We start from the raw sequence: 69,955 nt of genomic DNA, 5'->3' as shown, positions 1-69,955 counted from the left end.
AGTCTCAGAAGAGCCTTTGGGCTTTAAGACTCTGGAGGACTATTGGAACTTTTCAGTTGGACCAAATACATTTTGCAGTATGATGTGGCTACAGATCTACATGGGCCAGGGAGTGGAATGTGGTGGTATTGGTATGAATTAGAATGGCCCCCATAGGTTCATACATTTGAATATTTAGTTCCCAGTTGGGTGGAACTGGATCAGGAGGCATGGTCTCACTGGGGAAAGTGTGTAACTGGGAGCAGGCTTTGAGGTTTCAAGATTCCCATCAGTGTAAATTTGTGCAACCACCATGGATATCAATATGGTAGCTCCTCCGAACATTGGGAATTGATCTACCTCAAGATCCAGATATACCACTTTTGGGTCTATACCCAAAGGATGCTTCAAGGACACTTGCTCAATCATGTTCATTACTCCTCTACTCATAATGGCCAGAAACTGGAAACCTAGACATCCCTCAACGGAAGACTGGATAAACAAAATGTGATGCATTGATACAATGGAGTATTACTCAGCATTTTTATTTATGTTTCATTTGTTTTTAAATAGACATTATGGAATTCTCAGGTAAATGGATGGAACTAGAAAAAAATCATCCTGAGTGGGGTATCCCAGGCCTAGAAAGACAAATACTCTATGTATTCACTTATATGTGGATTTTAGCTGTGAAATCAATGATAAGAACCACAGAGGTTAGGTGTAGAGGGAGCGATTAGGTAGGGGACACATAGATCTCCCTGAGAGGGGGAATAGAATATATTTTACAGGTGGACTGGGGACAGGAGGGGACGGGAACAGGAGGATCAGGTGGGGATAGGGAGAGGAGATAGGGTTGAGGGAGGGAATTTGAAGAGATACAGTTGGAATTGAGGGACATTTAAGGGATGGTATGGAAACCTAGTGCAGTCAAAACCTCCTAAAATATATGAAGATGATCCTAAAGAAATTGAATTGGTGCCTACACGGAGCCATCACCCCAACACTCTAGTGTCTTTGGTGCAGGAAGGTACTCTGCAGGCTACCAAAAGAGAAATGTTAACATCAACTTAGGAACAAAACCTTTAACCTACAATCTGTCCTACCTATAAGATAATAGGGCAATGGTGGCACAGAACTTGTGGGAGTGGCCAGCCGATGTCTGATTTGACTCAGGGACCACTCCACAAAATGGAACTCATACCCAACGCTGCTTGGGTAACCAAGAATCAGAGACTAGGTAGCCCAGAAACCTAGGGAAAAGCCAAATACTACTGTTTTTTTTAAAAGTATCAATAAAATGACTCCTAATGATATTCTGCTATACTCATAGATCAGCGGCTCCAGGCATCATCAGAGAGAATTCCTCCTGCAGCAGATGGGAACAGATGCAGGGACCCACAGTAAGAGAAAGGCCTTGGAGCACACAGCCCTAAATGGGATGTTGTCATCAAATCCTCTCTCTCAAACCTCAGGGAACCCTGAGGAAGAGGAAGCAGAAATTTTGTTAAAAGCCAGAGGGGATAGAGGACACCAGAAGAGCAAGGCCCTCTGAATTAACTAAGCAAGGCTCATATGAACCTATGATGACTGCACCAGGTCCTCTGCATAATATTAGAGCTTTTAGCTTAGTATTTTACGGTCCCGAGTGTGTGAATGAGTGGGTCTCTGGTTCTTGTGCCTGTTCTTGGGCTCTTTTCCTTTTCTTGGGTTGCACTGTCCAGCCGCCATGGGATGGTTTTCTTTTTTCAACTTATTATATTTTGTTATTTTATCATGTTTGGTTGCTACCGTTGTGTGGACCGAGCAAAGGGAAAGGCTCAAAGATAGGAGACTCGCAAATGTGAGGGGAGGAATAGGTTAGAATGGAAAGTTTATGCAAAGGACGTGGGCAGGCAGTCTGAATGGGGCTTTGTGATGAAGGGTGCATAGTGTGGAATCAGAGGTTAATAATTCAGGAAACAAGCTAGGGAATTGTAGGAGGCTGTTCGTTCATTTCTCAGCCATTCAGACCCATATAATCACATAGAAATTATATTAATTACAACACTGTTTGACCAATGACTCTAGTGTATTCCTAGCTAGCTCTTACATTTTAAATTAACCCATTTCTATCAATCTGTGTATCACTACAAGGCTGTAGCCTACCAGTAAGGTTCCTAAGGATCTGGCATTTCCTTCTTCGGCAGCTACATGGTGTCTCTTTGATTCTGCCTACTTTCTCTCTATATCTCTGTTTGGATTTCCTGCCTAGCTTTATTCTGCCCTGCCATATGCCCAAAGCAGCTTCTTTATTAACCAATGGTAATAAAACATATTCACAGCATACAGAGGGGAATCTCACATCAGGGAATAGTAGCACATGCCTTTAATCCCAGCACTTGGGAGGTTAAGGCAGGTGGATCAAGGTGAGTTTGAGGCTAAACTGGTCTACACAGTGAGTTCTGGGACAGCCAAGATCTACACAGTAAGGTCCTGTCTTGAAGGAAAAAAAAAAAAACAAGGGGTGGGGCAGGGAGAATCAGAAAACATTTAAATTAAGTAGAAGTCTTTTAGAGTGATACGTCAAACAGGCATGATAAACAACAACATGTTCATGATTTACTCTTTATTTGCATTTGACTCCTGTCTGATTTAGTACTAACATACATCACCCAATTTGATCTCAGTAGATAACCCTATGATTAGTTACTGTGAGATGCTGCCAAGGAGTCTTCGCTTCAGAGAACTTATGAAATGTCCCCAGCATGATCCCTTTGACTTGTCTGTGACCTATTTGATTTCAACATTCACTATGTTCTGAAGTATTTGTCAGACTACCGCTAAAAATTAAAGTGGACTCTGAGAATATTGCAAAAAATATAATAAAATAAAAATAAAAGACCCTTACCATCTCCCAGTTACTTCTCTTTGCCTTATGCTTTGGATCAATTTGTGAGCTCTCAACTACTGCTCCAGTTAAAAACAAAAAGCGAAAACCCTGCTTATATAAGTTGCTTGGTCATGGTGTTTTATCACAGCGATAGAAAAGTAACTAAACATGCAGTCACTTGAATTTAGAATATATTTAGGCTGCAATTTAGGTTACTGGCTCAAAGCTATGTCTTCCTCTCTGAGACACGTGGACCCCATTGGGAAAGGCTCTATGGTTAGATATGAAGACACCAGGTCCAGCACCTCACATCTGTCCACATTGTCCGAATGCCCATGTACCTTCTACCTCCTTTTGGTGTTGGATCCCTGCCCTAAAAAGGGTGGGATCTGCTTCCTGGAGGGCATCAGGAAGGAAATCAAGTCCACCGGAGGAAACAAGAACAAACTCCCATACTACCGTCACGACACAGATCTTTGGGAGGGCAACCTACCATAACAACAGTGATGTGGGCCTCCCCTCTGTATGCTGAGAATACCATTTGTTAATAAAGAAACTGTCTTGTGCCTGCTCAGGGAATAGAGGTAGGCAGGGAAAACTAAACTGAATGCTGCGAGAAAGGAAGGCAGAGTGAGAGAGAGAGCTTCATGTAGCCCGGCCGGAGACAGATGCCGGAACTTTAGCTGGTAAACCACAGCCACGTAGCCATACACAGATAAATAGAAATTGGTTAAATTAATATGTAAGAGTTAGCCAGTAAGAAGCTAGAGCTAATGAGCCAAGCATTGATTTAATTAACATAATTTTTGTGTGCTTATTTAGGGGCTAAGCAGCCGGGAACCAACAGGTGGCTCTCTCTTCCTACACAACAGGCCAGTCCCTCTTGTCACGTGGATCCATGAGAGGAGAGGCTATGGTGCCCATGTTCATTGAGCTGAAGGAAGCAGGCTTAGTCCAGAATGGTTTGAAAGTCCGTGCTTAGGGCTGGGTCAGCTGCAGCCTTGAGGGTGGCCATTGTGGCCCCAGGGAGCTTCCAGCACAGCTGCTTCTGAGCTGCAACAGAGGATGTGTTCGGATCTCAAACCAAAGAGGTGAGGCGGTCCCTTAGCCGACCTGGGCCAGGTCCTGGCCACGTGTGTCCCACCCAGGAGCACATCACCGCCACTACACTGGGCACACAAGGACAGATGCACCACAGAAACCTCAGCATCCCCCGCCCGAATAGAGAAAGTAGCAGAGCAGAGGGGTGGGTGAAGGGACCAGGTAGGGAACAGAAGGTTCCTGAAAGTGAAACATGTCATCCCACTGGCCTCTACGGGGGTAAGAGGCAGAGTCAGAACAGAGGAAGCAGGCAGGCAGAAGTAGGAAGGTGTGGTGTAGAAGCCCAGCTTCACCGCCCCCTCCAGGGCTGCCTGAGCAGGCTCCTCCCCAGGCAAATGGAGACGGGCTTGGCACCTACGGTCTGCCTTTGGATTCAACTAGGCACTCGGCGTTCAAGGGTAGATTTAGGGGTCATTTGGAGGAGCTCACGTACCAGCCCTGAGAGGTCCCAGGAGACACTTGTAGACAGCAGAGTGACCGTCCAGCTTGATCAGGAAGGCTTGGTAGCACAGCCAACGTGCAGCTTCAAGAGGAAATAAGCCAAGGGCTCCCTTGGCCCCTAGTGTCATTCCTGGAGGAGCAGACGGAGGCTGAAGAACCTCGAGCCACAGACCCTCATGCCCTCCGACAGGTTCTCCACACCCTTCTGACCTGCTAGACCCAGGAACAACGGCCAGCAGCACTAGCTCCTGAGTGAGGGCAGGATATCCAGCCCCTGCACAAGAACGCTGGCCCTGGTCCATCCACGCACCTGCGTTCTTGACCTTCAGGACAGAGTAGCAGCAGGATGCTGTATTGGCGATGATGTCCAGAAAGAATGCGGGGTTCTTCCTAACATGCTGGTCAAAGGGAAGCTGAAGCACGCACGCATGGAACCTGGGTAGGAGCCACAGTGGCAGGGAAGGGCCCTTGGTAAGTATGTACATGCGTGTACACATGAACAAGCTCTTATCTGTGCATATATGTGAACTACACACACACATTTATGTGCACCACATGCACAGAATCATGTACAAATGAACTACATGTGAACACTCAGCATGTGTGTGTGCACATGTCCTCATATATGTATACTGTCATATAACCAGTCTCTTCCCACGTGCCTCATGCACTGTCACCTCACATCACAGCAAGGGTAACTGAAATCATGCTCAGTTTTCCACAACACAAGCTTTTCCCTACACTCAGCTCCAGTGACCAGGGAGGTTACTTAGGAGGAGGCCAGACCCACAGTGGCATAAATCTGGCCTGTGGTTGGTGTGACCCTCTGCCAACTCCAGGCAGAACTCTGGCTTCTGCTACAACTCCGTGGAGCAGCCCTCCTTTCACAGGAAGCCAGTCCCACCCCTACAGGAGACGTCAGAAGAACGTTAGATCAGGTAGAGGATACCATGCGGTCTGGCCTAACTACTTGAAACCTGGGAATGGATCCCACTGATCTGCCACCAGTCAGGTCTCAGGACCAACCAAGGACAAGACTATTCCAGAAGAACAAACCATGATGGCCAGGCTGCTTGAGGCTGTGTCCTTGTTATGCCTTCTGGATGCAAGGCTAGGGACACTCGGCAATAGATCTAATTCTCTGGTTTCTGGAGCTCTGGGTGTCCCTGCTTCTCTTTCCCATCCTATGCTTTTTGGGGTGCTTTCTTGGGGGGGGGGTTCTTTACCCAGCTTCCCCTCCTATTTCAGCCACAGGCTCTGATCAGCACATAAGGTCACATATGCTTCCGGTACAGACAGACCAGAAGAGGTTCTCATCTGACAGATACAGAGCTGTGTAAAGACTCAGCTGATTCTGCTTTTTCCTGACCCCACGTTTGTATGACACCCAATCAGGGGAGCAACTAGCCAGCTCTCTCTTAAGCTTGAAAGCCCCAGCAGACAGCATGGCTGGCATTTCTGGTCTGTGGCTCCCTCTAGTGGTGGCATAGAGCCATGACTCACCTGTAGGCCTGAAGCAGGAAGATCTTGTAAACATTGATGCAGACGGTCTGCAGGCTGTTCACCTGGAGTCCCAACAGAAAGAGAAGCATCAGCAATGTCCCTCAGATCACAAATGAACACTTCCTGTGTGAAGAACCCAGGAAATCCAGCCAGGGGAGGAAGCAGGAGGGAACAGGGGCCAGAGCCTACCACAGGGGCCCCTCCCAAACAGAGAACTCAGCAGCAATGACCTGAGAGGTCAAGGCCAAGGCTAGGATCCAAAAATTCTCTCTCTGTGTACTGATGATAGTATTGTGAAGTGATGGAGATGAGCAGGGTGGATGCTCAGGGATCATACAGATGTATACACATGCACGCACGCATGCACACACACACGCACACACACACATACACACACACACACACACACGCATGCACGCACATGCATGCACGGCTGCCCTCGACACACACACAACTCTCCCTGCATATGCCCCCACACAAAGAACAGGACCTACACAAGGGTTCCCTAGATGACGTGACTGCCCATCTGCTTACCTGCAAGTCTAGAAACAGACTGTGACACTTCAGCCGCAAAGCAGCTAAGAGCTTGTCCCGCATGTTCCTCCCGGCCTTGAAGACGCGCTGGAAGGTGAGGCTGGCCTTAACTGAGGTCTGGGCGTAACTGCAGCACAAAGATATCCTGCCTGTGTGATTCCCACATCAACCCCTCTTCTGAGAGACCAGCACCGATGCCCTTCCACCCCCGTCCCTCTCTGCTGCACACTGAGGGCTTAGATAGGGATGGACCTTCACACAGGGAACACATTCCAGCTCTTGGTACATGCTCACAGCACCACACAAAGCCCTGGACAACCAATCCCAGCCAGATACAGTGAGCAACATCCATTGTATCCAAGCCTAGCATCACCAGACATCTTTGCTCATCAGTGGCAAATAAGAGCCGTCAACATTCACAGTTTAGAAGGAAACATAAATCACAAAGCCCTGTGCTTCTTTCAGTCTGACAGAGCACCTTCCTAGTATGGGGCTGTGAAGGAAGCAGAAAACTGCCTTCAGCCAGACCTCGGCGGCAGCAAACAGTAAGGAGATGCCTACGATGGTGCCAGACCACTTGCAGACTGCAGGATGCTTCTTGGCCACCTTTGAAAATAAAATTACAAGATGGTGCACATAGGACAGAAGGTAAGGGGTGGTTCCTTCTTGCCATCCAAAGACCTTGCGTCATTCTCAAAGATGTATACTGGTAACAGGCACAGTTACCTGTTAAGTTTCTTTAAAAGATTTTTGTTTTTATGTATTATGAGTGTATGCTTGAACATGCAGATGGAGGCCAGAAGAAGGGGTGTTCTGCCCATTCTAACTCCACATTATTCCCTTGAAACAAGATCTCTCACTGAATATGGAGGTATCCTGGCAACCAGCAAGCCACTGTGATCAGCTTTTCCCATCTGCACGTACAGTGCTGGGAATACAGGTGCCTGTAATCACCATGGCTTTTTATGTGCGTTTCGGGGTTTTGAGATCAGATCCTCATTCTTACACAGTGGGTACCCTTAACCCAAGTTACCTCCCCAGTCCTAGTCATACCTTCTATGTGTAGTACAATTAATGAAGAACCCAGAGACAGAAATCGGGGTTCAACCTGCAGGTCAGGAAAGCAAAGCAGCCAGCCACTTGCTCTTACCTCTACCTCAGTCTGAAATGGTGATCCTGCCTCCAGGAATCTCAGAACGAGACTGTGTCTGAGAGCTGTCCCCTCCCATCTTATATTCCTTTCTAGTGCTGAAATTAAAGGTGTGCACCACTATCGCTTGGCTTCTATGGCAAACTGGTGTAGCTACTGGGGTTAAAGGTGTGTGTCTGAGGCTGGTCAGTGTGGCTGTTTTACTCTCTGAACTTCAGGCAAGTTTTATTTATTAAAATACAAATGAAATATCACTACATCGATACAAACTTTTGAAGATTTTGATGTTGAAATGGGGCTTCTATCATTAAATACTGTTCGAAAATGTATCTACAGCAGAAGGCTGCTGCTTGTATTCTGAAGCATCTTCTGTCCACTGCTTAGATCAAGGGGCAAGACAAACCAGCCTTGCCAAAGTAAAGGTTCAAGTAAAATTTTTGGTAGTCTCTGATTTTTTTTTTCAGGATAGACATGAAGATGTGGAATTACTAGGGAGAATGAATGCATGTTCTAAAGACCACAGTACCATCGAGTACCACTTCCTGGAGATGCTGCCTTGGCCTGACTGAATCAAAGCGCGTGTGAATACGTGTAGAGTCTGAGCTCACGTTAAATCACGTTATGAGGGCTTACGCAGCATAGACTACTATCCACGGGGGTCTTGCACCAATCCCCCCACAGATCCTGAAGATCCACTGTACAATTCTGGGGGACACAGCCAGATTGCTGTGTTCTCCGTTGCAGTGTTCTGTCGACCATCTTCACGCTTCGCATGTGAGCTGTGGTTTGGGGAGAAGAAATTCCTACCAGTACGTTTTCCCTTAGGATGTTGCTAGTCACTCTGGCTGACCTCTGGACACATTGTCCCTGGCTCAGATGGAAGGATCCTCAGCTCAGCTGAGCACACCCAAACTGCAGCCTCATTGGTGAGCTCACAGCTGCTCTGAACATTGACTCTGGAAGCAGGACCCTTCTGGTCTACGTGTCAGAGTCGTCTCTGATTCCCCTGTCCAAGGTCAGGCTGGCTTCCTGTAAGGGTGTGCTGTTCTCTGCTTTTAGCAGTATGTTCAGAAGGGAAATATTTTTTTGATTGCTTTACCCATTACTCATGACATTGAGGCATTTCAGGGGATGGAGTCAGGGACTTTACCCTCAAAAAGGCCAGGTCCTCATGGGGAATGGAACAAGCAAGTTGACAGTTTAGGAGCAAATAGGTGTGCTCAGCACTGAGGAGGGGGCTGGGGTGGCTTAAGTGGGTCTAGGAGGCAGAGGGTGAAGCCAAAACATTTGAGTTAAGTCTCAGGGATTGGCCCAACTCACATACAAAGACAGGGAGGCTGTAGAGCCCAGGCCTGTGCTGACAGAAATGGCAGTAGGTGTGGGCACCTGCACAGATAGCTTATCTGCACCCAACTCTCCCCTTACGGTGTGAGCTTCCAAAGAGCACTGTGCAGACAGGAGAGTTTGGATCCGAGCTCAGAACAGACAGCTGTCAACACGACGGCAGGCTTGTCCGTCTCCTGCCACAATCCTCATACTTTCACTCATAAAAGAAGAGGCCTGGATAATTTCACCCATTTCCATCTCCAATCTGTCGTGTCTACACTAAAGCTGGGTTGTGAGCTCCCGGTAGGTGGAGACCAACTTCCCTCTTCCCGCAAGCACCTTATACCTCATACAGAGAAGGGCCCTGGCTCCATGGTCTCTAGGAGACTTGAGACAAGGCTGAAGATGTTCTCACACTGCCCACATGTCTATCTCCAGGCAGAAAGGGAATACCTTATGGCCTCTATCATTTCAGGCCTCACGGTTACTTGTGTCTAGAAGCAGGAAACAGTGTGGAGCACCCATAGCATCCTCTGTCCCTGTGAGCTCATGGCTCCTCAACAGGAGACAGAATGGAGCACCCACAGCATCCTCTGCCCATATGAGCTCATGGTTCCTCATCAGGAGACAGAATGGAGTGCTCACCACATCCCCTGCCCCTATGAGATCATGGCTCCTCATCAGGAGACAGAATGGAGCACTCAAAGTATCCTCTGCCTCCAGGAGTTCATGGCTCCTCAACGTGACCAGGTGTGCTTACCTGGTGTAGTCACAGAACACCTCCAGAGTCTGAGTGTCCAGCAGTAGGCCACACCAGGGAAACAGGCAGCGAGCCGGCAGCTGGTGTGGAGCTGCACCATCCAGGGCACCAGTCTCCACGGGGAAGTTCACCATTGTCTTCTCTAAGTTTATTGTGCAGCCATACTCAGGAATGCCGTGGACCAGGGCCCTGTGTGAAAGAGGGAACATTGGTTATGGGACCCTGGAAAATACCCAGAGGTGTTCTGGGACCAGAGAGAGTGGGTCCTTGAGGGTACCCTAATGGAACATCAGGCACAGTCTTGCTCTGGACTGTAACCTAGCTCCTGCCTTCTGTGTAAGTGATAGAATAGGGCCAGCTCAGAACAAACAGGCGGGCATCAGACAAGTAGGAAGAGTCACATGACTCTCTGATGGTCGTATCTTAGCATCCACGTAGCAAGACATCTTCTCCCTATGACTCCAAAAGCCTGCTTTCTTGTTGTTACTTTGAGGTGTCTGCAGGCTCCAAAGCTACAGAGAAACCCTGTCTTGAAAAAACCAAAACAAACAAAACAAAAGAAAAAGTTGTCAGGAATGGCTGCTGTGGTGGTTTGAATAGGTATGGCCCTCGTGTGTTTGGATGCTTGGCCCATAGGGAGTGGCACTCTTAGGAGGTGCGGCCTTGCTGGAGTAAGTGCGGCCTTGTTGGAGGAAGCTGTCACCGGAGCCAGGCTTTGAGGTCTCCTACTCTCAAGCTGTGCCTACTGTGGTGCAGTTTACTTCCTGTTGCCTGCAGATCCAGATGCAGAACTCTCAGTGACCTCTCCAGCACCACGTCTGCCTGCACGCTGCCACGTTTTCACTATGATGATAATGGACTAAACCTCTGAACCTGTAAGCTGGCCTCATAAGACTTGCTGCTGTGAGTCCAGGAGCCTATACGGGTCTGACCTAGGCCCTCTGCATGTGTGTGACAACCGTGTAGCTTGGTCTTTTAGTAAGCCTTCTAACAGTGAGAGCAGGACCTCTCCCTGGCACTTAGCTGGTTTTTGCTAACTTGTTCCCCATGCTGGATTACCTGGCGCTGCCTCCACTTGATGTGCCAGGCTTTGTGCAAGACCATGGGAGGCCTGGTCCTTTCCAAATGGAGATGGAGGAGTGGATGGGGAGGAGGGGAGATGGGAAAGAGGACCGGAGGAAAATGGGGGGGGGGTGTCTGGTATGTAAAATAAATAAAAAAAATTAAATTAATAAAAAAGAGTTGCTGTGGTCATGGTGTCTCTTCACAGCAACAGAAGGCCTAACCAAGACAGCTGTGGTCACATCTCCCAGAAGGGCTTAGAGCCTCAGGCCTCTGCAGACAGTTCTTCTGTGGGCTCAGCTGGGAGGCATGGGAGTTACTGTCTGTTGTCTCATCTGAAGACTTTCCAAATCCTGGCACTGGCCTTATCCCTCACTATGCTGTGTCCTCGGTGAGACCAAGCTGGGCCAGCCATGGGTGCCATACTGTCTTCCTTGATCTTGGTGACAACATGAGCTCCAGACAAATGAAATTACAAACCAATTAAATGTGCTGCCTCAGCCATACATTCACCGTGATCATAACAGCAGAAACCTGGGCATGACGGTTCTTACCTGAGGAAGGCTTTTGCCTGGACCAGGTGAGGTGTCACCAACAGAAAGTCATCAACAAAACGTAAAAGCAGCCTAAAATGAGACACATTGACAGGCTTCACATAGAATCCACCTGTAAGGGATCCAACCTAAAACATTTTAAATATGGGAACGCACAAAGACAAAACAAAGATATAAAACAGCTTCACTGTCTTCGTAACAGAAATAGCACTGGGGCACGCCACAGCTTTTCACGAAGTGAAGGCAATGGCCCTTGCATCTTGGACATGAAGCAACTGTAGCACCCAGCCAGTGAGCTAGGGACATGAAGTGCGAAGCTATGTCAACTCCTGACCCGGACCCTTGGAGCAGTAAAAGGAAGCATTTACCCATCCTGCTGCACCTCTGTAAGAAGCTTGTTCTCCATGTCTCCGAAACACAGGCTGAAGAGCAGGGTAGACAGGCTGGAGCCCTGGGGGATGCCCTGGCGCTGGACATAGCACCTGGGAGGAGGGTGGTTAAGGTCAGAAGCAGCAGCCATGTGGGCTTACACTCACATTTGACAAACTGCCGTGTATAAATATGTACGCAGACAGACATGAATATACACAGACGCCATTCTGTAGACATGCTCAAAGGCTACATACAAATAGTATTATCTGCTACTGTCAGTTGTCAAGACCTAAAAAGACACCAAATTAAGTACTGCCCTTTCTCTCTCATTCCCCACTCTTATCTTACCTGGGGTGGTAGGGACTACATCCCCATTCACTGACTCTAGGCTTTTTTTAGATTTTAAATTTTAAACAAGAAAGAATCAGGCTCTTGAACCCAATTTTTATTTGAGACAATTAGTAACAGATTGTTAGTGAAGGAACATTCCAGGTGTAGCCATGTGAAAACATCAATGCTTTCTTCACAGAGAACACAATGGCACCCTTCAAACATACATGTGGGTGCTGGCAGGGGTGGGTGGCTTCAGATGATCAGGACAAGAAACTCACTGAGGGAACCCATATGTGGGAAAGAGTAGGTGTGAGCTGACCTTTAACCCCTTGAACTGGCTCAGTACCCTCTGCTGGAGCAACTGTTAGGAAGCTCTCCAGTACAGTGCATACAGATCTGACTTTTCAGTGTATTGGGCTGACCCACATGAGGACTAAGTTACCTACAACATGGTCGGTCTCACAAATCTGTGCTCAGTACTATCAGGACTCAGGAGAACCCTTTGCTGTGTTTGTGAAAACACACCCAGTTGCACACTTGCAGCTTGTGGTCTCCTACTAAGAACATTTAACATTCCAATCATATCCTAATACATATTGTGACTTTTGATAATCAGACATTTCTTCTCCTACCTGACCTCATCTCTAATAGATCGGGGTGTGAGCCTGGAATCCCATTCTGACCGGCACTCATTGTGGGCCCCTCTTAGTCCAGCAAAAAGGAACCAAGTGCATAAGCAGCACTTGGGGTGGGGGTGGGGGAACTTTGGGTGCAGAAGGTCCAAGCAAATGCTCAAACACTCAACCTCACATCTGATCCAGACACACAAGACATGTCTTTGAGGGATGATGGGTTGTTAGGCAGCTCCAGCACAGAGTCAATCTGGGCTGGTCTGGCTTGTAACTCATGGGAGTCTCAGGGGGACCCAGCCCCCGGCACCGCATTCTCTTTGTTAATGCTACATGTGTCCTGCTCCGTGCTGCACAGGTGAGATACCCTGCCACTTTGTCAAAATGACAACAGGAGCTCCAAGTATCCAAAATTATTAACTTCAATGGGGCCGTGCTGAGCCGGGAGCTCCCAAGACCTTATGGGTAGATAGCCCTGTGGCCCAGCCAGCAGAGGGCAAGACAATTTTACAAAGGGAAGTGGAGAGGAAGGAATGAGGTGGAGACAGCTGGTCAGATAAATTGTAGCCGATTAGCGGGCACCCTGCTCAGCAGTCAGGATGGCCTGTACCTACCTGTACCAGCCCAGCCTCTGCCCACTTGCCCCATGCCTGTGCTCACCTGCCGCCAATCTTCATGATGTTATTACGCACAAAGTGCTGAAAGAAGTCAAACAGGCTGCGGCCGGCCTCATTCATAGAGAAGGTCTAGAAAACCAGACACAGGTAGATGGACAGGTGTGAGCATGCAGAATATTGCAGCAGGTTGCTATCAGATGCCCTTTTAAGACCGAGCATTCAGGATAGAGTAGGAGTGGGGGCAGGGCCAAGTGTTCCTGTATGATTAGGCTAAATTTGACTCAAGGTGACCGGGGTACATAACTTACAGAGCAGTGAAGTAACCTCAGATGTCCCCTACAGCACTAGGTCTGGAAACTTGCAGCTCACACAGTACCCCGAGGATCCAAAAGAAAACCATCTGAAGGCCTTGGTGAGCATGGCTGCTCCAAAGGTAGAACATGTACAAAGAAAGTTCTTTATCACCACCAGCTTGTGGGAAGAGATCTCCTGAGTGGTGTAGGGAAACACTGCTTCTGACATAACAGACCAAGATGAGGACCACAGAACAAGGTCAACTAGTCCACTAAAAGCAGGTGAACTGTCTTATGGTCTCAAGGTCAAAACTGAGGGAGGAGATATTTTTACCAGCTCACTAATGGGTCGGCTGGACTGTGGGGGACAGAACAGTACAAAGGGCACTTCAAAGTAAGAGTCTTAGCATGCCCACCTTAGTAGCTATTGGGGGCCTTGGACATGTCATGGGGACGGCCACCAGCAAGAGTGGCCTTGGTCATGGGAACTCTCCACCAAGGAGCATGTTGGTCACATTCCTGCCCTGAAACAAACAGCAAAGTAGAGGAGCAGGGCCCCACCAGGTGTGGCCCGTGAATGGGAAGCCTGAGGACCTGCTCAATGACAACGGAGTTCCTCAGTGTGCTGTCACCGGAGCCCTGCAGATGTGCCACGAACTGGTCCATGTACGGCTGGAAGTCAGACGTGGTAGAGACCTGCAGCGAAGAAGTTAGTACTTGAGGGGAACCAGAGGGGCACATGGTTCTCTGGCCAGGACAGGCACAGTACAGTTGAACAATGCAACAATGTATGTAGGGCCACTCCATCATAGAGTCTTGTAAGGAAAAGAGAGAGTCTAGCATCCCAGCAGGAAGAGTCACAGAGACAGCAGGTTTGACCACCGTCAGCTATCCACAGGTCAGATACCCCCACAATGCTGGGGTTACTGACTATCACAACACAAGCAGCACCCACACTTCTCCACAGAGGCAGTGTGCAGACAGGAAGAGCCGTCAGGAATAGGGAGGAGATGACATTTCCTACAGCAGACTCTCTAGGATGCCTGCTTTTTATCCAGTGGTCACCAAGACCCATGTCTCCAGGCAGGATGTCACTGGCAGGAATACAACACCATATATGGACAGCACGGGGACAATTCCAAGCCTGCCAGGGGTGAAGCATCCGGAGACAGGAACACTGGAGTCTCTAAGTAACCTTGGCTGTCCTCAAACTTGTCATACTTCTGTTCCATACTCTCATATGTTGAGACTGCACATTGGCGTTGAATCTTAAAACTTCCCATGTTAGGTTGCACGTGTGAAATATGGTCAAAATACATTATATACACGTATACAGATGTCATAATGAAACCCATTATTATGTAATTTAACATACAATAGCACAAAATAAACAAGAAACCCGTGTGCCAAGTGAGTTTTCTGTATTGCCAGGAGTAAAGTCACCTAGAGTAGTTAAAGCACAAGAATTAACCTAGGAAAGAATAACAAGATATATAGAAAATGTCTGTATTTTCAAAATAATTACGTAACATGCTTCTAAAGAACCAAGAAGTTATCAAAAATTGTAATTAATAAACAAAAAGATTTTGAACTGAATGATAATGAACCAGCAAAATGCGGCATTACTGAGGGCTCTCAGAGAAAAATATGCCAACTTCAGGTATTCACTTGGGGGTTGGTGCAGTGGCTTAGTAAGTGAAGACACCTTCCACCAAACCTACTGACTTAAGTTCTATTACCAGATCCACACAGTGGATGGAGAAAATTAGCTCCTACACATTGTCCTGTATCCTCTACAGAGGCACCATGAGGGTTGCTCTGGCCAGAGCAGGGAAGGAATCAGTCGGGTGTAGTGATTATGAATTTGCCCTTGGAGCAGAAGCTACATGGCCACCGCACATACCACACATGTATAGCTAAACGTTTGCCTGTAAGTCTTGTATGTCCTACATACAGGCAAAGGAAGCCACCTTGCGCCTCTTCCAGGCCAAAACTCTGTGCAAATTCCTTCACCTTTAAACCTGCAGACCCCACCTGTGTACTGAAGAGGACACTGGATGTACAAATCAACAAGCTGTTCCAGAGCAAGGGAGGAGAGCTCCTGGAAGGGGAAGTTCCACTGGGAATCCCATGGAGGGAGGCATGATCGTTGGCGCCACGGACACCCAAACCATAGACACGCCATCGTATGAACTTGCCAGAAGTGCGGACCTATCACAGCCTCGGCTGTGTTACTGACAGATCCCAGATATTCATGGTATGAGAAGGCCTGCGCCACCAATGTGCTCTCAGCATAGGTAAGAGTCCACTATGACCTTACCTGTCTCCTGAAGGACTTATGGACTTGGCCTTGGCTATCTCTTTGAACCACTGCATACTGGCGGACATAGTACGTGTTCTCTGGGTGTCGGATGATATTGGCAACAACCTCCACGAGCTTGTCCTGGGGAATGGCATCAAATGCTCCCGCCACATCTGCCTGTGGAACACACGTGAGCGCTATTGAGCATGGTTGGGTCCAGGCCTAGGGGATTCTACTGGCTCTGTCCTTGGTGTCTGGGTTCTAACCTGCCTTTAAGCAAACCTGCAGGACATAGAGAGATATAGGAGAAAGATACTCCATGCTCCTGTATCAGCCTAGCTGCACATGCCCATCCTACAAATTTCCCATTCCAGACAAAGGACCCTGGGGCATACCCCAGATACTGCAGCATCCAGTATCCAGGTTCTGGTGGTAGAATCAACCCTGGCTACTTCTCTGAATGGGACCCATCGCATCGATCAATAGGATTCTCCTACAGGGTGCATCCCAGAGGAGTTGGAATATACTGTCCAGGGAACGCATATTGAGCTCAAGGATGTTCTGGGAGCTGGTTATCCCAGAAGAATGGGGTGCCCCTGCTCCCGAGAGAATGGGAGGCCATGGCATCTTTGGTCTACATATGGTAACAGGCCAACACTCTCACCAGCTTGAGCCTACAACAGGGTCACCCAGTGCTGGATGCTCCGAGGACGTCTCTACCATCCAGACCATGAGAGCAAATGTGATAGACAGGAGTACCAATGACTACCTTAACAAAGTACATCCTGGGTGTCCGGCCCAGAGTGCGCACGTGCAGCACGAAAGTCCGCCAGGTCCTGTAGATGTCATTCAGGCCCAGAGCAGTAGCCCCCAGGAGGTTAGGATGCTTTGTCCGTTCATAGTTGAGCACGCTGAATAGCGTCTTGAGACGGTGGGTGAAATTCTCGGCCTGCGCCCGGGCCATGGAAGACACATGAGAAACGGACCTGACAGACTCTCCCAGACCACCCTGATTTCTCAGAATAGACTCCTGTAGCCCAGAGTCCTAGAAGACCTCTCCCACTATGTCACTGGCCTGCATTTGGGACCTGTCCCAATCTGTTCTCACCCACCATCAAGGCGTGTCCAGAGACAAGTCCTCTGGGCTGGGGTCAGGTTCAGGATCACCTTCACTTACAAAGGTCCCCCACTGAGCTGAGGCCTCAATAGCTTCACTTTGTCCCCTGGGGCATTACTAATGACAAAGTCACCCCACAGACCTTACACAGCTACTGGGAGGAGTCAGAGCTTTGACGGACGTCCAGCTATGGGGAAGGGAGGCAGCTGCCTCCTGGTTACTTTGGCCCTTAGCATGGAGGCCATATAGTGTGTCTACTCTACCTAGCAGGATCCCCGAGGTATCTCCAAGGTTTGTGTCCCATGTCCTCTGCTCTTGAGACCATCTCCCCTCTCTAGGTCCTTCCCACATGATGAGTTTTTGGACTCAGGAACAACCAGTTCTTTGTCCTCCCTCTTCTGTTGACCCAGGGCTCAGAACTTCATGAGCCCTCATGTGAGCCAGAGTGCAGGCTCCACCAGAGCAGTAAAGGAGCCAAGCACGGTCACCTGTTTCTCTTTGTCAAAGACTCTGGTGCCCATGCTGTAACCCATGTTTGCAATGGGCCGGAGACCACTGAACTTGGGGAGGAATCGCAGTCTGTATACGGGCGTGACCGGCCAGGCCTCCTGGTACTGCCTGACCTCCTCTTGTGACAGCTCCTGCAGCCGCACTCTCTCGAGGTGCTGCCTGTTACAAAGAGCATAGTGGAGTTACGACGTGAGCATGTGGGACATGCAAGAGACACATCCCATCCGGGTGGTTAGAAACTTGGGTCATTTGACACCTGGCCATGCTGTGGGGCTACATCCAGGATCATAGCAACCCACAACAACCAGACAACCCATAGAACTGTCTGGGCAGAGCATAGCAACCCACAACAACCAGACAACCCACAGAACTGTCTGGGCAGAGTACATGACATATAGCCTGTGTTGGTACCTGGGACATCTGCCCCCATAGTCTGCTCTCAGTGTTCCTTTCTTGGGTGGTCCCATTGACCAGGACACTTTTGAAGCAATCTCCTGCACTGTATGGATATCCTGGCTTAGACACAGGTGTGAAAAAAAAAAGCACTCCTGCCGCCCCAGGTATATGTGTGCCAAAGTGTTCAGGAAGCCCTGTGCTGGCTAAGGATCCCATAGGCACAGTGGGTGGTGTGTAATACATAGCTACGGCTGGACCTCGGGGCCTCATGAAACATGGAGCTGGGTGGTAGTGGTGCAGACCTTTGATCCCAGTGCTCAGGAGGCAGAGACAGAGGTGGCAGGGGAATCTCGAGGCCAGCCTGGTCTACAGAGCAAGCTTCAGAACAACCAGAGCTACCCAGAGAAACCTTGGTTAACGTGGTAGTCTGGTCTCTGCAGGCCTTGCCTGGCCTCTACTCTGCCTCTTCAGACTGGCCTGTGTACCTTCCACTGGGACAGCAAATCCCAGCTCAATAAGCAAAGAACCTTAGCCACTCAGAGCCCCTGCCAGCTCTTGGAGTGGACCCTTGAGGTTTCCCACTGAGGAGGCTCCTCATAGGTGCCTCCTTCAGGGGTGAACAGAAGGTGAGCCCACGTACCAAACAGGCAGCTGTTCTGCTTCTGTTTGGTATGAATTCCTCCTACTTTAGGGATCCTGTAGATGGTGCAGGCCCAACTTATGATTTTACAGCCCAGAAAGTAGGCTCTCCAGTCCACGACTGCGTGGAGTCTGTGCCCTGAAGGTCGTGCATGTAAACAGCAGACACTGATAACAGAGACGTTGTGTGGTACCTCATTCCAATGCTCTGCAGTTTGCTCCACACACTCTTACGGTAGAAGAAGAGTCGGTTCTTCTGGAATGTAGTTTCTGTGACGTAAAAGAATGACCTGAGCAGCTCTACCACGTACGTGTCCATCAGCCAGAACAGGAACGCAGCCAGGACCCTTTCCCTCGTACGGTGCTCTTCGGCAGGGACACAGTTGTTTCCTGAAAGTAGTAGATACTCAACACTAACGTCTCAGCCCAGACTCATAAGGTCCAGCATGGAAGCCCCAAAAGGAGCCCAAGAGGTGTAGCTCTGGACATGCCGGATTCTAATAAAATATATCAATAAATTAGCTTAACCTTTTTTGGGTGTGATTTTTTTTTTAAAGCATGTTGTACACTAAAGTTCCCTGACAATGTCATGTTGGCGTCGGGACCCTAGAGGCCTACTCACTAGAGGTGGGTAGCTGCTAACTGACAGAGAAATGCTCTGAGCCATCTTTCTCTCCCCGTGCTCTAGAGGTATGAAAACTGACTTCTATTGTGTGGTCACCTGTACTTGTAATCACAGCACTAGGAAGGAAAGACAGACAGATCCTATCTGAAATACTGACTCCAGGTGATCCAAGACGCTACCCGATGTCAACATTGAGACTCCACACACACGCACAGGCAAACCCCAGTGAGCGCTGGGGCTGTGATCCTGGGTCACACACTCACCGCACTGACAACAGTGCCGTTCAGAGATGTGCAGAGCCAAGAGAACTGATGACTCTCACTGTCAAACTGGACATAAAGGTTCACAGCACCATGGGTCAGGTAGCTGTCTCTCCCGAAGGCCATTCTGTATCATTCGAGATCATTCTGTATGTCTCCAGATACAATGGGGCCTGCTTTATCCGGATAAAACTGGGTTTACCAGCTGTGATATACATAAAGGAAACTTGGGAAGAAGAGTAGGAATCCCAAAGAAGGCACAAGATAGGAGACAGAATGAACAAAGAAAGCAGACATCAGGGGCTGGAGAGATACCTCAGGGGTCAAGAGCACTGACCGCTCTTGCAGAGGCTCTCATTTGTTTCTCAGCAGCCACAAGGTAGCTCACAACCTCCTGTAGCTCCAGTTCCGGGAGATCTGACGCCCTCATCTGGTCTGCTCCACGGCACCAGGTGTGGCACAGTGTACGCACATACATCCGAGCAAAGCACTCACATACATAAAATAATCGTTAAAAATAAATAAATAAATGGAGGAAATGGTGTGGAAGGGTTAGACTAAATACACAGTGATCTTAAAAACCAAGAATGGCCGGCGGTGGTGGCGCACGCCGTTAATCCCAGCACTAGGGAGGCAGAGGCAGGCGGATCACTGCGAGTTCGAGGCCAGCCTGGTCTACAATAGCTAGTTCCAGGGCTCCAAAGCTACAGAGAAACCCTGTCTCGAAAAACAAAGCAAAACAAAAAAACCAAACCAAACCAAAAAAAACCCAAGAATGATGTTTAACTTGGGTATAGAGAGACTGAAGGCAGAACTAAGTCAACAGAGACAGAGGAAGTCCTCGGAGGCCTCTCTGGCAGGAATCAGCAGGGGTTACCTGGGACGGGGGCATGAGGCTAAAGGAAATGGCAGATTGATAGAAAACAGGAGAGACTGGGGGGACTGAAGTGAATACCGACCAGCCCCGAGTTTATTTCTCAGCCAGCATACTTACTAGTTACAAGCAAAAGTGCAGCACGGTCAGAGAACCTCCTCCCGGCACTGTCCTTGGGAGGAAGCTCAAGCAGAGGCTTTATCTCAAACAAGAATTCGGCTGTCAAGCAGCTTCTAATCTGTAAGAGGAGTGCCTCCAGCTGGAACACCCCAGCCGAATTAATAGGTACTCTTTCTTCTGGGAAAAATGCTCTTTCTTATGGGCTGTCTCAGACTTTTCTCACAGCCCTCAAGGTTGTAGGCAGGGCAGGAAAGCTTGAACACAACTGACTTATAAGTCAGAATTAACTCCAGATGGAAACTGAGTCACACATGGCTACCACAGGAAGTTGGTGGAGATGCTGACCAGAGATTGAGTGCGTTAAGGCTCAAATGTCAGGTGACCACTGGCCACGAATAGTGCACGTAACTTCTTACCACTCTAAGGCAAAAAAAAAAAAAAAAAAAAAAAAGAAAAAGAAAAAAAAGAAAGAATGAAAAGACAGGCAGCGAGGAGATGCACTTTATAATTGTGCAGACAGCAAGGCATGGGGGTGGGTGGGGTACAGCAAGAATTCAGCAAACTGACTGAAGAAATGGCTCAGCTGTTGAGACATTGGCTGCTTTTTCAGGGAACTGGGGTTTGGTTCCCAGCATTCACATGGTGGCTCTCATCTGTAACTCTGGTTCAAGGAAATGTAGGGCTCTCTTCCAGCTTCTGCAGGTTCTTGACATTCAAATGATACAGAGATGGACAAGTAAAACTCCACACACATCATTTAAAAACTAATGAAAGCGAACTGGAAATAATAAAAGCAGCACATTCAGGCGCATTTCTTCCTGAAAGAGAGGAAGCAAGCAAGCTCAGCTTTTCAGCTAAGGGACGGCTGTCAAATCGACATTGCAATGTATAAAAAAAATCACTTGTGTGCTATGGAAAAGATCCATTTGAACCACAAAAATGCGAAACATTTAAAAGCAAAACTTAAAGGAAGAAAAAAGACATACTAGGGAAAAACCAAAAGCAAGCCCAGTTCAGTCAGTTTGAGCAGCTGATAAACTTAGCTGCTGGACGTGGTTTACACACCTGCGATCCCACTTCTCCAGAAGCTGAGGCAGGAAGGGCAGCCTGAGCAATTTAGCAAAAACCTGTCTCAGAAAACAAAACAAAACTTTACATTTAAAGAAAAAAAATCACTAGAGATGTAATATCCTGGTAATCAGATTCTCTAATTTTAATAATTAATCAGAAAGATTAAATCCTGATGGGTGTGGTGGCACACCCTTTAATGCCTGCAATCCTGGAGGCACACCCTTTAATGCCTGCAATCCTGGAGGCACACTCTTTAATGCCTGCAATCCTGGAGGCAGGAGTAAACAGATCTGTGAGTTCAAGGTCAGTCTTGTCTGCAAACAAGTTACTGGCCAACTCGAACTAGATAGATAGTAAGATATTTATATCGCAAACAAACAAATAAGTAAAAACTTATAACAAGTACATAACAATATTGCACATAAATGCCACAGGAACAAGAAGAAATAAGCCCACTTGTCCAGTCAGAGACAGAGGTATCCATCCCTCTTCCTCTGCTGGCCTGGAAAGGGTGTGGACATGATGTAGTGAACACAAAGACTTCAGCACTCAGAAGCACGATGAACTTGTGCAGAAGGGCACCTTTCCAGCACCTTCAAATAGTTGGTATTATACAGACTATTCAACACGAGAGTTCAAGATCAATTCAAAAGGAAAATTCAAAATATTTCACACATTTGGAATTTAAAAAATCCCTATGTAATAAATACATCAAAAAATAAAAACCAAAAACAATGGAAGGTCGAAAATGCCTCCAAACCACTGATATCAAAATTACCATCTATGGCAGCACTAGGTGCAGCTAAGGCAGCGTCCAGAGGGAAATGTGTAGCCAAAAATCCAACCTAGGATGACAGAAAACAACAACAAACTGAAGAGGTGACGATGGGCCAACATCAACATTGAACCAGGCAAGGGAAGCCACAGGGGTCCTGGCTCTACAAACTCCAAAGTCACACAGAGTCCCCTTTCATGCAGCAGACCCGGTTCTCCTTGCTCGGGCACCTTCACATAAGATGGGGACAGGAATCTTCACTGTAGGAAAGTCTTTCATTTATTTCCCCACCACCCTTCCCCTTCGTGGACTGAGGAACTGCACCGTTAAAGCTTAAGCATGCATCTGGTTCACTGGGTGAGCCAGGAGAACCCTTAAACCTGAGGAGCCTCTCTTCCTACCAGGACAAACGGGTTCCTGTGCTGACCTGCCGTTGGTTCTACAAGGGGATCGCGGATAACCTGTAGGAGCTCTCAATAGAGCGTCTTTTCACCAGGTGCCAGTATTTCCACCCACTATGCACCCCTCCTGCGTATCTATTCCCCGGTGTCCCCAGCACTGAGAACCTGCCCCAAGTCTTGGACAAGAATCTTGACTAGCACAAACGGGGCTGGAGGGAGCTTGGAGTCAGATCATCGGATGGAATTTACCCAACCACTGACTGCATAAAGCCACAGCACCGCGGCGGACTTGGGCTCCTGACACCCATTGTCTCCCTTTTCTGGGCCCCTACTGCATTCAGCTGGAGACCAGCCCTGCTCACCTGGGTTGCTGCGAAGCCAGGGGCAGTCCTCCACTTTCATCTTCCACATCAGCTCCTGCAGCGAGAGTTTGCCGTACTTCCCCAAGGAGATGAACTGCTTCACGTTCTTAAAGAAGTGGCGCTTGTTGTGCCTAGTACCCCAGAGACCTGAAGGTACCAGCTTTCGGATGCAGGCCCGCAGAAAACCATATACCTGCCAGGGACTGCTGTGTAGGCGGAGCAAGTTAATGAGGTGCGGTGGGTTGGTGTTTAAGGCACCTGCCACCTGGTGGGCTGCTGTCCGGAACCTACAATGTGACCTGAGGAGTCTGACATATGAGCACCTTGCATGGTTCACAAGCAGCTGCTGGAATAGGGGCCGCATCTGCCAATAGCGCCTCGGCAGGCGGCGCGCCCTGCATAGTGTTCCTGATGTTCGAGGCCTCGAGCCTAGAAAGATGATCTCCACCAGTCTCCTGGCCCCACTCAAGTTAGGCTGGAGGTTGTTGAGTAGAAATGAGGGGTTCAGCCTTTCTTGGCCACTTACCCTGGAGTAGAGGAAGCGTTTGGTCTCAATAAAAGGTCTGGGCTGAAAGGCATTTTGACATAGCGGTGACTGCAAGGATGTGGAACTGCGCTTGTGCTTACAGAACACTGACCCAGAAAGACTCAGGCCAGGTGCCTTTCCTCTGGAAGACAAATCTTTGGTAGCTCTACTAGTAGGTACTGCGGGGAACTCGGCAGGCCTTGGCACCCGTGTTTTGTCTGATGGGGTTGGAACCGCCTGCTTGTCGGGTCCCTTCTCCTGTCTCAGGGCCAGATTGCACCTGGCCTTCTTGGATGAAGGCACACTTCTATTGGTGATGCCCAGACTCCGCTTCATGCCTCGAGATGGCAAGTTCAAGGGTTTCCATGCTTCCTGATAACTGCTGTTCTTGACCGGGTGTGTGGATTCAAGATGGGTAAAATTTCTGCCCGCGGGTCGTGTGAGCCTGTATCTGGGGGGCACAGAGGGCCAGGTATCCGCGGTGCTATGGATTTGGTACAGGGGCAAGCCGCACACCTGGTAGGCACAGGTCGGGGGCACCAGCAGGTAGAGCGCACAGCGGGTCAGAAGGTAGACCAGGAGGTCGTCGCCCACTCGGCTCAGCAGAAGCATCCATGCACGACTGATGCGCAGGTTCTCAGTCACCGAGTTGGGCAAGTAGCTTCGCACGCTAGTTGTGAAGGCTATGGGGGCCCCGCCTTGATTCCCGCTAAGCAGCGCGAAGCCAAAAGCCAGCACGTTTCTCTCGCCGCGCTCACAGAGTCGCTGCAAGATCCTGGCCACCAGCTCCTTCAGAGATGACACCTGGTAAGAAGAGGTCTTGACACGTGAGCTGTGAGCTGTCCGGCTCTACGCCCCCAACCCACGGGGATCCCACCCGGAGGCCCACCTGATGGAAGGAAAGGTCAGCAGGTGGAGGCTGCGAGCCCCAGGGCACACACACTAGACACTGGGCCACCAACGTGCGGAAGGCCTTTGTGTCCCCAGGTTGCACGAGTGGCCTGCCCTCAGTTCCCAGGCGCAGCACGAAGGTTGCCAGCGGCCACACCTCGCGGTACCGGCTGCGCAGCAGGGCGCGCACAGCCCGGCAACGGGGCGCGCGGGGCATCGCGCTCAAGGTCCGGCTGGGCCTCCAACCGTGCGGGAACTTCGATCGAGGGCTGTGCACAGAAAATGTCAGGATGCAGGACATTGAGAGCCCGCGGGGGATAAAGGCGGGGTCGGGACGGAGGAAGGGGCGGGATTCGAGCGTAGCGGAAGGGGCGGGGTTGCACCAATAACACTTTTCTGTAGATGGTCCCTGGTCCCCCAGTTGGCGCTTAGGGACTACCGACCAGTCTTGTTCCTCCAGTGGAGTTCATTGGTTGCGGAAAATGTAACCCGAGTTCAGTGGTTGCGAGGAGTAACAGGGAGAGGCGCGGTCACGAAGGTTGCCCTCCACAGAAACCTTCTCGGTCCTTTTTTTGCTCTGAGCTGGGGAATCCCAGGTGGCCTAGACTGGGGGGGGAGGAGGGGCGAGGGGCGTCGCAAGCAAAGACGCCTGTCCTCGAGAGCCTGCGAATTCGGTGCAGGCAGTGGGTAGTGGCAGTCGGAGTTCTTTCCAGACAGGTTTCACAATTACCGACGGAATTCGACTGTACAGGTTCTTAAAGCTTTATTGTGGTACTACCATAAACTCATCTCCCAAATAGGTTCCATTAACAGCCACCACCAAAGGAGGAAGACCAAGTGAAGCTGTGTGTCCGCTTTTCTTACTGTCACAGCGGCCTTCACCCCAGGGTCCAGAGCTACGGATCATCTCCCACTCACCTCAGAACAGCAGTCCTTCTAACCGGAGACTGGCAGTTTTAACGGTACTTGCCAGCGCGGGGGAAGGGCGCTGGGAGTTATGGCACCGCGCTCTAGGTAGGGGACATAAGTCATAGCTAGGAGTTGGGAAATAGGGAATCTGTGGTGTTCACTGTAGCTCAATTTGGCAAACACTGAAATGCTAACAAATCTAACCTTTGGTGCCTTCAGCTTTCTGAGGAAATTGCTTCTATCCACCGATCTAGCATTTGAACAGGCCTCAAGCCCTTCCGACAGGCGCTTTTTCATATTTACTCCCTTGTAGGAGGTCTGCCGCCTTGTAAATGCTCAGGATTACAAGTGTTATTTTAGAAGGCCATTTAGTGGGCATCAGCTTCTTTGAGGGGGTGTTTTTGAGGTTTGCTGGGTACTGCTACTTAGGAGATTTGGGACTGAACTGAGAAATTCGTGCCAACAAAGAAGTTATCTTAGTGTGGTTTCCCAAAGAAACCAGCATTGAAAACAGATTGAAAAATTAGAATATAGCTGGGCATGATGGTTCATCATTGTAATTCTAGCTCTTGGGAGGTGGAGGCAGGAGGATGAGGGGGCATTAAAATTAGGCCAGCTGCACTGTGAGTTTAAGGTCTGCTTGTGTCAAGTGAGACCCTGCCTCAAAAAAACAAAGAGGAGGAACGTGGGTAGCATGTGCTGACATGAACCCCTGGGTTCAAGGCCCAGAAAACAAAGCAGAAAATATGTGCAGAAGCTGTCTGTGAGCTATGATGGAACCTGTGGACACACAGAGAGCATACTTGTAACAGGCCTGCTTTAGAAAGCTCTTCTTATAGACGCTAGGCCAGACAGAGGCTATCCCAGAGATAGCAGGTGGTAGAGGTTAGACCCTGCAGGAAAGAGGCAGAGGAGAGGACCCCAAGTGTCCCTATCCACATAGGGAGAGTCTCTGTAGGAAATCCCTGGGGCCTGTCATGCTCTGGTCTATTACCCCAACCTGCTGGCGGCAGCAAGTCACTCCAGAATCCTGCCAAGGCTCTGGATGTGATGCTGTGCTGCTGTAGCTTGCCAGGTTCAGGCTTCACGGGAACACTGATTTGCTTCTTAGTGCTCAAGATGGGAAGATGAGAATAGTAGTTTTCATTTACATAGTTTGTCACCGACACCGCAATTTCACACCTATTATTGATTTGACCAACATCAAACAGTTGAGGAAGTATGAATGAATGCCACCGTGCACTTTTGTAGGCCAGAGTCTGGTGATTCCCTGATATCACAGACAGCAGAACCTCGAGAGAGTATGTACTGGTTCTGGACTTAGGAGCCCTGACACTGACCAACTTGGTCTCTTGGGATATGTTGCCTTGTTCTGTTTCCTCGGTGGTACCTTAATCCATGCTGACACCACTCCCATCTCTGTTTGCTTCATCCTGCACATTAAACTGCCTATGAAAACCAATAAAAAGTACTTAGGGCACAAAAATCTCTTTGAATGTCGTTATTTAATCCTCATAGCTTGGCAAACAGAGCTCAGTTCCTTTTTTACATCTTTGGATTTTCGAGACCTTGAAAGTTATTTGATGAAATTTAAGAAAATAGTAAGATAAACTCATCCACTTGGACTTGGAAAGGTTGCATTTGCTTATGGAATTAAGTTTCTTAATTGCTCCTGTTGTAAGCACATAGCTGGCTAGCTTATGTGTTTCTTTCTCAGAGGATGGGGTGTCTGTGAAGCCCTTCAGAAGAGGGGTCTCTTCCAGGCTGGGCAAATCATCAGATCCGATGTGAGCTGTTTGCAATCGTGAATAGCAAGGGGGAAGGGAGAGAGAGTTGAATGATTAAGTCACTGGCTTCTGACTTGAGAAAAACGGTTCAGGTTTTCAGTATTTAAAGAAGGTGCTTATTAACCCCTTCCCCTTCCTTAAAGAGGCAACTCTGCCACTGCTCAAGAGCAGAGGAAAGCCTGGCCACCATGAGATGACTCGAATCCTTCTGCATGCTGCATCTAGCATCCATCACCTCTTCTTCATCATCGCAGCAGGTTTTTAAATACTCCAATTCTTTTGTATTACCTTAACAGCAGCTGGAAAGACCTTTGACAAATACATGGGAGTATTTACCCTCCTGCTCAACACACCCACCACAGTCCTCTCATTACCTCCCAGCCTTTTACTCTGGGCTTCTGAACCTCACACTATGGCTTCTGCATCACCACAGTGGTGTGTGTGATTCTGAAAACAATGCTGGTCCCTGCTTTTTTCTCATTACAGTGGTGTGTGTGTGTGTGTGTGTGTGTGTGTGTGTGTGTGTGTGAGAGAGAGAGAGAGAGAGAGATTGAGATTCTGAAAGCAATGCTGGTCCCTGCTTTTTTCTCATTACAGTGGTGTGTGTGTGTGTGTGTGTGTGTGTGTGTGTGAGAGAGAGAGAGAGAGGAGAGAGAGAGAGAGAGAGAGAGAGAGAGAGGAGAGAGAGAGAGACAGAGAGAGAGAGAGAGAGAGAGAGAGAGAGATTGAGATTCTGAAAGCAATGCTGGTCCCTGCTTCTTTCTCACTACAGTGGTGTGTGTGTGTGAGAGAGAGAGAGAGAGAGTGAGAGAGAGAGAGAGAGAGAGAGAGAGAGGAGAGAGAGAGACACACACACACACACACACACACACACAGAGAGAGAGAGAGAGAGAGAGAGAGAGAGAGAGAGAGAGAGAGAGAGAGATTGAGATTCTGAAAGCAATGCTGGTCCCTGCTTCTTTCTCACTACAGTGGTGTGTGTGTGTGTGTGTGTGTGTGTGTGTGTGTGTGTGTGTGTGTGTGTGTGGAGAGAGAGAGAGAGAGAGAGAGAGAGAGAGAGAGAGAGAGAGATTGATTCTGAAAACAATGTTGGTCCCTGCTTCTTTCTCACTACAGTGGTGTGTGTGTGGGGGGGGGGAGGTTGATTCTGAAAGCAATGCTGGTCTCTGCCAAGTCCTCAAGTCCTCTCTGGAATATAACAAACGTTGCACATTTTAGGTCTTAGGATTCATAGAATTTAACAAAATAAAAACACAGAAGCAAAAAACAAAACAAAACAAAACAAAAATTTTTCTAAACATAGCACTCAGGAGGCTCAAACAGGATGGACAGGAATTCAAAGTGATCCTGAACTACCAAGCAGAACTATCCCAGTTTAAAAAAATAAAAAATTTAAAAATCCCAAAACAGAAAGTACAAGAATGAGTGTAAAAAGAAACAAAAAATGCACCCACAATTCCCACAGTATTGTTAAATGTAAAAATTCCAGTTACTAAAATTGATCCACAATATGACTGATACAAGTTTATGTTTAGAATGAAAAGTCAGGAAGGTGAAATATAATTAAGGATCAGGTCAGAAGATGTGGAAAAGCAAATACAGCTTCCAGAGACAAAATGAACACACAAGTCAAAGGAACAAAAATTACAATAAATGAACCAGGTATCAAGTAAAGTTATCTTAAAAGAAAACAGGTAATGTGGAAGTAAATGAAAAGATAAGGGCATCCAGGAAGGCACAGATTTGGAAAACAGGCTGCAATTTTTCCACTGTTAGACATGTACTCATGATTAATGTATACTAACCAGAAGAAACAAAAAGAACTACACAATGAAAAAGGGAAATCCTGAACTCAGACAGAAGGCAGACTTTTCACCAAGCAAGTACTTCAGACTGGAGGAACTCATGATGACGGGACCACCGAGGAAAGTCATGGCCAGCTGGCCACTGTCCTACCCATGTGTCCAGGAAAGCCTGGCTTTCAGGAGTGGAGTAAAGGAAGATGCTGTTTACCTAAGAGTTAAGCTGTGCTACAACTCTGACATCAAGGCACTTTTGAAGTAAGAGCCATTTTTGAGCTTTTCTTCCTTGTGAGGTTTCTGTGGTAGATCCAACGTTTCAAAGGGAAAAGTGGTCAAAGTTACCTGAGTTTGAGGTCAAAAGATGTCTGTTCTGCCTAAACTGTCAGAACTGGCACAAGGCTATCCACAATGCACTACTGTTACTCCCAACTATGCAGGACCTGGTAACCGGGCCTCTCTGCTTCACCACCTGAGCTGGGATGGTAGTGATTTCTTTGGTCTTCTTTAAGAACCAGCTCTGGGGATCCTGGGCTTCTGTGTAGCTTTTCTGCTGTTTCTTTGAATTTTATTTTGATTTTATTATATCCTACTTACTTCAGGGTTCTTTTTCTTGCCCCAAGAGACATCTTGGACATTTAACCATTTTTAGTTTCTGCTACAAGTGTATAGGCAGAACAAATTTTCCTATTACTGAATTGCTGCACATTAAGCTTCATACACAGTTATTATAAATTTTGGTATTTTGTTTTCACAATTCAGGTGAAAATATTTTCTAAGTCCCCCTTCTTAAAAGACAGGGTCTTTCAATATAGCCCAGGATGGTCTCAAATTCATGGTAATCCTCCTGCTTTAGCCTCTCAAGTGGTGGGATAACAGGCATGTGGCGCTTTGCTTTCTTTTTTGACTCATGGGTTATTTCAAAGTGTTGTTTTTAAACTGTCTTACCTCCAGGAACAGGGTCTTCACTGGTAAACATTCCATGTGTTCTTTAAAAATGTTTTGCTAATGTTGTTTAGGAAGGGTCCATGAATGTTAACTAGATGATTGCGGGGAGTGTGTTCTGCCTCCCATATTCTTACAGACCTGCATGCTTGTCCTGTCATTGCTGTGAGATTTCTGTCATTTGATAGATATAAATGTTACTTTCTCTCTAGAGGTCAATCTCTGCTTATTAGTTCGAAGCTCTGAGGTCAGCCATATAAACATGACTAACACGTCCCGATGACAAAATGCTATATATGAGAAGACATACTTTACACCCTGGTCACATTTTCTCCTAAAACCTATTTTACCTGACACTAATGGGGCCAGTCTAGCTTCATTTCGTTCAGTATTAATATATTATTGTTTGCTTGTTTGTGCCTTTATATTTAAAACAGGTTTCTTAAAAGCTGCACACAACTGAGGCTTTTTTTTTTATTCAGTCTGGCAATCCTTGCCTTTTTTATTTGGAGATGTGAAAGCCATTTGTATTTAATGTAACTATTAAGTTTACTGTGCTGCGGTTTTCTACTTGACCCATCTGGTCATCTTCCTTCATTTTACAACTTTGTCTTCTCTTGCGCTTTTTTTTTTGGGGGGGGGAGGAACAAGGTCTCAAGTAGCCCAACAAGTGAACTCACATATATATGAGGCTACCCTTGAACTCCTGATCCTCCTATTTTCTAACGCCCAAAATTATACATATGTATGACTTGGATTGAGTTCTTATACGGTTCATTTCGTCTCTAATAACGACTTAATGGAAATACCTGTTTGGTTTGAGGACTTATAGTATGCATCTTTAAACTATACAAGTGTGCTATGTCACTGTAGGGGCAGCAAGCTTTGAGGTTTCCTACACTCAAGTTACTGCGTAGTGTTTTAGCCATTTCCTGTTGTCTGCAAGATTCAGAGCTCTCAGCTACTGCTCCAGCACATCCGCCTGTATGATGCCATGTTCCCTGCCATAATAGTGGACTGAATCTCTGAAACTGTGAGCTGCCACATCAACTCAAGTAAGTTTCCATGGTTGTGGTGTCTCTTTACAGCAACAGAAACCCTAACTAAGATAGAAGTTAGTATTAGGGACTGGGGTATTGCTGTGATCGGCCTGACTATATTTTTGTTTGGAGTAATATGGATGTTGTGAGTCTGAGTTAGGAAAGCAGTGGAATGCTTTAAGCATTGCTTAATAGTCCATACATACAATTAGGTGCATGGAGGGTAGTGGTGCTGAGTGTGATTTGATGAACTGTGGGGATCATGAGGTTTCAGAGAAGAATGTTAGTACGTGGCCTAGAGATTGATCTTATAATATTAAAGTGGCTGCTTTTTGCCCTTCCCCAAAGAGTCTGTCTGAGGTTCAAGTGAAGAGTTTTGTACTAATTCTACTGGCAGAGAAAATCTCAAAACAGCCTAGTATAGAGTCTGCTTTGTGGCTACTAGTATTAACTCTAATGAAGATTTTTAACAAAAAGGAGCAGGCTGAGAAAGGAAAAATATTTGAGGAGAAAAAACAGAGCCGTGCTGGTATTTTAATCTTTTGGCTTTTTGGTTTCTCCTGAAAATTTTATTTTCAAAAGTTGTCCTGGCATCCAGAGCTGTATGGTTTTAACAATAGGTGTTGTATCATTTAATCACTTTGTGGAGGGTTTCCCCCCATTCTGGCAGAGAATGGCTGAACTACATCTGACACTGGCCTGTGAGAAGCCCCACCAGGCATTTCCTGTTGGCAAAAGGTTACCTTGCCTGTTCCTTGTCAATCGACATTCATTAGTCTAATGCCCAGCTTTGCCACACCTTCTGTACACTCCAACAGACCATTATGACAGGGAGCATGGTGAATGCAGGCACACATGGTGCTGGAGGAGTTCTACATTTTGCAGGCAACATTTTGGTGCCCAATGTGGGCCTCTAATGTCCATGACCCTGGAATTAAAAGTCCCATCCTCTACAGACTGAGCAAGCCAGGCATTTCTAAGAATAAATCTCTGTGTGTGATTTATTTGGGAGCTGGGTGGTGGGCCCCTAAAAAAAACAAAAACAAAAACAAAAAAAAAACAAAACAACCAACCAACCAAACAAACAAAAAAACCAAAGAACATGTGGTCCAGTGATGACCAAAGTATCTTTTTACATTTTGCAAATGAAACTGTCTTAGTAGGGTCCATTTGCTGTGAAGAGACACCATGACCACAGCAACTTTTTTAAATATTTATTTATTAATTATGTATACAATATTCTGTCTGTGTGTATGTCTGCAGGCCAGAAGAGGGCACCAGACCTCATTACAGATGGTTGTGAGCCATCATGTGGTCGCTGGGAATTGAACTCAGGACCTTTGGAAGAGCAGGTAATGCTCTTAACCTCTGAGCGATCTCTCCAGCCCCACGGCAACTCTTATAAAGGAAAACATTTAATTGTGACTGGCTTGCAGGTTAAGAAGTTCAGAACACTGTTGTCCTTTTGTAAGAGTTGTTGTGGTCATGGTGTCTTTTCACAGCAGTAGAAACCCTAGGACAGTAGTCTTATGAGATGACACTGCAATACCTCAGTTTGTACAGCATCTGCTTACACAAGAGCCATTTTTCAGAACCTGTCTCTGCCACTGTGATTCATGATTCAATGAGAAACTAGCAACTGCGATGCCGTTGCTACCTTCCCGGCTAGTGTAGACAACAACTTCTACATGTTATGACATTCAAAACATATTGTTATAGAGACTGATGTGGCCGCCAACTAAATGATTTAAGCAACATGAAAGCCCATTTCTAGCATGTTCCCATGTGATTACTACAGGCAGATTTGGATTCCTATCGGTGTGCCCCTCTAGCTTCTCCTGCTCCTGTTTTACATTCATGAACTTTGTGAAATCCCTTTAGGATTGAAACTGTATTTGTAGTGGGTAGCAATTTCTGAATTAGCAGCACTTATTCATTTTAGTGGCTATGGTAGAATCTCAGCAGCTTGATGGGTACTGTGATGATGGTTCTCTGGATCCATACGGTTCTAGTTTTTGTCATGTTTGATGTTTTCCTAAATATTATTTGTTCAATATTCCCTCTATCTTTTCTCTCCTTCAAAGCTTCCACTTAGCTCTAACTGGTTTGCTGGAAGTTCTGCTCCACAGTCTGGTGGTTTGGTTATACATGGTTTATGCTTCAGATTGGCCTAGGAACTCCTGGGGTCAAGCAATTCTCCTGCCTCAACTTCCTGAGTGCCATGCCCAACAATAACAGCACTATAAATGCACACTTCTGTGGGAAACAAATAAACAAGCATCCTGGAGGCTATCCAAATTATGGAGGGCACAAAAGGGCAGTCCACAGGAAATCCAGACTAGCTCTTACTTCACCATGGACCCCAATCTAGACAAATGTAAACATACAATCCTTTCAGAAACCTTGCAACATTGGGCTGAGCACTCATCTAACAGTCTGTTGTTCCAACCACAAATGAGGTATGAGAATACATTCCTTATCTCACCAGCCCATGTGGAAAACTAAGTCTGTCTTCGAGGGTCAGTTCAGCTTATTTGACTTACTCATACCTATGTGGTGGACTGAGACAATATCACTAGATTTTTATCAAGGTGATTAGAAGGGCAAGAGGAAAGGATGAGGGTGGACCACAGGGGCCATGTGTCACTAGACAGCTACAGCTTGAGAAACTGAAAAGGCAGTATGAATGGAATTGGCCCCCAGAAGCACATAGGGAGGTGTGGCTTTGTTGGAGGAAATGTGTCACTGAGGCAGACTTTGAGGTCTCATATGCATAAGCCATGGTCAGTATCTCTTCCTGTTGCCTGTCAATCAGTATGTGGGACCCTCAGCTCCAACCCCATTACATGTTTATCTTTATAAACTGCAGGGTCACAGTGTCTCTTCAAAGCAATAGAAACCCTAACTAAAACAGTAAGGAACATTTCCCTATAGCCACTCTGCCTATACCTGTCACTCCTCAGAGTTGATCAATGGAGACCTATCTACACTTGTTCTGAGCCATGGAGTGTAGCCTGACTTGGGCCTTTCGATGGTTGTCTCTCCCATGAGGTGACATCACTGAAACAGCTGCTGGAGCCAGAACTGTCTCATGTTCTTCGGGGAAGGAGAATGCGTTAACGCTGGTGTGTACAGACATGTTTCATCAATGCTCACCAAACTGGACATGTTGTCACAGCCACAGGTGTCAGCAGTTGCACCCAACATGCCTGGGCTACCCATCCTCATATACTCCAAGCAATCTCGGATCCCTGCTTTTGACTTCTCTGCTTGGTGGGGCTCTCCAAGACAGCTTCAAGCCTACACCTGCCCCAGGACCCAGGTGTAATGAACCTCTAAACGCCATGTGTTGGAAGTACCTTTAAAGATCCCACTATATACCTGAGATTGCATATCTGCATTAACATTTTAACTGGTAATATTAAAGGTACTACTTGAAGTCAATGTTTGCCTTTGAATCATGACTTCAGTTTACTACCCCAGAATCATGTAACATCCACGAAGGCACAGATCAGGATGAATGTGTCCCACTTAGAGTTGCCTTCCAGGTGACCAACTCTCAGAGAACCTGGCACCCTAGGAGGAAGGATACTGTAGAGGAGCAAAACAAACAGCCAAGCCTCATGTCACCAGAGCACACACTGTTCCCACATTCCACTTGCCTTTGGAAATAGTTCTTTACAGCCTACTTCTCTCCATGGCATTTCCCCCAATTTATGACCAGCCTGAACACTGGCAGCTGTGACCAGACCAATGACAACACGAGCTCCTAGGACATCTGTGGCTCCAAAGCTGGGAAATACCCTGGGCATTTGCTCCTTTCAATGCAGAAACAAATCTATCTTTTGTATTGTTCTCCGAGAGAGGTTTAATTTACAACATCTACAGTATTTTCTATGTTATTATAGGTTAAGAAAAATGTCACAGCCAAAGAAATTTATTTTAAAATAGAAACATACATACATTAAGCTTTAAACAATCATATTTTAAACAAAAGGGAAAAAGAGGCATTTGATCCCAGAGTCCATACAGAACGACTTTTCATGTGTGTGAAATCCACATAAGGGGCACTTGGACAAGTTGACATGGAAATCCATCATTCTCCCGACCCTTGCGTGCTCAGGTGTACAATGGCTGCCATGGGACACTCATGCACTGAGAGCTACCCTTGGGTGACTGCCCGCTGGCACCATCACCAAGACCCAAGTTCTCGTGGGCTGTGTGGTTAAGTGCTATGGTTCCTTCCAAACACAAGAGAGGGTGCTCAGGGACACTGAGAAATGCTCAGAGGGATTTGGCAACGCAGAAGATGTGATGTCTAGGGTCCCCCTAAAGCCCCCAGGAATACTCATGGCACAACTGTGCTGTGCTGTGCAGTGCCGCCTGGGGGCCTGGGCCGAGACGTTCAGTCTGGGTGGGGCTTCCGTTTAGGCTGCTCCTCATAAGACTCCCCAAATTCATTGACCCTGCTCTTATCCACAGGGTAAAGCCTGCAATGGTAGGGTTGGATAACTATTAGTGAGGCGAGCCCTTTCTGCCCTTGAGAGGAAGACATGGCTCCTCTGCAAACACCCTCCAGTAATCTGAGACACCTCCAAGTCAGGGACCTTTTACAGGTCTGGAAGCTGCCCCTCCCCCCCCAAACACACACACACTAGTGCTGCATTCTGCAGGATTGGGAAATGAGAGCTTTGCTAACCAGAGAAGGAAGAAGACCTGCAGTAGGGTGGGACTGGAGACGCCTCACTGTGGGGAACTGTGGAAAGTTACCCAGGCAGTTACCAAAACAAGCTCTAGACAATTCCTGGCTTTGAGCACTCTGCCCACAGTGGCTATGATCTTCAATCCTCAACCACCTACTCCAGCAACATAGCCCTGCCTCTGTGCAGACACCACGGCAGGGAGGGATGCAGTGTCCACTGTTTGAAGTTCTCCTTGATACCCCACAAACAGTAAGACAACCAGATTCTTAGCTTTAAACAAACCCACCCCCCACCATAGCCCTGGGGCTGGCTCTCTACATAAAGACTCGGGACCACTTCAAGGGTGCCCTGCTGGCTTGAGACATTAGGATTCTCACAGACTAGGCCTGTAGCCGGTGTGTCAGTAGCTGAGTTTCTAAAAAGCCCATATCTATCTTCAGATGTGTCAGGGAACCAATTATGGATGTGAAACCTAAGAACCAGACCTCATTCAGCATGTGGGTGGGGTACTGTGTTCCTATGACAAAAGCTCTTCCCAGATACAGTGCACTGACATAAAAATCCTAGCCCAGGAACAGCTGCAGGCAGTTGAAGTAGTTTTGGGAAGACAGGCTCATCCTGTATTGGATGTAGTGGTATTTCATTTATGTTGTATATATAAAGCTTGCCTGAAGTTCAAAGAGCAAAACAGCCTCACTGGTCAGTCTTATAGACCAGGCAGTGGTAACATGCACCTTTAATCCCAGTAGCCATACTAGTTGCTATAGAAACCAGTCCTAGAGAGGAATATAAGACAGGATGAGACAGCTCTCAGGCAGTCTCATTCTGAGATCCCTGGAGGTGGGTTTACCATTTCAGACGAAGGTAGAAGTAAGAGCCAGTGGCTGGCTGCTTTACTTTTCTGACCTTCAGGTTGAACCCCAATTTCTCTGAGATTTTATTAATCGTGTTTGAGTTGGACAGTCACAGCTTGGAAAGCTTAGAGGATGCACTGCCATCATAAGGGGATGAAGGGGCGGGAGGGGTTCAGGCTCCAGTGACAGCTTCTGGGGAACGGGAAGTCAGGTGGCAATACTGTAAGAAGCCCTTTCCTCATCATGGACTTAAGCTCTAGGGTCAGAGAAGATGGGTAGCCTAAGCCTCTAATGATTTTAAAGCTCATTCCAGGAAATCCCCAAACCCGGCTCTACCCATGCACAGCCCACAGGCAGTGATGCATACGTACAACAGAAAGGCCAGATGCAAGCCCCGAGCAGGCAAGAGAGGTTAGGCAAACATTTGTGTTTTCATAAATCTATCTTCTAGAGGCTTTCCCTTGGCTGGGTTTGTAGCTTGGATATGCTGTTTTGGTCTGAGGCCCTGGTGGTGGGTACAGTTCGGGCCCAGGTGAGAGTCACTGACCTCTACCTGCAGGGCATGTAGCCTGAAAGAAGACCAGCACCCCCACCCCTGCCCCGCGCTGAAGACCAGTGCTTGAGGACTATTTGTGTAGGGGACAATCTTACATTGTCATCAAAAGACACAGCTGGAACCTATTTTGGGCAACAGAGAAAAGCCACCACCTGCCAAGTCTGTCGGAAACACAGACAGGTGCAGGGCTCTACAGCCAAGGAGTAGTAGCATGTGCACACTCACCACCTCTGGTAAAGGTAGACCAGGAACACCACGTCATCTCTGAAACAGGCCAGTCGGTGGGACGTGGGCATGGTGATGATGAAGGCAAAGACATCATCAATGAAAGTGTTAAAAGCCTGCAAAGCCAGATGAAGTAGTGAAACCATCACAAAGCTGGAGTCCGACATTTTAAGACTCCTCAGCAGCTGGCGGGACCCATGACTGATATCCACAGCAACAGTGCGTGAAGATCTAGCATGGCACCAGAGCCATGCCAGCAGGGCAGCGGGGTCCCACGCCCATGAGTATCAGCCCCACGTAAGAATCCGCAGCTCTCTCTGTTGAGAACCAAGAGGACAGCTGGGAAACATGAGCAGAGCAGCACGGGGCTGGCTCCTCAGAGAACTGAAACTGCTCCCTATAAGCTCAGTCTACCCAACCCTGTATGAAGGGTTCCAGGCTCTGTTGGAAAACACAGAGCTCTGGTCTCACACCGAACCAAAATATATTTGTGTTTTGACAGTGTTGCCAAAAAGGAACGTGACCCTTTACTCACACCTCCCCCTTACCATGACTATGAGAACCTTCATCCTGTAGTTGGTGGCTTTACAATTTGAAAAGATGTCTTGGTTTTTTCAAAGTGGAAAGGGCCAAAAGTACTGTGTGTCTGAGTTCATGTGCATGCACCCCACAAAGGGTCTTCCAGGCATTCTTGGCATGGACCTGGTGCTTACCTTGTAGGTAAAGGCCTTCCAGGGAAGGTGCGCCACTGACTTCATCTGAAACAAAGAAGATACCAGTCAGTCACAGGTAACGTAGAGAACATAGGAGTATTACCTCAGCAGAGACACCTGGTCTTACCTTGTAATTGACAAAGAGCTGGGGCAACATGAAGAGAAAGCCAAAGGCATAGACACCTGTGGAAACAGAAATCATGCATGGAAAAGAACTACACATCCATTCTGCCGGGGCTATATACAGAGACACCCTGCTTCCAAAAGACCTCAGTTGGCTTTGTCACAGTGCAGCTTCCTGGCTAATATGCTCACCAAGAGTCAAGGACGAATCATAAAAGTTGACTGCTGTTAAATTTTGTCTATAAAAATTAAGCAAGAGCTGGACACAATCATAGGGACACTTGGAAACGTGCCAATATTAAGCCTGCGACTCAGACCCAGAACACGGCTATTCAGAGCTACCTGCTTATAAGTAGGCTGCCTGACCTCATTGCTGTTCACTGGTACACCCCAAAGCACAAGAATCCAAGACTCTGACATTTAGCCATCACACACACACACACACTATACAGACACCATGGGCTGTGAACCACACATAGGGCAGCAGGGCATCGACCAACCTCCCAGTGAGTTCACAAAACTTAGTTTGCTATATTCTGGCTCTGGTGATCTGAGAAATTGTATGGAATGAGATGTGAGATGGGATCTGAACGCTAGTGTTGCCTATTTTTAGGGAAGCAGCACCTACTGCAAACACCACCACCAAGGAGGAGACACACGGACTCACCATTCACAAAGCTGTTGATGAGCCAGGAGTACCAGCTGAAACAGAGGTAAAGAAGTCGTGACCCGAGGCCAGGGACATGTTGCTGAATGTTAAAATGAAAAATCACCCTCCTGAAAAATGATTTTGACACCCAAACACTCAGGGTATCTGGGATGTAAGCAGGCTCATGTGGAGAGACGCCACTGAATGGACAGATTTCATTCCCAGGATTCCAGGGAGTCAAAGCAGCATCATGTTGTTAGTTTCCCTTTCAAACTGTCCAAAGCCTGCACTTCCCAGGTTGAAGGCAAGCATGCCACGTGCACTGTGTGGTCACGGCATGCCAGTGGTTCCTGTCTCGTCACAACCCAGAGGAGATGAAGACCTACATCTGAGAAGGGTCCCTAGTTCCTGGCAGCCTACGTGGGAGCAGGTGCATGTGTTATGCTCAGAAATCAAGCTAGGGTTTTCTTGGGAAGATGAGGGTGTGAACTCTGCAGTACTCACCTCTTATACTTGATATTGAGGAGTGAGTAGACAGCGCCCCCGACACAGAGAGGGTAGAGCAGGTAAGACAAGTATTTCATGGCCTGCGAGGGACAGAAGCAGCTTCTCGTTAAACACCCCAACCACCAAACGCCTCAGCAGATGCATCATCTAACTTGTGACAACAAGAGCAAGGAAAAAAGACAGAACCCCAATAACATTTTAGGTAATAGTACAACTGTGTGCAATGACCACAATTCTGCCAAGGCTCCAAAGTGAGAACCCCACACATACCACGGCACAATGAATGTGATGCATTACCCCCAATGCATCAGACTGGCAAATTCAGTCAGGAGAAACCAAGGAAGTGCCCAGGTCACAGATCCAGGCTGCAACTATAGCACAGGTCCTCTATTTACTCTGATTTGTTGTTTGCTATCATCTCACTACAATCTGAAATGCAAATAGCTGAGTTTTGAACTAAAATATCAAAACCATTCTGTACATAGACATCCTGCTAAGCAACAACGGGGAGGCTAGGGCCTGGAAGCCAGAGGGCTTCCTGTGTCCTCTATATGAATGAACAGAGAAGCCAGGTGTCTGGTAGAAATAATCTCCTGAACAGCAGGAACTGTCCAGGTGACAGACTAGGAACCAGTGATCTGAGAGGTTTTTCCTTCCCTGGGAAGAGGATACACCCACATGTTTACCCTTGGGACTCCTATTCAGGCTGGTTCCATCACATTCTCAGAACAAGTTCCCCCAGATTATAGCAAGGGCCCAATCCTTTATGGTATCACAGGTTCCCCAACTGCTTACCTGGGCATCGTACTTCTCGGTCTTCCTCTCAGATTCACTGTGGGTGCCAAACTGTTGTGAGATTAATATAATGTCAGCTATTAGACTATCAGTACAGCAAAGCTAGGACTGTAGCAATCAAGGGTGTAGGGTCCACGGTACTGCTCTCAGTGCCAATGCTGGCCGCACCCAGCCTCGGGCTTAGACACTGGCCAGTCCTGCCCCAGTTCCACCACCATAAAGGCCCTGACCCTTTGCATCTACTGAATTGGTCCAGTCTCCTGATGAATCAGGTGAAAAATTAGCAACTGATTAGAAAGCTGACATGAGCTCGATCAGTGAGGTCCTACGGCCTGGGTGAGGAGCCCCCATCTTGCGGGGCACTTCTGCATGCATGTGCCTGTGTTACGGGAAGCTCTGAACTAGGCAGAAAAGACAGGATAAAGGGTCTCCATAAGGTTCAGCACTAACTTGACGGCAACTAAGAAATGACAGATGGGTGAGTCTGTTCAGGAAAATCTATGTCTGGAGCAGTCATCACACGTCTCACCTGAAACACAGGCCTCAGGCCTCTCCAGGCCACTGTCATCTTCAATGCCTTCTTCACTTTCCAAAGCTGAAGGCAGAAAAGAATATTATTTTCTGAGATGCTGGATTAGGAGCTAAACTGTAAAGGACAAGACCTGGTACCCATCACCCCTGTCCCACTAGACATTGTTTCTGTTCCCTCTACTTCTCACGGTCATTTGTGGACTAGGAAGGCTCTGCACTACACTCTTGGCTGTCCACACCTGGTGGACTGTGAAGTCACTGGTAAAACACAAGGAAACCAGGACTAACACCCCAAACCAAAACAGTCTTCCTCCTGGGCTCCAAGCCTCTTCCTGAACTCACTAGGAATCCATGTGTTCTTCAACATCCTTACTGCAACCTTGTACCAGCAGTATTTACTAAGGTCAGGTCTAGCACATTGCCTCTAAGTTGGATTTTAATGTTGTCGGACAGTTATGGAGTTGTGGTGTCGATGAAGCCCATCTCTCAACAAGCATTCATAGCCATAAGGCCAGTAACCAACAGAACCTATTCTAAGAACTGGTCCCCTGGGTCTGTACCCCGCTTGCTGCCTTCCTTCCAGACTGGGCTCCTATGTCCCCTTTCCTCAAGTGCCTTGCAGCAGCACTAGGTCACCAAGTGTCACGTGCCATTACCTACAGACCACATGGCTGTTCCATTCCAAATTCCATTCAAACCAGGAGCTTCTCCAAAGTTGTACTATCTGTTTGTTTCACTCACAGCAGTTTATAAAACCTGTCAACACAGGGTCTACCCAACAGGATCCACTATACCAAGATGTGCCCTCAGAGACCTCCTTACCCAACAGATGTCTCCCTGTTGTTTCCAGAGGTGTGCAAGTTCTCTGAGGGACTCCTGTTTCAGGACTCAGAACAGCTGAACAAGTCCTGAAGTTCACAGACCTCACAGAAACCCCATCCTGACCCAGCATGGTGTCTAGGACTCACCTCAATGGCAGCCCCAATACCAGCAGGGATGAGCACCAGCAGGCTTGTCTGTTCATCCAGCAGAAAGAGGAAGATGACCACAGTGCTGAAGCAACGCCAGAGCACTGGGGACGGGAACACATAAGGTGGTGAGGGCACACTGCACCCAGCTTTTGCACCCACTTCCACCACCTTTTAACCTATCGCCCCCTCCCCTCCAGCTCTCCTAGTTTACCACCCCAGTTAAAGAGAAGCAGCTGGGCTGGAAGTAGAGCTTAGCAGTAGAGCCTGTACTTAAGAGTACTCAGATCCTGGGCTGGAACTCACTTTGTAGACCAGGCTGGTCTTGAACTCAGAGATCTGTGTGCCTCTTTCTTCCGAGTGCTGATAGTAAAGGTATATGCACCATGGGAATAACGGTGTGCATTACCACCCAGCCAAAAAAGTAACTCAGGAAAGCACTTTAAATAAATTATCAGAGGCCACAGAACAGAGCAGAAGGAAAAGGAAATGGTCTAAGCAGGTATGGGTGATGTCACAGACACAGAGAAGCACAGATACTGGGTTGGCTGCCATGGCTGAGTGCTTGCTTGTGCCCGTACTCTATACTCTTCTATTATGTGCCATTCTGTGGTTTGTTCTTTTTACAAAGCTATGCTTTTGTTCATATCAGCAAAAGGTCTCTCTTCCATTGGTACCTGGTGACAGACATTGAGGGGCTATCCTGGCAGTTAAATCCAGCTCCCCTGGGGGAGCCTCCCCGTTCTATCCCTTTACACCTACACCTACACTTATGTCAAAGGCTTATCACCATTACAACTCTACCACACTAGCCACTGCTCCCTTTGTTATACAGCAAAATCATCACTGGATCTTGTACAAACAAGCCAGCAGCCAGAGCTTCTGAGCTTTGGACAACACCCTGGAACATCCTTTTTGGAACCAGGAGGGAGATGGTAGACAAAAGGTCTGGTGCTATACTGAAATCTGTGAGCAATTAGGCATTCACAGACTCTGCACCTTGTGCCTCGAAGGGTAGGCCAACTCCACACCCTTATACAGAAGTCCTGTGTTTTGGGACTTCATAGCCTCAACGGAACTCAGAGATGCTTCCTGGCTGCTGAGGCAGGGCCTGGGGTTATGCTGCTTGACTTAAGAGGAACTCTACAGGCAAGCCCAGATCCAGGAGTGCTGATGAGGAGTGGGCAGGAGCTCCAGGTTTCACAAGGAACCTTTGGGCAGGTGGATTATTCCTGGGCCCTACCTGCTTTGGTAGACATTCCAATCATGCTCTTCTTTTTCTTCCAGAAACTGATGTCATTTTTAAAGGCCAGGAAATCAAAAAGAAGCTGCAAAAGAGACAGGACAGCAGCTTACACTCTAGCCACTCACATCGCTGTCACTGACCAGGTAGTCCTGGTACACTAGGCACAGACCCAGGTTCAGCGAGACATGTTCACCATCTATTATCAAACCTATCCCTACACATGTCCCACAGGCCAGAATGGTGGAACTTGAAGGGAGATCTTAATGGGGCATTTCTCAAACATATATCTTTGACTCAAATCCCAGGGAGAATACCTTGGGGTGTGACCATCCAGGTAACCCAACCTAGGCCTCAGCCCATTACTTAGAACAGTGCAATCTCTCACCGTGTGGCCTCTTACAGTCACCCTTATAAAGTTACATTTGCTCTGGGGTGAATGGTACCCAGAAGCCCCACTATACCCCATGCTTTGCTACCTTGCACCCTGACTGTACCCAGCACACTTGTCAGAGAGCTCTCCTTATGGCACATCATGCACACAGACAGCACTGCTCACTTCCCTAGTTGAAGAGTCTACTAGGGGATAACACATAGAGTTATCACATAGGCTGTGCAGAACCCATGAACTAGGTCAACTGACCCCAACTAAATACCAGCGCCTGCCCAGCCATCCCAATGTCTCCACCAGTCCCTGCAATAAGAACCCAGGGGACAGCTCACATGAAACGCTGCAACAAAGAAGGTCAACGCTAAGAGATATAAGTTGGTGTCTACAAAAATTCCCTTCACTTCATCTGCGTCTTTTTCTGAAAACCCTGCAAAGAAAACACATTAAAATTCAAGAAGAGCCATTTCAGTCTTACCCAAAGTCATAAATATTCTTCGGAATGTAGAAAACCTGAATCTTATCTGGAGCAAAAGTCAACAGAAGTTGTGGCATTTAAAATATTATGTTCTGAATAAACCCAACTTTCAACTAACTCCTAAGGCTACAATCTAGAGATAAAAGGAGCTGAACCACTGTAAGCTGTTTGACCACAAGGCCAAAAATGACTTCATAAATGACCCCCAGCAGGGAGTACAGCAGTATGGGTCCGTGTCAGCTGCCGGACAAACAGCCACAGCACGGCGTGGACTCACCAAACATCCCCTCCCACCTCAGCCAGGGCCCAGGGCCACCCACCGAACTGCTGCAAGGAGTACACGGCGTCCTGCATGTGGATCCAGAAGCGCAGCCGCCCCAGTGAGATCTTGTCGTAGGACACAGTGAGTGGCAGCTCAGTGGTGGAGCGGTTTATCACCTGCCACCAAGAGACCACAGGTGAGGGAGGGCCATCAAACACGGCCAGGGTGACTAATGCAACTTTGGAAAGTGGCCTGCAGCCATGCACCATATCCCAATAGACCTAGATACTCTAGAAGATCCCTGCACAACTTTCCTCCCAGTGGGTGCTGCAGGGGGCAGGGTCTGATACAAGGCTCATTCCTATTCTAGGTCCTTTTATGCTCAGACTGAGTTTTTCCCACAGGAATTCTGCCAGATATTGTCTCAGAGCTGAGTAGGAGAGGTGCTGTATCGACTCAATCCTCTGACAGCTCTGAGTACCCATCTTCCTCTGTGCACCAACTTGATTCCATGTATTACTTCTAACCATACTTGCTGTGAGCTCATCATTTTAAGTAGTGTCCTATTCCACACGTGTCCAGCATTTTTACAAGCTGCACAAGCCCTGACAACGAGGAAATAGGCTCACAATTAGCATTGGCTAGAAACTGGTCAGCTTACTAGCTGAGCCAAGGAACAGATTTGTTTGGCTGAGGTGCCATGGACCTTTCTTAGAAGAGTGGGGATTGTACACAAGGACATGAAGGGCTGTGCTCTCAGGTGAACCATTAGAGACAACACCTGAGCCCACACACCTATAGCAGGTGAAGTATGGCCACAGTCTGTAAGACATGTGCACTACTGTCACACTTCATGAGTTGGAAACCATCGTCTAACTTTCTGCACCAACCTCCTGCCATGAACATTGCTGGTGTTAAAGGCATGTCACATACAAGGGAGCTGACAACCTGAAATGTGTCAGGGTTAAGTAGTCACCTGGCCTAGGACTTGGCGGCTAAGTGCTGGGGCTCTACATATCATGGTCACACCTCTAAACACCCCTAAAATGTTGTCAGATGTGCCCCAGGGATGCCACTGTAAGGTCCTATCAGAGTCTGCTAGCTGGACTAACCTAGCAGGCTAGACTGCCTCCTAAAGATGACATTCCTCTGAAACGGCTCACGTGGAACAGAGCAAACGATACACAAATAGGCATCACAGCGAAGTTAGTTGCCTACATGTTCACTACAAGCTACCATACCTTACAGCAAGTCCATAAGGGTTCCAACAGGATCACCAGAAAAGAATACACAATCTGCAGATGCTGGCCTATAGCCTACACTACACTAGCTTTCAGACAAACACTGGATACCCAATCACAAAAAATACAGTCACTTAACACAATATCCCAACTGCTTGCAAGAAATCAGCACTATTAGGTCTTGTAGTATGTTTGCAAACAGCCCCAGGTTTACAAAGTACAGCCATTACATTTCACAGAACCCAGCCAGTATCCCAAGTTTCAAACAAGCAAAACCAAGTCAGGGAAAGAGGTCAGAAGTCAGTCAGACTTTGTTACCACAGGTCATCTAGGAGCAGATGACACCTGAGGAACATGCAGAACGGTGGGAGCCTGTCATCCTAAGCCACAGCCAGCAGCAGAGTCCAACCAGGGGCCTGAGGGGACCTGTGGCAGCTCCCTGTTCTCTAAGCCTTGGCTTCTGCTCAAGAGATCTAGGCTGCCTGCTAGGGACACTCACAAACGGCAGTGGGAGAGGCACAGGCGCTCACCTGTGACCCCAGTCAAAGCTCTCCTTTCTTGCCCCAAATTACTTCCACGTGAAAGAACACTGACGTTAAGTCCTGGCAGCAACTGTTACAGTGGACAGGAAATTAGCATGGTATCTGATGCAGTGACATTAAATATTAACCACCGTTAGTCTCCTCATAATGCAGAGCCAAAGTTCAGCCACGTTTCTTCTCTCAAAATACCCTTCTTCTCTCTGGAAAAATAGCACCTTTATTGCTATAAAAGGGCACCAGAGTGGCCATTTCATCTCCACAGGACCTTGGCAATGCCCGTGGCTATACTAGGAGTTGTGGCTCCCTCCCAGGTCAGGTTCAGCTATGAATCTCTAGTTCTACAGCAGGACTAGCCTGCTTGTCAGGGAACACAGAAATGGCTGTGGGAGAGACATTGTTAGAAACTAGAAGCATAAAAGGTCTCACATGCCAGGAGCAGGCATGCAGGCCTTTCTGGCAGAGTTCTGTGGGATTACTACCTAAGATCTCAATGAACGATCTAAGAGTCTGCCACCAGAAGTGAGTCCCAAAGAAGCCACCACTAAAGGCAGAGCCCAGTCAGGTACTGAGACCTCTTTCTGGCCCAAACATGGCAACACTCCCTACTCTCAGGGGAAGCTCTGTGCTGTGTCCAGGAAGAGTGTGGCTCACCATCAGGTCTTTAACCCGGTTGCTCAGCTGGTCAATGAACAGGATGGGGAGGTAGTGCACTGTCTTTCCAAGCTGAATCCTGAGGGTTTGAAGCAAAAAGCCTGAAGTCAATGTCAAGTTTATCCCCTTGGGGCACTAAATATGTGGAGAAACTTGGTCACCCTGGGAACATCCCACCCTGTATCACTACTGGCTGTATCCTGGCCACTGAATCTTACAAAATGGCTTTCCAAATAGAAGCAGGAGAGGGTAACACAGCATGACAACAGTTATAGTCACCAGCGGGGAGACCCACACATCTGCCCTCTAAGTGGGTGGTGGGGCACTAGCTGGGGCACAACCTCTGGAAGGCTATCCACACACAGCAGGTTGCCTGAGAGGAAGGCTGGAGACAGGGTCAGAGCTGGCTCTTTCTGTACCAAATGAATACAATCTGGAGCATGTACACAAAAAACATTTTATAAAAAGATTTAGGGTTGGAGAATTAGGTCAGTGGTAGAGTTCTTGCTTATCATATAATGTCTTGATTCAATTCCCCAACACCATAGACACAAAAATATTCAAACTTTACAAAAGAAAATACAAAACCATTGACAATATCAGAGAAACTGTCTGTTATGAATAGAAGTGATTCTCAGCCACTTCCAAAAGCCACATGACACCATGATGGCACACTGATGGATCTCAACACTGGGCTTCCTAAACACAATCAGTCACATCTAACTAAGGATGGCAAGCAATATTTAAGTCACAACTTAGAGATAAAATCTTAAATTTAGTGAGTACAGCTACAAAACCACATTTCACAGCCCAGGGGACCGTGAAAACAGCGCACAGCAATAGGGCTTCAGCCCAAGGGACGCTCCTCCTGGACTAAAAGTGAGACGCACAGCAGTCGGTCATCTTAACCATCACCACCTCTGGGAGCTGAGCAGGGCTGGATGGGGTCTGCGGCAGCTCACAACACTGACAGGGGCCAGAATAAAGGTAAGGCACACCGTTTTTGGTCTCACCCACTACTGATGCCTGCTCTGCCATCAGGTCTAGGATTGGTTCCCTCCCAGGGTTCCACTTGAGACTTACATCTTCATGTACCGATGCACATCTGCAGGCAGGGAGGACCCATCAAAGACAAAGTCATCCACCATCACATTCAGGGTCAGCCTGGGTCGCCAGTGAGAAACGGGTTCATCCAGGGCATTAGACGGCTTTTTCTCTGCTTCTATCTGCTGCTATAAAGAACAGAAATGGAAGCTACACTACCTGGAACCAGTTTTGAGGTCAGGGTCTCCAACTGAGAACCCACTGGTTCCCTAGACTGGCAAAAGTGGGAAAGGAGGCCTAGCTGAGGGGTTCTAGGAACCTTGGGCTGTCACTCCCAGACCACATCCTCCCTCCTCCCAACTGTTTCTGTGAGATCTTGAGGGATCAGGGACTGGGGAACTAACACAGCAGGCCTGCATCCTTGTGAGCGAGGGAAAGATTACCGAGACGCAACACTAAATGAGATCAAAGGTAACAAAGAGTGGTCTGAAAGGAGATGCACAGGATCTGTTACTGATTCTAGATAAAACAAACTCAGGAGAAAACTCTGGGGAAATCAACTTTATCTCAAACCCAGATGCCTCGTTCAGGAAGCAGCACCACCCTATTTTCACTCAAACAGCTGTCACACAGCATTTTCTGTCCCAGGAACAATAACAACAGCTTGTATTTAATGGTTCCAGAGACACTTCATGCTACTTCACACACAGACATCAGCCTATTCCCCATACTACCATCATGAAGCCTTCCCTCATCACTGCCCACCCACAAGGAGGTACAGCAGGGGACAGCAAACAAAAAGAATATTTGTTTGAGACAAGGTTTCCCGATGCAGCTCTGGTTGTCCTGGAATTCACTCTGTAGACCAGACTATCCTTGAACTCATAGACCCACCTACCTCTGCCTCCTAAGGGCTGGGATTAAAGATGTGTGACACCACCGCCTGGCTAGGAATCTGCTCCTAATCTCTAGACGATGGCTACTTTGTGCAAAGGTGCCATCATTCTTGTTTTGTAATCTGTCTTACCTTCTACTCAATACAGACACAGACAGTGAATATTTCTTATTTTATGCCATGAGCCCATGAATGACTCATCTGCCCCCAACAGTCTTAGTCTATAGTCCAGACTGCTCTGGAACTCATGGCAACCCTTCTACCTCAGCCTTAAGTACTAGGCTATCAGAAGAGAATCATCTTGCTTGGTTGAATAACCATTTTTGTGAGTAACTTTTTCTTTACACAGTTTTCTACAGGTAAACGAAACATAAAACAGTACCTATGCCCTTCCTATAATTTTGAATTATGATCATAAAAAGAAATACCTAGTCATGTAGTCCTATGCAGTGTGTGTATGTGTGTGTGTTCTGTGTGTATGGGCACATACGTCCACACATGATGACTCTCACCAGAGTACAGGTGAGCTCTGAAACATAACTGCCCTTCCAGGAAGGCATACACACTTGCCTAAAGACAGCAGCCCGAGAGCCAGAGAGGGAGTTTGCTAGAGTGCTATGAATCACTGTCCAACACTAACCTGCTATAGTTTATCTGCAAACCCATGGGCTATTATTAAGTATGACAGTAATAATCACATTCCTTTAAGCTTCCATTATAAGGCATGCATACAAACTTTGAACAAGAAATACAAGCTTGCTACAGTAATCTGTTAAGACCCCATACCTGTGTGGCAGACTCCCCAGTGAGCAGGTTAATTTCTTCTGGTTTGGGAATCATGTAGGTAGTCAGAGGACTGATCAGGTGTACCTGTTTCCCATCGTGCCAGGGCAGAATCCCAGCATGATGTAGAAAAATATATGCGTACAGCGTCCCATTGTTTCTTGTTTTCTTTGGTACAGAAACATTAACTGTCCTAAAACAGAGCAGTCATTTAAACATGTATATGTTAAGTTCCATGTTTATTATGTAGCACAGACAGTCCTCAAACTCAGGTTCCTCCAGCTCCAGCTTTCCAAACAGCTGGGATTAAAGGTGTGTACCACCAAGGTGGCACACACTGGCCATACACATGGTAGCTAATCATCTCTTTAGAGTTACACAATCTAATTTTAGCTTAGAAATACTAAAAAGGAAACCTGCCTATGACTTTTCAGAACACAACTGTGTCCCAAGCACTATGAAAAATACAGCACTCCCTGCTCCATTTCAAGAGCCTCAGAAGGGACTTGCTTTAAAAGCCATGATGGGAACCGCTACAAGGAGAAGCAGACAGGGCACGGATTCCTCTGAAGCTCTGAAGCACAGACGTCTTTACCAGGGAACCAAAAGGAACTCCACACACACAGGTGCTGAGTGCACACAACTCTGCTGCGGCGTTTCTGGCAGATGTACACTGACGTGGAGCTCAGCAAGGGCTCTTCCCAGGAATGTTTCTACAACTTCCTCCAGATCCAAAATGAAAGTTTCACTATCTGTCCCGGACAACTGACAAGGGTGTAATGAACAGGAACAGGAAGCAGTATTTATCTTTACAAAACTAAACCCAACTGGAAAGTAAATGGAGCCAGAACTTCCCAGCCCATCTCAAGAGGATGGGAGTTGGTAGTTACCAACCACTCTATGGTCACAGGCTAATAGGCTTGGATAATGATGTACCAGTGGGAGCTGAAGACAGGCCAAAGCCTGTTGGGCAATACAGAACCTTGATTTAAGGAGCAAGCCAGTTTAAAACTTTTATTTGAACTTTTACAAGTTAGAATCACATGGATGCTAAACCATGTTAATTCTCAAAAGTTAAGTGTACGTAGCTGAGCACTGATGACCTATTCTAATGTCAAAGGTCACTTAATGATGACTTTCTGCACAAAGCTTTCCACCACCCCACTTTCCCCTCTCATAAGCAACAGGTGAACCTACTTCTACTAGGTAAACCAATGTAATGCTCCTTGGGACACTGCCATCAGACAGGACTAGCAACTACTTTCTAAGTGACGAACTCCACACTGGTGACTTTCAGGTTGAATGTTTACATCTACCTTCTCTAGGATATCCTCACTCTGCACACAATTCGACCGATGACATCGTGGAACCCACCCCTGGCAATCTGTCCCACATTCACACCTTTCAAATTTAGACTCCACATCAAAGTCTTCCACGTTCAAGACCAGATCCACATTGTTCTCTGTACCAAGGCTGGACCGTGTGGTGGTGTAAACACTTAGCTGGAAAGAGTGAACAAGAATGTAAGGTCAAAAGGTCCTGACAGGAAACATATCACTGTTGGGGCAATGCAGGCAATCTGGGGGCTACTTCCCAGGGAGAGACCTTGGGCTTGGTCAAAATGGCCTGTGTGACACTGTTGTGAAGAACCGGAGAGTGGAGCTGACGTGTCGTGAAAGCCCACTAGAATCAGGAAGTGACACAGGTAATAAGGGTCAGAGTTTGGCAGCCCGAAGCATATGGCTTGAGTACTCGAGGCGACTTCCACTGGGATTCCTTTAGGAAACATGTGTGGGGCGATTCGATTTCAGTTATCACCAGGGCAGAACAGGGTTAACCAGGGGGCAGCAGAGATAAGAGAAGCCCCAACTCCAGCTCTCACTGTCACCTCATCAGAACACTGGACGGTGACATCAGTGGTAGAGGTGCAACGGCATGGGGATCGCTCGCGCCCCGTTTCTGACTAGTGTCAGTAAGGTATGGGGTAGCACCGGCCGGGAGGCGCCCTCTTCGGGCCCCCGACTCTCACCTGCAGCTTTGGCCGCCGGGCCAGATACGGCTGGATACAGTTGGAGTCGCCCGAGCACGGACGGGTGTAGACGATACCGTACATGACCCAGCAGGTGTGCACCACGTACACCACAAACACGCCCACCACCAAGCTGGTGAAGGAGCTGCGGCCGCTCCACATGGCGCCGCCGCCGCCTGGGGGCCAAGCGCCGCCGCCGCTCGCACCCAGCAGCCGCCCGCCGCTCACGGAAAAGCCGCCGCGCGACGCCGCCGCCGCCGCGGGGAAACCAACGCGCCTAGCGCGGGCCACCGGCCGCCCCGCATGCTCCCGCCGCCCACACCCGGACCCGGGGGTAATTCGCAGGATTCGCCGGACGCCGCTTCCGGGACACGAGCCGACGGCGGAAGTGGGCGCGCGCGGTCTTCTGGGAACCGGGCGCTCAGGCACGCATGCGCGTCCGCATGCCGGGCGCGTCCGTGACGTCAGCCTCCCGTGCAGTCCTCCCGGCGCGCCCCGCGGGAACTTGGTGGAATGAACACTTAGTAGGACTCCAGCTCGGAGAGACGTCGCTTTGTGCATTGCTCTCCTTATTCCCGGCATCACCTGAAGGTTGACGGAGCTGTCCTAGGATGATGATGAGCGGGCGGGCGAGGTGGGGACCATAAAGGTGGCCTCCCAGCTCATCAAAGTCTAGGGTAGCGTCCAAAAGTTAGGAAAATAAAGAGAAGAGACTCAGGAAACTCTTTTATCTTGGGTGTGGCGTCACCCTATTGATAACATGCAATTCGAGATGGCCAGAACGGGTCATAGAAACTTTTACAGGTCAGTTGCCCATTTTCTCAGATGAAGAATGAGTCCTTCGGGTAATATAAACTTGGGTCTCCCGAACCTCTGCAGAGGTAGGTTCTGTCTCAAGCAGACCTATGTTTTCCTGACTTGCACACCCATTACACATCCAGATAAAAGCGTCCGGGCGTCATTTAAGTCTTTAATATTTCTTGATTTACAGTATGCACAATTTCTAGAGGGAAGGAAGTGTCCAGTGCCGTGACAGCCCAGAGCAGTGGCCACTAGAGATAAGAAGGAAGCAAAACTATTTCTCCTGTTTGGGGAAACTTGCTGGCATTCGGTGTTTTCCTTGCTCCGTCGTGGGCTCATAAGCCCATTCCTGTCAGAACAGTAATGGAGGCGAGTTCTTTGGAGTTTTCGGAGCTCGTTGTACTGGTTGACATGCTCTGTTGTATCCTTCTCATGTTTCTCGCACACACAATCAGAAGCATTGTTGGGCATTTGTAAAAATCGTGCTATTAAAACGAAGGTTTCCGAGATGCAGCACCTGTTTCAGCATAAGGAAATCTTAGGGTTTCTACTGCTGAACACCATGACCAAAAGTAACTCGTAGAGGAGGAGGAGGATTTATCTTCCTTACACTTCCACATCGCATTACATCGTTGAAAGATGTTGAAGAAGGAACTGACGTAGAAACTATGGCTGAATACTGCCTACTAGCTTGTTCTGCTTGCTTTGTTATGGCACCACAAGTCAGTCTGGTGAGCATTTTCTCAGTTGAGGTTTCCTCTTCCCACATGACTCTAGCTTATGTCAAGTTTTTATAAAACTAGCCAGAACAATTGATTCCTATCCAGTTTGTCAGACAAGAACATCACTGTTAAACCATAACCTTTCTTCCTCATCCCCAAGATCTCATATAATATCAGTATTAAATACTTCAACTTTTAAAATTCCCGTTTTAAAATTCACACTGAAGTTTCAATGTCTTTAAAGTATCCAAAGTTTCTCTAAAATTCCAAAGTCTTGCCAAAATTCCAAGGTCTCTCCAAAATCTCTGTAAAATGCCAAAAATTTCATAACTGTGGGATCCTGTAAAATACGAACAATGTATATGTATATGTAATATACAAACAAAATATATATGGTCTTACTCTACAAAGTAAGAACCAGGTATGTCACATCAGATCAATGCAACCTCCAAAATTCAATGATGTAAAAACGTCAGTGCTTGACATCTGGGACTCATGATGTTTTAGGCACCATATAGTTTGCCACAGCATGCAAAAAGTGTTTCCAAGACTCAGGCCAGCTCTTCTCCATGGGTGCTGCTGTCCTTGGTGGTTGATCCATGGTACTGGCATCACCAAAATTCTGGGTCTGCACTGTGACTGAGCTGCACTTTTACCAAAAACCTCTCCTGGGATGTCTTCAGGGACTCCAGCAGTGCCACATAGTGCCAAGACTCAGCTACTCTCCATAATCACTTCATGCCTTCAAAACCAGTCCCACCTGCAAAACTATTAGATATTACTAAGTTTGGCTGTCAGCAGGAGCCACCTCTGAAATAGTTTCTATGTGTTGACTCTGAGAAAGTCCTTCTTAGATTTTGCCTCAATGATGCTAATTTCTTCTCTTTTTTATTAATTAGGTTTATTCATTTATTTTACATCCTGACTGCAGTTTCCCCTTCCTCTCCTCCCATTTTCTCCCCCAATCTTCTGCCCCCCATCCACTCCTTCTCTGTTTCTGTTCAGAAAGGGGCAGGCCTTCCATGGTTGTCAACAAAGTGTGGCATATCAAGTTGAAGTAGGACTAGGAGCTCATATAGCTAGGCCCTCTACGTATGTGTGACAATTGTGTAGCTTGGTCTTGTGGGACTCCTAGCATTGGGAGTGGGTCCTGTCCCGAACACTTTGGCTGGCTTTTGGGATTTATTCCCCATACTGGGTTGCCTTATCTAGCCTTAATTTGAGGGGAGGAGCTTAGTCCTACCTCAACTTGATATGCTGGTTTCTTCTTAATCACAGCCTATTCTCAGTCCCAGATGACCAGTATGGATTATCCAACTGAAGGAAGGTTTTATTTTTAGTGATTCTTTTCTTTTCTTTTCTTTTCTTTTCTTTCTTTTTTTTTTAAACCTGGCTTGTCACCAGCATTTAGATAATCAGACCTAGGTAAAGAACAAGGTCTGGGGACACATTTATGGTCTTACTATAGTGAATGTCTAGCCTGTCCTGATTATCATAGGATCAGAACTGTAGTTAGTTATTTTTAGTGACTCTTAATTCAAAGTGTCACATAAATAGCCCTGATAGAGTCTTTGTTTGATCTAAAACTTCAAAGTCAGGCCTATATTGTCTACATTGTTTTTGAAATTCTTATCTGTAGAATACTTGTTTAACTCTGTAAAAATGTGTTGCATTTGTTTAACTATGTAAAGATGTATATGTTGCATTTGTTTATGTTACAGAATACATTTTTTTGTCGAGACAGGGTTTCTCTGTAGCTCTGGAGCCTGTCCTAGAACTAGCTCTTGTCGACCAGGCTGGCCTCGAACTCACAGAGATCTGCCTGCGTCTGCCTCCCCAGTGCAGGGGATTAAAGGTGTGCACCATCACTGCCTGGCATGTAACAGAATATTTTTTTAAATATTTTTTTTATTTTTGTATACAATATTCTGTCTGTGTGTATGTCTGCAGGCCATAAGAGGGCACCAGACCTCATTACAGATGGTTGTGAGCCACCATGTGGTTGCTGGGAATTGAACTCAGGACCTTTGGAAGAACAGGCAATGCTCTTAACCACTGAACCATCTCTCCAGCCCCTAACAGAATATTCTTAACTATGTAAAGATGTGTTGCCGTTTTACCTTGCCTGCCTAAGACACCTGATTAATCTAACACAAAGCTGAATGGCCTATAGCGAGAGAGGAGGTATAGGCAGAGTTTCCAGGCTGGGAGATTAATTAGGAGGAGGAATTTAGGCTCAAGAGGAAGAAAGAAAAATAGACACCAGAGAGAGACACCAGGGGTCAGCCAGTTAGATGTGGAGGAAGCAGGAGATACAGAATGAAAGAAAGGTAAAGCCCCAAGACAAAACATAGATGAATAGAAACAGGCTAAATTAAGTTAAAAGAGCTAGTGGGAGCAGCCTATGCCAAGGCAGAGCGTTCATAATTAATAATATGCCTCTGTGTCTTTATTTGAGAGCTGGTTGGTGACCCAAAGAAAATTCCAACTACACTTGTTGTCCAAGCTCACACAGAACTGCTCAGTGAACTTTGAGCATTCAATGGCTTTTCAAGCCCACAGTTCAGGTGCTTCTATAATCCTACTGAAAGCACATAGTCAGGTCTGTAACGACAATCACCTGCTTATGGTAGCAATTTCCTTCTTCGAGGTTTATTTATTGCAGTGATAAACATTGTGACCAAAAGCAACTTGGAGAGGAAAGGATTTATTTTGCTTACACTCCCATAGTACAGTACATCATTGAAGGAAGTTAGGGCGTGAACTCAGGAAACCTGAGGTAGGAACTGAAGGAGAATCCATAGGGGACATTGCTTCCTGGCTTACTCCCCATGCCTTGCTGAGCCTGCTTCCCTATAGCACTCAGAATCACCAACCCAGGCGGGGGGCACTGCCACATTAAACATTAATCAAAAAAATGCACCACAGACTTTCCCACAGACCAAATCTAGTGAGATGATTTCTTCCCCAAAGACTCTAACTTGTGTCAAGTTGAGATTAAACTAGTCAGCACATGGTTTGGGAGGGTTCGCAGGGGAACTAACTTTGTCTGAACAGGTGGGAGCAGAATTTGAGGATGCAAAGCCTGCTATAAAAGAAGTCAGGGGTAGTGCGGGTCACAAACCCCTATGGGGCTGGAGCAGAGTCATTAGATCCATCTGAGACTCCCTGCTCCTCACACCGTTGTCAGATGAATCTCCTCTTCAGAGTCACTTATTCCTGTTTTTGTCAGCTCTGCAGTGTTGTGATCTCACTCGTGTAACCCTCATGCTCACGAAGTCTACCATCTCTTGCTCACAGGTTATTCTTTCTATTCCAGACAGCTATGAATGAACCTAGGGTCTTCAGTAGCCTGGTGAGGTAAGGCTCGTCGGATCTACAAATGCCAAGATGCAGGGAGGCCTCAAAAGTGGGATTCAGAACCCAGAAGCTCCAAGAATTCCCACCATTCTTCAAATGACAGATGAAGTGGGCTTAGTGGCATCTTGGTTACTGCCAACCTCGGCTGTCACTTGGGGATCTCACCAAGCAAGAGCCTGTGCATCTGCACAGATGTCCTGAGAGATTTTCTGTGATGAATCTTGCTATATGCACTTGGGGCCGGGACTGATGTCTTCACAACCCCCTACCCTGTTTGGGTCTGGCATCAGGAGGGGGCTCCAGCATCAATCCCCTTGTGATGCTGACCACTGAACCTGGCTGCTGAGCTCGGTCAGCATGTGACAGCATTTCAAGTTGGCACCCTTTGGCCAACACCGGTTCTAGCACAGCCCTTTGAATTTACTGTTTGTCCCTCAACATTCTTCACAGGGCAGAAAGTTATTACTCGATCTCCAGAAACCAGTGTCTAACCTTTGCTGGTCTCCTGCCCTCATAGCCCATCCAGGCTCCGGCACTCTAGACAGCTGGGTATAATTGAAGAGTAGGTGGCTGTGAGTGCTCAGGCATTAAGGAATAATACACATTTCCAGTACTGACTTCAGCCTCATGAATATTGGTCACACTCCAGCCAACAGGGAGCAAGGATGGCCAAGCATTTGTCAGAATACTGGAGAGGCTGGAGATGGCTCAGCAGCTAAGAACATGTACTGTTCTTGGTGTATGTTCTCAGAACCCAAGTTCAGCTCTAGGGAGATCTGATGGTCTGGATGTCTGTGGACATCTGCACTAACTCTCTGTCTTTCTCTTCTCTCTCTCTCTCTCTCTCTCTCTCTCTCTCTCTCTCTCTGTCTTTCTCTTCTCTCTCTCTCTCTCTCTATCTCTCTCTCTGTGTGTGTGTGTGCAATATCTATGTTAGCAGATGATATGTTAGCTTTCATTTTTTATTTTATTTTGATGCAGTGTTTTTATTTTGCTATTCATTTGCTGCATTGATTTAGGGTTTTTGTTTGGTGTTATTATTTTGGTTTTTTAAAATATTTATTTATTTATTTTGTATACAATATTCTGTCTGTATGTCTGCCTGCAGGCCAGAAGAGAGCATCCGATCTCATTTCAGATGGTTGTGAGCCACCATGTGGTTGCTGGGAATTGAACTCAGGACCTTTGGAAGAGCAGGCAATGCTCTTAACCGCTGAGCCATCTCTCCAGTCCTTATTATTATGTTTTTTTTATTGATGTTAACTTTTAAATGTCTTATCTATACCATTATTTGAGGCCCCTTTCTGAGAACATTCCAGAAAACAGGTTCAGGAAAAAAAATCTGAATCTTTCTGTTTGTGTTCAGTGTGAACTCTGGCAATGGGCAGGCGATAATGAGGATGACTGGGAAGTGCGAATCCAATACACTTTGTTCCTTTGTAAAGTCCTGGGGTGTGATCAGAACGCAAAGGGAACAGTAATGAACTTCCCATAATGAATGTCCATGCAGTGTTGGGAAAGGGAGGACAGCCACAAGAGAAAAGTTGACAGGACAGGCCCCTGCATGGTGCACTCAGCCTGATTTGACTCCACTGACTCAGGACTGGTGCTAAATGTCAGCTATTAGGGCAAGGGAGGCATGAGTCTCCCGCTTCTTGTTTGCCCAGAGCTTGAATCCCATACTCCAGGCTGGCAGGTGCATTGGTCATGTTTAATTACAGTCTTCTATGTGAGGATCAGAACTGCTGAGGGTCAGTGCTGTAGGGAAGAAGTCTCTGTGCCCTTAACCAGGGGTGCTAGAGTCAGGGAGGGTGAAGGTGCAGAGCAGTGGAGGCAGCTTCTAAACATGCACATTTGGACTTCTCGATTCCACTGATGCAAATTGAATGTAGTATTCACATTGCTGGTCCACTAGGGTCATTACCCTCATTGATGGTCCAATTCTACTGAAGGAAAATCAATGGGGTTGCCAGTGCCAGCTGTAAACACAGCCCTGTCATTATCGTACACACAGCCAGGCCAGGCTCCCACAGAGCTGTCAGTCTGATTCAAGGCTGGGGTTTATAGTTACCTCAAGAAATCTGGTTTTGAGCAAATAATAGATTATATTCTTTGGAGCTCATGGGGAGCTAAACAACTTTTGACAGCCAACAAGCTCACAGAAATGGCTCTGTGTCAGGCATGAGGGTGCATCTGTTGCCTCATCAGACCTTCGTGCTCCAAGCTTGTGCCTTCCGTAAGCACCAGACCGTCCCTGGCTGTCTCTGTAATTGCCCCCTTGACAAGTGCAATAATGACAGCTGTGATCTTCTACCTCAAGACCTAGTGCTCGGGAACAGAGCCCTTCCTGAGGCAGAGAAACTTATCACAAACAGAGAAGATTGTGAATTCCTCAGACAGAGGTGTAGATGCAGGCCCCTGACTCCTCAGGCATATTGGAGAGAACGCCTCATTACGAGGTGCACCGGTGGAAGCCATCAGTGTCAAGTGGGTGATTAAGGACAACCACGTGTGGCAGCCTTCTGCTAAAACATGTTCCTACATCAATTAAGTCAGTTCATGCAGTGACCCCAAGTTAGAATCAAGTCATATTGTACAGATGAGGAAACTGAGTAAGAGAGGAGATTTTTTTCTCTAGATATTTGGAGCATGCCTTTAAGGGGGTTATCTTGAATAGGTTAGTTGAGCCAGGAAGATCTACCCTAAATAAGGATGGCACATTCGTTGGTCCGGGGGACTGAACTGTATAAAAAAAGAAAAGATTAAGCTGAGCATGGGTATTCATCTTCCTCTTGACTGATAATGCAACCTGACCAACTTCCATAAGCTTCTGTTATCAGGACTTCCCCACCGTGATGGACTGGAACCTTGAACTGTGAGCCCAAGTCAACCCTTTTTCCTTTAAGTTGCTTTTCTCAGTATTTTTCTTGTCACAACAACAAGAGTAGTAACTAAGACACATGATCACTGTCTGGCTTCCACTTGAGCGGGCACACAATCATTTAAGCTACAGCAATAAAACCAGTGGAGAAGAACCCAAATCCCTATCTATAGTGATGTTCAGTTGCCTAAGCTCTGCAGCCTGGACACAACCCACAGACCTTTGCAACTGTCTGTTCAAGGGTATTTATAATGCACATGGTGTCCTTATAACACACAAAGAAATGTAGGTAAAAGATTCCCTGAAGTTCTTTTTTTAAATTTTTTATGATTTATTTATCTTTTATTTTATGTGTATTGGTGTGAAGGTGTCAGATTCCCTAGAACCAGATTTTCAAACAGTTGTGAGCTGCCATGTGGGTGCTGGAAATTGAACCCGGGTCCTCTGGAAGAGCAGTCAGTGCTCTTAACTGCTGAGCCATTTCTCCAGCCCCTCCCCTGAAGTTCTTTGAGTCTAGTTATTGAACCCAAAGTGGGGGAAGGCAAGCCGTAGCTGACGGGGGCAGAGATGTGAGAACTCTGGGGATCGGAATCTACCTGTGACAGGAATGTGAAACAGGCAGCCTTTTGAAGCTACACCCTCATCTTGTAGGTTATATACCGAACCAGGTCATTGGTGTTAGAAGTAGATCGAAAGGTATGATACTCAGTGCCCACAGAGTGCTGCGGAATTGCTTGGGTGAGAAACACACATTTATTTCAAATGAGATGTATTGTGTAGGTTGTCCTATTTACCAAAGAAAAATCAGTTTCCATTCTTGATCCCTCTGGTGAATCACCACATTTCCATCCCAGTTCTTGTCATCATGGTGAAGATGCTGACACACTGGAGACACCCTCCCCCTTGACTTTCTCTGCATTTCTATCTCAGTTACAAAAGCCCACATTGGTTTTACCAGGCAGGTTGCCATGAACACAGTGACTGACCTGGCTCTTCATAATGAAAGGAAAATCGATAGCAGTTCAGACACAAGACAGCCTGTGTACTCTGAGCTTCTTCACCTCCAGGTCGAGGCTGCTGTAAGTCTGCTCCCTGTTGGTGAAGACAACTGGCATGTGGCTCCAGTCAGTTGTGACAGTGCGGGAGCAGTTTACATCTTGGTAGTTAGGAAGCAGAGAATGGGAATATAGGCACCATAGCGAGATAAAGGCCTGAGGACCCACTCTCAGTGACCTGCTTCCTCCATGTAGGCCCTACCTAACTCTCACCGCCACTCAACGGTGCCATCATACTGTCAGTCCATTGAAGGGTTAGTCTGCTGGTCAGGTCAGATCCATCCTGGTCTAATTGTGTCTGGAAATGTGCCTCTCCTCCCCTGCTCTAGATACACCCAGATGTGTGTCACTAATGTCCTAGGTGCTTCTTGGTTAAGTTGACAGGGCGAACCATCACGGTGACCTGTTGTGCAGTTGCAGTAGCAAGAAACTTTGGTACCAGTGGCAGAGCAGGCAGATGGGTCAGCAGAGCAGAGAGGGAGTTAAAAAATTGACCCATGTGAGTGTAGTCAACTTGCCTTTCACGTAGGAGAAAGGTGGGTCACTGAAAGGAAGATGGGCCTCTCAATAAAGGGCAGGGAGCAACATATAGTCACATGTAAAAACAAATTAAGTACATGAGACCAAAAGCTAAAATGAAGAATGACAAAAATCTTTGGAAGATAATATGAAGGAAAAACAACCCCCCCCCTCCTCGCTTCACAGATGCATTATTGTAGAAAAACACAGCAAAGGCACAATCCAGAAAGGAATAAACTGGACAAATGTGCTGCTGTGTGGGGCAGTATTGAAAAATGTTTGGATTGTAGGGGGAGGGGAATGTGGGAACCTTTGCCTTCTGCTCAGTTTTTCTGTGAGCACAAAATTGCAATGAAACATTTTTTTTAAAGAAAAATTATGTTAAAACATGCATGAGTTCTTCACTTTCTCCCCTGTCAGGTTCAGTGTATCCGGTTGTATGTTGAGGTCTTTAATCCACTTGGACTTGAGTTTTGTGCAGGGTGATAAAAAATGGATCTGCTTGCATTCTTCAGGACACCAGGAGAACACAGCCTACAGAATCAGCCACACAGGGCTCATAGGGACTCAGAGAGACTGGAGCGGCAATCACTAAGGCTGTATGAGTCTGCACTAGGGCATCTGCATATACATTACAGTTGTTAAACTGGTGATTTTTGGAACTCATAAGAGTGGGCATGTGAGTGTCTCTGACTCTTATGCCTGCCCTTGGAACCCTTTTCCTCCTACTGGTTTGCCTTGCCCTGCTCTGATATGAGGGTTTGTATTTAGTCTTACTGTAGCTTGTTATGCAGTGTTCTGTTGATATCCCTGGGAGGGGGGCTCACTGTTTTTTAAAGAGACACAGAGGAGGAGTGGATCTGGGGGTGAGGGGAACTGTGTTGGGGGGGATCTGGGAGAAGTGGAGAGAGGGGAAACTGCATTTGAAACGTAATGTATGAGAGAAGAATAAAAAGTATGCATGAACTAGGTCACCATGAGCAAATCAAAAGTGGACATCTGAACAAGCAGAGACATGGAGCAAGGGCTGGAATGCCTACCGTGATCCCGTGAAGAAAAGAAGTTCAGAAGGAATGCAAATCGTAGCCTCCTGGGTGGAGGTGCAGCTAGTGGGTGTGAGGACACAGCTCCTGCTTTGTCATTCCCAAATGTTGGGTGAACGTGGCTCTCTCAGTAGCATCATAGAGCAATCGCAAGAGCAGAGGGCTGTGGGAAACCCACATATATGTCAATAGGAAGAGGCTGCATGGGTCAAAGAAATATGAATGAGGCTTTTCCAGTTTGGAAGCTGCAAGTCTGAGATCCTAGTGTTCCCACTTCTCTGAGAATTGTCTCTTCCCTATCTTTCTCCACCTTCTTAGGCTGCTGGAAAGAGGTGGCATTCCCTGACTTATGGGCATACCACTCAGTATACCTGATGCATCCCGTGTGATCTCTTAAGGTCTCTTCTCTTAGGAGTTCTTAGATTTAGGTTCCATCTCAATCTGACATATCTCGTCTTAACTAGCACATCTGCAAAGACATCATTTCTAAGCCATGTGTCCTTCTAAGGTCTCGGAGGACTTGGATTTACGGCGCACCATTTCCTCAGTCTGTCGGCTATTGAATCGTCATGATATAGCCACACCGTGGGGGAAATCTTGAATGATGTTTGAACACAGTTCTCACACTGGCTGTCTTGGCTAGAACTGCATTCTTTTACTTTATAGCTAGTCAGTTTTTGAATGGTTTACAATTTTTTTTGTACAGTACAGAGAATTCCAGCACATCTAGTATCACTTCCCCCAAAGCCAACATCTTACACAATCACAGTACAGGGTTCATAGCTATGACACTGATTCCGGTATGGTACTGTCAACTATGCAGACCTAATGTGCGTGTCTTGACCTAGTGTCCCATCCAGGACCTCTCGCTGCACCTCAACATCTCTTCCCTTTGATGACCTTGGGGGACATGCCCCAGGATTGGTGGTTGTCACTGAGCACCTGGAGGCTGTGCTGTCATCTTGTCACCTTGTCTACCACCTATTGCTGGGCTAGTGCTCGCAAAGTGGTCCCCAGGCCTCTCTGTGGGTCAGTCACCACTTGCTCTGTTTTCCCTTGGGGTGAGACGACTTGGTGGTTAAGCAACAAGCCATTGCTTATCTTATTTCTGACCACTATTCTTAAAGTCCTTTGATGACTCTGACCCAAACATTATTGTGCTATTTGATGAATGATTATTCCGGGTTCCCAACACTCTTGGGTCTGGCCCTCCATGCTTTTCAGGTTGACTTGGTCCTTTGGGCATACTGCTTTGGAGCACTGCTTTACCTGTGGGAATAGGTGCTTTAGGATGACCACAATGCCCCTGTGTAGAAAAAGGCATAATAAACACTTGGGACATGGGAGTACTCAGGGGCGATGGGCATCCTAACATCAGGCTGTTTTAGGAAGTGGCACGGGACACATGCTGAAGTGCCAGCACCTATGCTGTGCTCCATCCCACATGCCATCTGGCTGTGTGTCTGAGTGCCATGAATGTCCAGTTCCAAGTTCAGCTTGCTGCCCTCTCTCTATCCTGATCATTTTCCCCATTCACAGATGGTCTTCCCAGGACAATACGTGATGCCCACCTGACAGCTTCTGGCTACAATAGGCCTCAGCACAGATGAGTAGACATGTTTAATGCTGTGATCTTGTCCTGGTGTGTGTGCATGCGTGCATGTATTGTGACTAGGACCTTGCATGTGCTGGGCAGTTTCTCTACCTCTGAGTTACATTCACAGCCCCTGGCTGTTTTGGGCCAGGTCTAACCATGTTGCCCAGACACTTCTGAAGCACTGAAGTGACAGGGCATGACCTCTCCCCAGCTCTTGAGCTTTTGTTTTGATGTGTTCTGGGCAAGGGCCCTGAATGCACCTTTTGCATTGGTTCCCATAAATTATGTCACTTGTCCTGATTACCTATAATATGTTTGTTTACTTCTTAGCTCTGGAACACACACAGTGATTGCAGAATTGCTACATCTTGTCTCCATGCAGACCGGCTTCTCAAATGAGGGCAACACACAGCTACTACTGTCTTTTCGTCTGCTGTCAGAATGCTCCCTCCACAAGTGCACTCAGAGAAGTGCACAGACTCCTCATACCAACGTTTGGGGACTCCCTGGTTAATATTAACCATATTTCTTTTTTGTAGGTTTTTAAACATTTTTATTAAGCTCTACATTTTTCTCTGCTTCCTTTCCTGCCTCTCCCCTCACCTTCAACCCTCCCCCTAGGTCCCCATGCTCCCAATTTACTCAGGAGATCTTGTCTTTTTCTACTTCTCATGTATTTAGATCTATGTAAGTGTCTCTTAAGGTCCTCATTGGTGCCTAAGTTCTCTGGGATTGTTATTTGTAGGCTGGTTTTCTTTGGTTTATGTTTAAAAACCACCTACGAGTGCGTACATGTGATAATTGTCTTTCTGAGTCTGGGTTACCTCACTCAAAATAATGTTTTCTCGCTCCATCCATTTTCCTGCGAAATTCAAGATGTCGTTATTTTTTTCTGCTGTGTAGTACTCCATTATGTAAATGTACCACATTTTCCTTATCCATTCTTGTTAACCATGTTTCTTTTGAGGGTCTGTTGCATTTCTGTGTTCCTCCAGAAGGAATACCAAGTCTTTCTCAGCACCTGATCCTCCAGGCAGGAGGATCTGTTTAGTTCTCTCCCCTGACCCTTTCACCCTTTCAAGGGGTGGACGTGCAATTGCAAGGAAGGGCATGCAATCTGGCAGGGCTGCACAGGAGTGAAGGTTCCTGTAGGTCCTGGGGCAGAGTGCTCAGTGGCTGGCCATGCAAAGGCAAAGTAAGTATTCCCTGGGCATTGATGTGGGGAACAGCCCAGCCAGGGGTGCCCAGGTGAGGTACCAACTTTATCTGTGACTGATGGGGAGGCTGTGCAGATGATAACACCCACTTTAAACCTTACCTGTAGAGGCTCTGGTCAGTTCTGAGGAGACCTGGTGGAGGAAGAGAGGATCAACACCAGTGGAAGGCCCACCCTTTCCTCACCAACACCAGTTATCATTGACACCTCAGGCAAGGACACCTAGGCAGCTAGCCAGCCACAGGGAGCCAGTACAGGGTCCTTCCTGACTGCCTGACACATTTGGAGCCCTGACCAGGAATTGCCACCTCTTCATTAGCGGGATTTATAAATATCCACTGTCCCTGGGTCAGTTAACTAATCCAAGTTCTCACTCCCTCCCTTCCTTCCATTCCCTCCACATACCCTCCTACCCCTTCCCCACCCACTCCTCAGAGAGGGTAAGGCACACTGCTTTGGGGAAGGTCCAAGGCCTTCCCTGCCATATCTAGGCTGAGCAAGGTATCCATCCAAAGATAATATGTCCCCAAAAAGCCAGTAGAAATAAATGTTGGTGCCACAGCCAGTAAGTGGTCCCTCAGTCTTCCCCAGCCATGCAATTGTCAACCACATTCAGAGGGACTAGTTTGGTCCTATGCTTGTTCCTTCCCAGTCCAGATGGAGTTTGTGAGCTCCCATTAGCTTAGGTAGACTGTTTTAGTGGGTGAACCCATCATGGTCTTGACCTCTTTGCTCATATTCCCATTCCTCCCCAGGGTTCTTTCTATACACTTGTATCCCTTAATGCCTTCAGTCCTTTCCACACCCAATTGGGCTGGATGCTAGGTCCCTAAGAACAGGTGATTAAGTGAGGATCAGCAGCTGGGATCCTTGTTGAGGAAGCAAGGATAATCCATGAAACTTGGGCTGTGTGGCCCCAAATCCAGCCTGGTTCCTTTCTGTGCACCCCAAGTAGACAACTATTCAGGGAACTGGGAACTAGGAGTGGGCTCCAGAGCAAGGTGCTGTCTGCTGTCTTTAGTCCTGGACCACAAGTGGTTGGTTTCCCCTCCCCCACCTAAGCCTTTACAATGAGTACTTTCGAAATGATGGAACTTTAAGACTTAAAATTTTATCTCCCTGTGTCCACAAAGCTTCCAGGGTGTCTGCATACCCAGAGGGTGATGGACACAGTCCAAATGTCAGCCTCAAGCTTAGAGCCAGACATGGGCTTAACCATGGGCCTGCAGAAGTTGGTTGATGCAGTGTGCAGCTGACGGGCCCGTTGAGGCCAAGAGCATGATTCTAAAAGGGCATTTCTGCCTCACTGATACTGTGTAAATATGTACACCATCCAAATGTAATCAAATAAAATGTTCTGTCTGATGGAAACCTTCGTCTATATGGCAAATAACTCCAAGGAAAAAGGAGCTTAACTCCTGGAATAAGTAAAATTATTTAAATTCTAGGTAAATACCTTTGACGTTTGATACACTCAACTTTGGTTCTGTGTATGAAGTTTAGTTATAAGTGGAATCGTTTGCATTCACTCAGGAGAACAGCATTTTTGAGCAAATATAATTTGGGGATTTTTCTTGCAAATCATCTGTCTGCTGGTGTCTGATACCTGTGTTGGGGACTCCCTGGACTATCATCTCTAAAGGATGCTACTACTGTGCCCACCCAGGGGCTTGGAGGGGACTCTTGGGGTGATAACTTATCCTCTATTAATTTAGCCATTTGAGGTCCAACAGGAAAGAGCAGAAGCATGCTGCTTCAGCTGGACATGGGGGTGGGTATGGCCTGAACTTGTAGGAGATCCTGTGGTCTATGTTTGCTATGTTTGTTCTTTCTTTCTTTCTTTCTTTCTTTCTTTCTTTCTTTCCTTCCTTCCTTCCTTCCTTCCTTCCTTCTTTCTTTCTTTCTTTCTTTCTTTCTTCCTTTCTTTCCTCTTTCAGAATTTCATACCATGTGTTTAGATAATATTCAGCTACCCCTACCCTAACTATTCCCATTCACCCAAATTTGTGTCTTTTTTGAAGACATCCATCAAAAACAACCTGTGCTTCTCAAATATTCTTAGATATGTGTCCTTCCCTGGAGTGTGGTCAACCTACCAGGGGTAGAAAACTCATAGAAAACCATCTCTACCTCTGTCAGCAGCTAACAATTGCCAATAGCTTCAAGGAGCTACTTATATGTCGGGGACCACCTGAGCTAGTTCCTCAAAAGGATGACATGACGAACTCCCCTCTCAATACTGGACTTTGTTCTGGCTTAGACTTGGTCATGTCTTGTACATATTGTCACATCACTGTGAATTCACATGTGCAGGTGTGTCCAGAAGAAACTGCTTCCTTGTGGTCATGCACTGCCTCTGGCTCTTACTTTTTATGTTCCCTATTTTGCAATTATCCCTAAGCCTTGGGAAGGGGGGTTCAGTATATATGTTCCATTAAGAGGTGAACATTTTCCAATCTCTTATTTTCTGCATCCTGGCCAGTTGTGAGTCTGCCTTAATCGTCATATACTATGAATAGAAGCTTCTCCAAAAATATAGAACACTTCACAAATTTGTGTGCCGTCATTGTACAAGGACCATGCTAATTTCTTTTGTATTCCGATTTTAGTATATGTATTGCTGAGGGGAGTACTGGCATGTGTCTTTCTGTTCCTTGGGTCTCAGGGTCAAGCTCGAGTGTCCAGTTTTCCTAATGTACAGAAGGCATTTGCTAAGACCTTCTTGTTCTTTGCTAAGACACAAGGAAGTGACACAGGACAGCCCATCCTCTAGCTTAAAGTCACACTTCATGAACATTTCTCCTTGGAAGGTGACCTGCGGCCCTGAGCCATGGACAGCCCTCTGGGACAGCACTGGGCTTGGCTTACAGCCCAGGGCTTGGCTTGTGCTGTATGTGGCCTGTGTGAGATGTTGTACTGGCAGCATTTGCCTTCCTTCGGGGCTGGCTGGAGGTAGCCCCATCACCAATGACCTCAGCTCTACCACACTGCAATATGGATGAAGTTCTTGCTGTGACTTTATAGTCCTTCCACTGTCTGGAGGGTGATGGAATGCAAAGCTGTTGACCCAGGATGACTCCCAGTCGCTCCCTTGCTGGACTTTGAGAATCTGTGGCAGACCTTGTTATAGTCATAAGGAGTCAGTAGCTGCTGGTGCCCCCAATAATTCTGATTAATACAGCCGCTGATGCTTGATGTTTGGCTAGTTTACCCAAACAGAGGTCTATATTTCTGACTCACTTCTTAAAAATGTTTCTAGAAGTTAGCATTACCCTCCCTGTATTGTTACTCCAGAGACCCTAACTCCGTGGGTCTTCAGTTCTGTTCTCTGGTCTTCCTTGGCCTGCCTGTGCAAGTTTCCTGGTGCTCTCTGCCTTGATTCCGGATGCAGAGATGCTATGAGCATTAGGATGTAAAGGTGTTTTTTGAGTTTTGAGATAGGGTCTCATGTAACCCAGGCTGGCCTTAAACTCAGTCTTCTGTCAATGATGATCTTGATTTTTTGGTTTTTCTTTGCCTCCACCTCCAAAGTGCTGAGATTATAGGCCTGCATCCCCATACACAGCACAGGAAGGCAACCAACATGGTTCTGGGGATGACCGAGCATGCTCTTTTAACAACCCCTTCTAATCTCAGTTGGTGCAAAACACAACTCTTGCCTCTGATGATATAAGAGATGGTTTGTTCAGAAGCCAAATATGAGTGATCATGGCTAGGGAATGCAGACTTATGTCACCCCAAATTCCATGTTCAAACGTGTTAGCAGTTTGATAAAGTTTTTATAGTAATGGAACATGGAAAGTCGTAAGTTAAATCACTTTTCAAATATATTTGTGGAAACATTTAGTAGGTGTATTGAACCAAAGCAGGGAACCCTCTGCCCTAGGCCTTAGATGCTATATGATGAATCTTTGTCTTTTTGACTGGTGTAAACTGGGGTTCTGTTACTGTATCCAAAAGGTTTTATGTCAGTCACAGGATGTTAGGTCAGACATGGAGATGTGAGAACCATGGCTAGCATGAGAACAACTAAAGATAGCCCACGGTGCACTGTAGTTAGGCTCTGGACCTGCAGCATCCCAACCTCTCCTCATTTACATTCTCATCAGTGAATCAGCCTGGCAGGAGGTTTGGGGGATGGTACAGCCTCTGAGAAGTTTTGTTCACACTCTGCTTCCTGAATGCTGTGGCTTTCAGCAATTAGGACAGCCAGGAGATGCACAGCTTAACTCCTCCACCTCCTACACTTGGGGCTCCATGGCTTTCACCAAGATTTCCCTGCTCTGAGACCTTGTTACTTATGAACTCAGGTCATAACAGGTTAATGTTGTTAAGGATGAAAGTGACTCCTGAAGTCTTGGGAAGCCTGGGATAACGGGTCACTCCACCCAGGTGAGGGAATCCAATCTTTGACCTTAACCTAGTTTCATATTTGGTGCTGTGAATTTCTTAATCTGTCTTTCTCTTCATCCCCCAGCTACCCGCAAGGGAGCACAGTAGGACCTGCCCACTGCCAGCACAAACTGACTTTTGCATCTGGAGTAACGATACATTTTGAGGCTTAATGGTTCTAGAAGTTAACAGCACTCTTCCTGGGTTGTGAACTCCAGAGACTCTGACTCTATGGATCTCCAGTTCTGTTCTCCGGACACCCTTGGTTTCCTGGTGCTCTCTGCCTTGATTCCGGATGCAGAGATGAGTAAGACATAGGAGTAGTAATGACCTAGGAGTTGCTTGCTCTATGACTTGGAGAAGGTCACAGCAGGAAGCTACAGATTGGACCCTGGCCCTGCCCAAACATGGTCAGGGAAAACAGGCTACAGAAGTCAGGGGGGTTCCATTTTATTTCTGTTTAGGTGGCTCCCTGGGTCAGACCCCAGCGCTGGCAATTTGGTGTGAGGTATACTGGGAGATCCTGAGACTTTTAAACCTCTTAACACTGAGAATCAATTTGGTATCATAGCTGCAGTGTTAGGTTGGCTGTGGTTGTGACCTGGTACCCTAGGAAGAGGGAAATAAATGGTACAACTGAGGTCAGGTGTGCCATGTTCTCCACAGGGGCCAGGAATACAAAACTTGCTCATTATTTCTTTTTTTCCAAGATGGACCCATTTTTTTTATGCAGTCAGTAATCAGGGAGCAGGTAGATGCTGTGACCTTTGGGGAGGGACAGTCAGACAAATCTACAGAGACCAAAGAAGGATAATGGGGTGAGGGGAAGCCAAACAGGAATCTGTTTACCCTTTAAGCCAGGTATTTTACTCTTGCAGAACCTTTATTAAAATGCTTCTCTCAGAGGAATCACGTGGCTTTTCTGGGCTTGAATACTCAGACTTTGTGTCTAAAGGTCAGCCAGCAGAGAGCTCAAATCCGATGGTAAAGAGCAGAGGGGGTGGCAAGGCCCCTTTGAGCAGGGAGAAGAAGTACAGTGGCCCTCCCCACTTGAGAGCTCAGCTTCAGCACCCAGTTAATGCAAGAATAGAATCCTGCTTTATGTATTTAAAACTTAACACAACAGTCCAGCTCTCTTTGGAGAACAAATGCCAAATATACCATTCACATTTCCAGTCATCTAGGAGAAATGGATCAGACCAAAGTTGTAAATGTAATACAATACCACCCACCCACCCATCCTCACACTGGTCTCCCCCCATACTCAACCATCGACACACCTATTTATCTGTCCACCTGCCCATCCACCATCCA

At 47.1% G+C, this 69,955-nt stretch overlaps 2 protein-coding genes and 2 non-coding genes across 5 annotated transcripts; all 4 read right to left on the bottom strand.

Moving 5' to 3' along the window:
- Nucleotides 1–2,572: 2,572 nt before the first annotated feature.
- On the bottom strand, nt 2,573–24,718 carry Tert (telomerase reverse transcriptase). Its single transcript, XM_048458889.3, has 16 exons — nt 24,394–24,718; nt 22,979–24,308; nt 18,685–18,880; nt 17,434–17,614; nt 16,598–16,777; nt 15,847–16,005; nt 14,121–14,222; nt 13,277–13,362; nt 11,651–11,764; nt 11,283–11,354; nt 9,667–9,855; nt 6,431–6,557; nt 5,897–5,958; nt 4,704–4,828; nt 4,386–4,523; nt 2,573–3,904 (listed from the first exon to the last, which is right to left on the bottom strand). Exons 1-16 carry the CDS (start codon nt 24,694–24,696, stop codon nt 3,801–3,803), a joined length of 3,468 nt encoding a protein of 1,155 aa, XP_048314846.3. The 5' UTR covers nt 24,697–24,718; the 3' UTR covers nt 2,573–3,800.
- A 10,078-nt stretch (nt 24,719–34,796) lies between these two features.
- Nucleotides 34,797–51,429, bottom strand: Clptm1l (CLPTM1 like). 2 transcript variants are annotated; one of them, XM_048458878.3, is made up of 17 exons: nt 51,056–51,429; nt 50,428–50,528; nt 49,030–49,219; nt 47,388–47,533; nt 46,305–46,383; nt 43,929–44,046; nt 43,466–43,560; nt 42,743–42,827; nt 41,500–41,603; nt 40,530–40,595; nt 40,001–40,051; nt 39,203–39,285; nt 38,717–38,751; nt 38,054–38,109; nt 37,927–37,971; nt 37,214–37,329; nt 34,797–35,365 (listed from the first exon to the last, which is right to left on the bottom strand). In XM_048458878.3, the coding sequence occupies exons 1-17, from the start codon at nt 51,215–51,217 to the stop codon at nt 35,281–35,283; spliced, it is 1,617 nt and encodes a 538-aa protein (XP_048314835.3). In that variant the 5' UTR covers nt 51,218–51,429; the 3' UTR covers nt 34,797–35,280. The 2 variants fall into 2 exon arrangements, with proteins under 2 accessions (XP_048314835.3, XP_048314826.3); XM_048458869.3 differs by having other exon boundaries at nt 47,388–47,536; nt 51,056–51,427.
- Nucleotides 51,430–53,970: 2,541 nt separating this feature from the next.
- On the bottom strand, nt 53,971–54,104 carry LOC125416456 (small nucleolar RNA SNORA72). The gene has a single exon (XR_007236887.1). It is a non-coding gene; the product is annotated as a small nucleolar RNA SNORA72 (small nucleolar RNA).
- Nucleotides 54,105–66,778: 12,674 nt separating this feature from the next.
- Nucleotides 66,779–66,882, bottom strand: LOC125416450 (U6 spliceosomal RNA). Its single transcript, XR_007236885.1, has one exon. It is a non-coding gene; the product is annotated as a U6 spliceosomal RNA (small nuclear RNA).
- Nucleotides 66,883–69,955: the final 3,073 nt, after the last annotated feature.

The sequence above is a fragment of the Myodes glareolus genome, chromosome 15 (assembly GCF_982192425.1).
Source record: "Myodes glareolus chromosome 15, mMyoGla1.1, whole genome shotgun sequence".
NCBI classification, from domain to species: Eukaryota; Metazoa; Chordata; class Mammalia; order Rodentia; family Cricetidae; genus Myodes; species Myodes glareolus.
This window is presented reverse-complemented; position numbering and strand designations above follow the sequence as displayed.

What these genes read in the sequence shown, in the direction of transcription:
- Tert (XM_048458889.3), bottom strand. Translation starts at nt 24,696, where the DNA reads ATGTCCTGCATCCTGACATTTTCTGTGCACAGCCCTCGATCGAAGTTC. An exon ending in CAGGCAAAAGCCTTCCTCAG is followed by an intron (nt 9,856 to 11,282) that starts GTAAGAACCGTC and finishes TCTTTCACACAG; the next exon opens with GGCCCTGGTCCACGGCATTC. An exon ending in GTGTTCTGTGACTACACCAG is followed by an intron (nt 6,558 to 9,666) that starts GTAAGCACACCT and finishes TTTGTGCTGCAG; the next exon opens with TTACGCCCAGACCTCAGTTA.
- Clptm1l (XM_048458869.3), bottom strand. Translation starts at nt 51,217, where the DNA reads ATGTGGAGCGGCCGCAGCTCCTTCACCAGCTTGGTGGTGGGCGTGTTT. An exon ending in ACCGGGTTAAAGACCTGATG is followed by an intron (nt 44,047 to 46,304) that starts GTGAGCCACACT and finishes TCTTGGTGGCAG; the next exon opens with GTGATAAACCGCTCCACCAC. An exon ending in CCGAGAAGTACGATGCCCAG is followed by an intron (nt 39,286 to 40,000) that starts GTAAGCAGTTGG and finishes TGTCCCTCGCAG; the next exon opens with GCCATGAAATACTTGTCTTA.